The 58,244-nt window shown below is 43.9% G+C and overlaps 1 protein-coding gene across 3 annotated transcripts; it reads right to left on the bottom strand.

Annotated features, from left to right (window-relative positions):
• Positions 1 to 9,892: 9,892 nt before the first annotated feature.
• Positions 9,893 to 53,312, bottom strand: KIF3B (kinesin family member 3B). 3 transcript variants are annotated; one of them, XM_045084055.1, is made up of 10 exons: positions 53,190 to 53,312; positions 33,850 to 33,900; positions 28,320 to 29,787; positions 23,855 to 23,956; positions 23,520 to 23,642; positions 23,294 to 23,412; positions 17,007 to 17,120; positions 16,302 to 16,407; positions 14,184 to 14,362; positions 9,893 to 13,297 (listed from the first exon to the last, which is right to left on the bottom strand). In XM_045084055.1, the coding sequence occupies exons 3-10, from the start codon at positions 29,721 to 29,723 to the stop codon at positions 13,201 to 13,203; spliced, it is 2,244 nt and encodes a 747-aa protein (XP_044939990.1). In that variant the 5' UTR covers positions 29,724 to 29,787; positions 33,850 to 33,900; positions 53,190 to 53,312; the 3' UTR covers positions 9,893 to 13,200. The 3 variants fall into 3 exon arrangements, with proteins under 3 accessions (XP_044939990.1, XP_004746709.1, XP_004746710.1); XM_004746652.3 differs by lacking the exon at positions 33,850 to 33,900; XM_004746653.3 differs by lacking the exons at positions 33,850 to 33,900; positions 53,190 to 53,312 and adding an exon at positions 32,417 to 32,540.
• Positions 53,313 to 58,244: the final 4,932 nt, after the last annotated feature.

Raw genomic sequence — 58,244 nt, 5'->3', positions numbered from 1 at the left:
TGACTACATACAATTAAAAGTGCATCTGTAACAAGGATAAAGGCAAACACACAAGGTTAAAGGTTAAAGGGAAACAAAGAAGTAGGAGAAATATTTTTCACATATACAGCAAAGAGTTAAGATCCCTAATAAGCAGAGTTCTTAAAAGTCAATAGAAGCACCTCAATAGGAAAATAGTCAAATAACAATGGCCTAAGTAGGCAATTAACAAAAGAAGAAAGACGAATGAAGTAAATACTTGAAAAGATTGTCAATCTCATTTGTAATCTTGGAACTACAGGACTCTGAAACCATTTTTTTTTTTAAAAGATATATTTATTTACCTTAGAGAAAGAAGGAGAGTAGGGGGAGGGGCAGAGGGCAAGGGAGAGAGAGAATCTCAAGCAGACACCCCGCTGAGCATGGATCCTGCCTTGGGGCTCAATCCCATGACCCCAAGGTCATGACTGGAGTGGAAACCAAGAGTCAGACGCTCAATGGACTGAGCCACCCAGGGGCCCCTGGATACCATTTTTCAATAGACCAGAATGACAAAGTTAAAAAGCCTGGCAGAATCTAGTGTTAGCAAGGAAGGGTATGGGAAAACAAAGAATGATTTCTGCACTGTTGGTGGGAGTGCAAATTCACACATTTTACAAGGCAGTTTAGCAGTGTGTGAACAGATGATAATGGGAAAAGCCTTTGATCTAGTAATCTCACTTATGGAGCTTTATCTCAGAGAGGAAATTCAACAGGTGAATCTATCCATAAGCACAATGATCTACGTACAAGTTTGCTTAATACAATATTGTATAAAATAGGAAAAATCTGGAAGTGCCTTCAGTGACTATCAATGATGTTAAGTAAATTCTGGTATTCCGCAAAATAGATTACCAGGCAGCCATTAAAAATGGAATGTCTATATTTATGAACTGGACATATGTCCAGAACATGTTACAGAGTAAAAACCAGACAGGTGTGAACTATGAACCCATGTATATTATGAAAATCAAACTAGAAGTTTGTATAAGGTGTTATCTAAAAGATTGGCCATCAGTTAGCTACAGTTAATGGAATTTCCAGTGATTTGTCATTACTCCTTTAAATGTTTCTGCATTATTTAAATTTGTTGTCATCAAAATATATGATTCTTGCAGTGCCTGGGTGGCTCAGTGGGTTAAGCCTCTGTCTTTGGCTCAGATCATGATCTCAGGGTCCTGGGATCGAGCCCTGCATCAGACTCTCTGCTCGGTAGGGAGCCTGCTTCCCCACTAGCCTACACTCCCCGCTTTGACTCTCTGCCTACTTGTGATCTCTACCTGTCAAATAAATAAATAAAATCTTAAAAAAAAAAAAAAAGAATATGTGATTCTTATCATCAGACTAGACTATTCAATAAAACTCACTGCATTTTGACTTAAAAATAGCACTTAAGTGAACAATGAGCATAGAGCCTAGAAACGTTTCATTGTCGCGTTCATTCCTTACCTCAACCCCACAAGGAAGGTATTCTTCAATAATTTTACAGGAAAGAAGAAAACTCAGGGCTCAGAAAGGTTAAGCAAACTGTGCCGGACATTATCAGGTTGTGAATTCAGTTCTGGTTGACAGACAGAGCTCTCTCAGGAATGCCTGCCTGGTTACTGACAACTAATATTGTTATTGAATAGTATGGGCCTCTTATTATATGCCTAGAGAGTGCCAGGCATTCGATGGCAATAGGACTGGTAGTAACCCTCTCACCAAGGCACAGTAGCTTGCCACGGGTAGTAAGCGCTAACCCAGGGTTATCCAGCTCCCAAACCTCCCTGCTCCGTTTTGCCACATTTCTCGCTGATGAAGTAGCATGTGGTTTTCACCTTGAGACATTATTTGCGCTGAGGTCTCTGCTCTTCCATATGTCTTTCCCTCTCCTCTTGTAGACCTTCGATTTGATTGTCCTTAAATACAGATTATTACTCCTTTGGCCATAATGCAAATGTTTACTTTTGTCACGTAGTATTTAAGCAAGAATGCTGTGACTTTTCCACTGGCAGAGTAAAACCAAAGCTGCCTCGCTCCTCCCCAGTCTGGCTCTCTTCTGCTTGACCTCTGGGCTCCCTCTATCTGCCCTCCTGACCACTCCCCGACTACCTGACCGCCCAAAGTGGCAGTCTCTAAATGCTGGCTGAAAAGAAGAAAGGAGAAAGCTCCATACTGTAAGAGACAAGGATTTCAAGCAGGCAGTTGGAGGGGGGCCTTGGGGGCTGAATGAAATGTGACTGAGCAGAGAGGGGGTAAAGCTTCAATGAAGGTAACGTGTTCACAGTCTGCCACCTGTACCTGTATCTCTGTGCTGCGCTGCCTGGCTTTACAAAGTGCTGTCACATCGTGACTGTCATTGCCACCATTTACGGAGTACTTGCTAGGGGCCGGGCACCAGGCGGTTTACGGAGACTCTAACTTTTCTGTGTAGATTTCATTTATTTTGTTGATTATTATCCTTATGATTATTCTTTGCCTTCGGTCTCTCTCCAACTAGTTCCATAAAGCTCTAGGAGGGCAAGGTTTTCTCTCTGTTGTGTTCACAGCAGTGCCTGGCATACTGGTGGCTCAGGAGGTCACGGAGTCCTCCCCAGAGCCCTGTGAAGTAGGGAGCCCAGGCAGCTCGGTCGGCTGGGGGGCCCAACTCTTGGTTTCTTGGTGTTCAGCTCAGGTCACAATCTCAGGGTCCTGGGATTGAGCCCATGTGCAGCAGGAAGTCTGCTTCTCCTTCTCCCTCGGCCCCTCTCCCTGCTTGTGCACATGTGTGCTCTCTCTCTCTTTCAAATAAATCTTTTTTAAAAAATGCCTTTTACCTTCACTTTTCAGATGAGCAACATGAAGCTTAGATACAAGTGACTTTTGCAAAGGTACAGATCCAACTACAGGGCTACACTAAAAATAGATTCACGGCCTCTCTCTCCATTTGGAAACTAGTTGCTATGACCCCTTTCTGACAGTGGAGGAATCTGAGGCCCTTAGGGAGGTTAAAAAAAAAATCGCCATAATCACAAAGCTAGTAAATGGTGAGTTCTGGATTCACAATTCAGCAGTGTGGGTCCAGTGCCTATGCTGTTCTCCACTGCCTGTGCTGCCTCCGTAAGGTGATGGACCAAGAGCCAGCAGCGGAGAGGGTCGGAATCCCCAAAGCACTCACCAAGGTCAAGGCTGGGCTGCTTGGCCCATCAGGCATGCCCTCGTGTATCTCTCTTCATCTTCTCTTTTAAACCTCGCCGTCGCCCTGTGAAACTGTAGATGAGCAAACCGGGGTTCTGAGACCCAACAAAAGCCAGACCTGGACAGAGAATCGATCAGTGGCAGCCTGACCCTCTGCAGTTGGGAGCGAAGGTGCCATGGCTGCATTTGGTGCACCAGGGGGACAGAGATGTTTTCAAAATTGATGGTGGTGATGGTTGTACAGCTCCCTGTGAATACACTCCAGACCTGTGACTGATATACTTTCAGTGGGTGAACGGTGTGGGAAGTGAGTTATATCTTAATCAAGCCTTTTATTTTGAAAGTGGGGAGGACACAGAGGAGGAAGTAGCAGTTGTGGAATTTCCACTGGCTTCAGATCAAACACCCGGGAACCACCGCAGCCTTTTCTATGTCTCTCGCTTCGTGCATCCACTTACCAGAAATCAATACACACCCGGAGGCGCCTACTTCTCCTCTCCTCTCCCAGCGCCTGGGGCAGGTCATGGCCCCGCACCCCAACTACTGCACCCCTTCAAGCACCCCTCATCTTGTCCCCTTGCTCGCTACCTCTCTTCTCCACAAAGCTGCCAGAGAGATCGGCTTAAAGCATTCCTGTCAGATTTCCCTCTTTTGCTTAAAAGCCTCCAATGGTCTAAAGATAAAATTGACTTACAATTCAGAGCTGGCCCCTGGCCACCTTTCCAAACTCACTGCCCACCAGCCACTCTCGCCTCCTTGCTTTCCCCAAACACACGCCCACCTCTGGACCTCTGCACCGTGGTCTTTTCCCTGGAATACTCCTCCTCTGGGTACCAGATCCCACATGCTTGCTCCCCAATTTCACTCAGGGCTCTGCTCAAATGTCGCATATCACTGTTGCAGAGAAGCCTTCCCTAACTTCCTGATCTAACCCAGCTCCCACCTCCCCCAGCTTGGCAGTCTCGTTAGACCTGCCTTGTTTTCCTTCAGAGCATTTCTGACCACACAACATAACACATACTTCTTTTTTGTTTGTTTGAAGTAAACTCTACCCCCCAATATGGGGCTCAAACTCACCACCCCGAGACGAAGACATCCTCTACTGACTAAGCCAGCCAGGTGCCCCAACACACACTTCGTTAACCATCTGTCCCCACCCCTAGAATGTGACATTCCTGGGCACAGGAGTTCATCCTGGAACCCTAGGACTAGAACAATGGGTAGAACATAGTAGATAATAAAAAAATGAATACATTAATCAAATTCCAAAGCTCAGGCTTCTCTTGCTGCCCCTCAGATAATCTAGCAAAGAGACTGATCGCTGCGTTTAACACGCTCCTTACACAAATCTGTGACCCCTTCTGCATCCCATCAGATGTACCACTGACAACCTGGACTTGGACTTATTTGTGAATGGCCAAGTCATTCCCTACCAGACTGGGAGCTCTGGAAGGGCAAGTTCCCAAGCTGTAGCCCATGACACCTAGTGCGGACTTGAACAGCATACTTAAATCCTCTGTTGGCTGGATAAAGAAGGGTAATTTCAAAACCAGCAGCAATTTAATTTTTCTCTTCCCAATGGCAGCAAAGGGACACCTTCCAGACCACTGCACTGAAAAATGCCTCAGCCCCATTCTCAGGAAACTAAGACCTTGAAGTCAAGTTCAAGTGCTTCTTGGAATTCCTTGGGTAGCGAGCTGTGCCGGGGAAAGCTCCCTGCAGAATGGAATTTGCCAGCCGAGCCCAGAAAAACCTGCATGAAACAGCAGGCAAACTTAAAGCAGCACTTAGTGAAATTGCTTTCTGTTATCTCAGAGGAAATAATAGCATATGAGGCTGGCTTAAGGAGAAAATGCTCATGTTTCACACACACACACACACACACACACACACACACACACACACACGCCTTCAGGCTGTGCCACAAAGTCAAGACCCTTCCCAAGCCCAGCCTTTCTCACTCCCATCAGTCTCCAGGTCCCCAACCACCAGAACTCCCCAGGAGCTCCTTCATGTTGCCTTTTGTCCCGCATGCTCCTCCCTGCTTCCCAGATGGGTAAAACCCTACCCATTTTCACGGAGCACAGCTCAAATGCAGTCTCCTTGGCAAAACCTTGTTTCACCTCTCCTTCCTGGAGTGGCACATCTCTCCTTCCTCTGCTAGAAAACACTGTTCTCAGCTGTAGGTGACTGCACGCCTCCAACTCATGTAAGTGTCAAACTTGGAGAAAACTATAGGACATGCCCTCAGGGAATTTACTGTCTGGTAGGGGAGAGGAAAGCAAAAAACTAACAAAAAACAAACAAAACCAAAAAACATAACCCATCCTTGTAAGTTGGGAAAGGGGCTAAGAGGGAAACAAGATGAGAGATACCATACAGTCAGATGGAGATGGGGAGAAACCAGGATGGATGCTTGGGGAAGGTTTCTTTGAAGAGGTGACATTAAACTGGTACCTGATGGATGAGTAGGAGGTAGCCCACCAAAGAGTGCCGAGAAGTTTCCAGAAAGAGGACACAGGACATGTGAAGGTGCCAAGGCATGAAAGCAGTTGGCACAACCAAGGAACCAAAAGGAGAGCTGTGTGGCTCCAGCCTCAAACGTTTGGGAGAGCATATGAGGGGAGGAGGCAGGCATTCTCACAGGTCCTAAGCGCTCTGGACTGTGTCTTCGAAGTGCCTGAGAACATTCTACTCCTCCCCATTTCCACTGCAGAGCAAGAGACCTGGTGCAAAATAGGATTCAACAAGTTCCTGAGGGCTATACTGCCCTCAGAGATGCCTCTCTCTTTGCCCATTCCCCCACTCCAAAAAAGCAAGTCCCCAGTTGGCTCACCCAACTGAAACCCCCAGCGATGGTTAACCACAATTCTGGTGATGGAAATAGAGGTCAAAACAGGAGCAGCTGCAAGAGCTACAGTTACGTCCTTGACGAATGCTGATGATGACCCAGGTGACAGATGTAACTACCACATGATCCTTGGAGACTAGATTCTCAGGGTAAACTTCAATCAGATGGCAAGTCTAGTGCAATAGGGCTTGCCAAAATCACATGCCCCAAGACTTAAGCCATTAGCATGAAGTTCAAAATACGGTTTCCAAGGTCAACTGTTGTTATTCACAACACCCTGACAACCAAATATTTTTTTTTCCTTCCATGCAACAACCAAATCTTTGATTCTCCAGACACCAAGAATTCTGAACCTACCTGGAGTCAGCACAGATTCCACAAGTTAAGGGCTCCGCCCCACAAGATTTCCCCACTTCCAATGCCAGCTCAAAGTTCAAGGCTGACACTTGTTTTTCCAGCCAACTATAAACTAGCTGTACCTCAGGGGTTCTTATGACCCATGCCCCAAGTTTTGATCATTGCTAGAACAGCTCACAGAACTCAGGAGAGTGTTAGTTACTATTATGAATTTATTATACAGGATGCAACTCAGGAACAGTCAAATGGAAGAGATGCGCAGTGCAAGGATGGGGGGAGGGGTGTGGAGCTCCATGCTGCCTTCCGATGTGACACCCCCCCAGCATCTCGCTGTGTTCACCAACCTGGAAGCTCTTGGAACCCCGTCATTTAGGGGCTTTTATGGAGGCTTTGCTACCCAGGCACAATGGATTAAATTATTGCCTATTGGTGATTAGCCCAATCCAGCTTCTCCCCGCTCCTAGGGCGTCAGCAGGTGGGGATGAAAGTTCCAACCCTCTAGTCACAAGACTGGTTCCTCCCGCAACCAGCTCCTATTCGGAAGCTATCTAGGGACCCACCTCGAGTCACTTTATTATTAGATTCAGGCAAGGTTGAAAGGGGTTTGTTAGGAATACCAAAAAATCCTCCTATCTCCTCTGTCACTCAAGAAATTCCAAGGGATGTAGAAGCTCTTCAGGGACAAAGACCAAATATATATTTCTTACTGAATCACACAAGGCTTGTATCGTTTTTAAATTTTTATTTATTTATTTTTAGAAGAACAATCCAGCAGATGAGAAGACAACTTGGTGAGTCACAGGAATTTCCAAGTTGCCCAGCTGCTCTGTCCTATACCTCCCTTATGAATTAGCCCCTGTCCCATCCAGAATTCTGTCACTTTCAAGAACACACTCATAATTCTTCAAATCACATTTTGAACTCTTGCTTTCTGGCTAATAGATTTTGAATTATCCTAAATTAATAATTACTTGGGCTAAGCCAAGCTATGCTTCTTAACTCTATTTTTTTGGAAGGAAAGGGCATCCTACGAAGAAACACAATTAAAACTCCTTTGCCTGGGGCGCCTGGGTGGCTCAGTGGATTAAGCCGCTGCCTTCGGCTCAGGTCATGATCTCAGTGTCCTGGGATCGAGCCCCGCATCGGGCTCTTTGCTCAGCGGGAGCCTGCTTCTCTCTCTCTCTCTGCCTGACTCTCCGCCTACTTGTGATTTCTCTCTCTGTCAAATAAATAATAAATAAAATCTTTAAAAATAAATAAATAAATAAAACTCCTTTGCCTAAGTCACATAGGATGCTATCCTTTCTATGCTCTTTAAATTTGTTGTTCTGGTTTGGTTTAAGTCCTATGCTGTAATTTTTCCCCTAATATTTCACCATGCCTCCCTGTAGTGAGGGTAAAAAGGACTGGAGATGCCTTCCTATGAAATTCTGCTTCAAGACCTTCATAGATTCCCTCCCCTTCTCTACCCAGCTAACCTCTCATACTTGTTTATTTATTTATTTTTTAAAGATTTTACTTATTTATTTGAGAGAGGGCCCAAGCACAAGAGCAGGGGGAGGGGCAGGGGGAGATGCAGACTCCCCACTGAGCAGGGAGCCCAACAGGGGCTCAATGGGGGGACAGGATCTCCCTGTCTCTTTGTGTCAAACAAACAAACAAACAAATAAAATCTTTTTTTTTAAAGATTTTATTTATTTGACAGACAGAGATCACAAGTAGGCAGAGAGGCAGGCAGAGAAAGAGGGGAAAGGAGGCTCCCTGCTGAGCAGAGAGCCCAATGTGGGGCTCAATCCCAGGATCCTGAGATCGTGACTCGAGCCAAAGGCAGAGGCTCAAACCACTGAGCCACCCAGGCGCCCCAATAAATAAATAAAATCTTTAAAAAATGTATTTTATTTGCAAGAGAGAGAGAGAGTCTGAGCAAGGAGAGGGGCAGAGGGAGCAGCAGACCGCCACTGAGCAGGGAGCCATCTCAGGACTCCAGGATCACAATCTGAGCCAAAGGCAACCGCTTAATCAACCAAACCACCCAGATGCTTCCCCTTTTTCTTGCTTTTTGTCTTTTTATTTTTATTTATTTATTTATTTAAAGATTTTGTTTATTTATTTGACAGACAGAGATTACATGTAGGCAGAGAGGCAGGCAGAGAGAGAGGAGGAAGCAGGCTCCCTACTGAGCAGAGACCCCGATGTGGGGCTCAATCCCAGGACCCTGAGATCATGACCCGAGCCGAAGGCAGAGGCTTAACCCACTGAGCCACCCAGGCGCCCCTGCTTTTTGTCTTTTTTAAAGTGTGCTCTACATCCAGAATGCTGCTTGAACTCACAACCCTGAGATCAAGAGTCGCATGCTCTACCGACTGAGACAGCCAGTGCCCCCAAATCTCTCATTCTTTAGGTCTCACTGTAAATGCCATTTCTTCAGAAAGCCCTTCCTTTACTTACCCACCCAATCCCGATTAGGACCCCTTAGTCTCCTGTAATATGCTGTAATAACTTTCTATGGGATCTGTCGTAATTTGTAATGGTACACTGGTGTGCACTCTGTTAACATTTATCCTGCCTCCCTCCTCATTTAAGGACAAGCTGTGTGGGCAGAGACCAAGACAGAGTGGCTCACATCTGTATACCCTGTACCCGGAACAATGTGGCACATAATAGGTACTTCACATACACTTGTTAAGCAGTTAGCAGCTTTTCTGGAAAGGCCTAGAATTTTCTAAACATGGTGCGACCAGTCATAGCTTCTAGTTTCTTGGGATACAAACTATTCCTAGTGTCTTCTGAACACAGAGCCAGGTCATAGCAATAACCACATTTTTAAATGGCTGCTATGGTCCACACACTTGTGTGCTATTGTTTTAACTACATTATTAATCTTTACAATGGCCCTGTGAGGTGGGGATTACTGTCCCATTTTATAGACAAGGACACCAAGGTTCCGAGAGGTAAACTGAATTCCTCACAGTCACATAATAGAAAGCAAACAGAATCAGAACTCAAACCCAGCTCAGAGTCCAGGGTCTGTGCCCATTCTTCTCAAGCCCCCAGGGGGACAGACCAAAAGCCCTGGGCGTATGGGAAACCACGAGAGCAGCATGTTGCCTATTTCCGGTTATTTCCTTTTTTACCTGATGGTGAGTAACATCATATATTTTTGTGTTAAAAAAGGGCCACATTTTAAAGTATAATATGAAATGAACTTAAAAGAAATTTTGAACCCAAAACAACAGAAGTTCAAAGAAATGCCCCACCTGATACCCAGGTCTACCTGTGGAAAACCTCTGTGGAAAAACATGAGAAGCACTTATTTTTCGCTCTTTCTTCATTCCTTTACCTTGTTGCTATCTTTTTTCTTTTTTTTTAAATGCCAGCCTTCCAACTCAGTCTTCATTTTCTATTCCCACCCTCCTTTCCCTGGAAGTTTAAATGTTTAAAGAGAGTGGCAGTGTGTCGGCCATGAGCATGTCATTTTCAAAAGCATTAGTCATTTATGAGGACACCTTTTTGTAGGTACAATAAATCTGATTGATTTTTATTACACATCTTAGTTTAGAATCACTTTTACATTCCTAGACAAAGAGATGATACAAATAAATATCAACTGTAAAACTTAGAGCCGCAAGTATTGGCATCTTCTTTGTCTAAAGGTAGCCAAAGAGAAGGTCAAGATCAACAGTAACTCCAAAGAGCCATAAAGCCCACTGCCCCTTGCCTGCCCCAGGATCACTCCCTTCATAAACAACCTTAAAAGCATTTCATTCAAGAAAACAAGGGCGGGGTGAGAGGGGGCAGATTGCCAAACAGTACTGGACAAAACCATGTGCAGTAGCAACAGCCAGGCCCACTGTCCTTATCCAGTTCCCTCTGAGCATTTTGATTATGGCTTTTAGGGCTTATTAATAGCCCCATTTTCATCCACTGATGGTGCTGAGATGGCCCAAGGTGGTGTTTGCGATGAGCCTGGACCATACGGAAATGTGAGGCAGAACCGATATCCCATGTTAGCAGGGAGTCGACGCTTCTCAAGAACTTGGCAACAATTCTACATTCAGTGAGGGAGGACTTAACAAGAGTCAGACAGGAAAAGCGGAGAGTGGCCCGGGCCTGAACTGCAGAACTCTCTGGCGCCTTTGGTCATGGAGGTGCGAGTGGTACAATTCAAGCAGCATGCAGGCATTCGACGGGGAACAATCCAATGTTAGGTCAGAGTCTTCAGAAAGTGCTTCATGCCTGTGATTTGTGTCCTTGGGTTCTGAATCCAGGGATCTGGGAGACATGTGACTTTCAAACAGGAAGCCAGATACATTCTTACTGATCAGAGCAAAAAGGGGCGTGATAAGGGTCGCACACAGTCTCAAACTCCTTCTCCCAGATGATCTTCTTAGATCCTGTTCAGACTTGCTTCCAGACTTCACTAGCTGCTCTTGCGTGAAGACCCTCAGACAGCTTGGAACATTCTAGCATGACTATAGACATGAAAACTAGGTCGGTCCTCCATGTGTTTGGCTCAATTCAGAGCCCAAAGCAGCAGCTTTCTGGTAGCAGTGAGACATGCTCCTGTCTGCTCTACTCAAATATTTATCGGATCCATTTTGAGAGAAGAAAAGCACCAGAGACTGCTTGGGGAGGGACAGCTCCACCTCCTCACAGCTGTTCTACCTGGGCTCACAGACTGCCAGACGAACACAGCTGTGCATAAGGCAAGCCTGTTTTAATAATCCTGCCTGCCCACTTGGCTTTCTTCCTTCGCCCTCTTAGAAAAGTTCCACGGTCACTCAACCACCCTTGCTCAGAACAGCCACCTCGAGATATCAGTATTAAGGTACAGTGTTATCTGCAGTGTTCAGTTCTCAGATGTGCTAGGTGAATATTTTCAGCCTATGGGATTCGGACTAGCTTTGAGGGAATGTGGTGCAAGAGACAGGTGTAGCTGGCAGATAAGCATCTCAGACTACCCACCTCATCATTTGGTTCCCACTCAAACAGGTAAATTCTTAATAAATAAGAAGCAGGGTCTGATCCCAAGGAAGATGAGGAAAGGCTCCATTATGCTCTGGGAATTGCTGCAAAGGGCCCCAGCTTTCAGAAAGAACAGTAACTAAAAAGGAGATAAGGGGCCAGATGCCAGATCTCCATTTGTAGAATGCTAAGACATTGCACTTGGTACCTCCTCTTTCCCACGGGTTCTGATCCAGAAATGTGCCCTGGGAACTCAGCAGCTGAGTTAAAATATAACTCAAGGCCCACCTGAGTCGCCATCTTCCTGGGGCACCGTGCCAGCAAGGTGCACCAGGGTGGCAGACCTGGGGACTCCTATTGTGCCCTCAGGCTTGGCTCGTGGACTCAGACACTCACATGGGAGCACTTCCCGCCTGGATTCGTCATTCAGTGGGCCTTCAATACAGACAAAGGCAATAACCGCACATTAGTGTATTTCTAAAACTGGGCAAGTCCTTGGTCTCTCTCTTACAAACACACATGGACACACTCAAAGAACACAGGCACCACTGTGCTTGCACACGCACGCACACTTCTGAGCTTCTCTTGGGGGGGAAATGAGTAACATTCACCTAAGGACCAACATAAAATGAAGCTTTGAATTTCAATAATACGAAGAACTAAAACTTAAAAACCAAACTAGTCTATGTCAACGGGAATTTCTAATTCTCTCCTCTGAGCCTACTCAGTTGCATGGACACTCCGGGCCACCACCTTTGGCTCTGCCGGCAGTGAGCCGCTGTTCTGGCCTCAGGTGAGGGTCCTGGGGAAGGCAGGCAGGACGCCTTCGTTCCCATCCATTCTATCGTCCTCTCCCACTGCCCCGAGTCCCACATCTCTGGGTCTGCACTGCCTTATCACCCTTTTGCAGACAGGGCACAAAACGGGGAATTCAAAAGTGCCACTGTACGTCTCATTCTCCCAACTCTTGTCCGGTCAGGGAAAGCAGACCCAACCTTCCTCTTCCCATACAACAGGCCCATGGCTGAGCGGCTGTGTGGGCCGAGGCCGGGCTGAGGCAGGGATGCTCAGAGGATGCGCAACGGCAAAGGTGGTGACAAATGAAGAGTAAAGTGACACAGTGTATGGACATGGCATCAGCTTACAGAGTTACGTCTTAGACAAGGATGGTCATGGTTTTAAGGTTTTAAAGAAGCTGTTCCCCTAAAACTCTCCAAGGAGGCAAAGGGAATGTTGTTTCTATTGCTTCCAACATGCTTGGGAAACATTTCCTTATTCAGCAGATCCCAAAGGCCCATCAAGCCTATCGGGGGCTTGGATCCAAATGAGAATTCTCATTCTACCTACAGGAACAAGCACCTATTCAAGTTCTAGGGCTTTTACTTTTCAGTCTCACTGTCATTTTATCCTGAGGCTCCAAAGACTTGGTCCTGCTCAGGTGACTCCTGATTTTGCCCTGTTGTTCAACAAGAAAGGAGCCCAGCACAAAGAACAGGCTAGATAAGGAGAGGGGAATGGGAGGGCGGGCGGGGCCGGGGAGAGGAGAAGGCAAGGGAGAAGGGAAGCAAGGTCACTGGTCATTCCCTTGCTTTCCACTTCAACTATCACACTTTACCTTACCCATGCATTTCTGAGATGCTAATTAAAGGACATTTCCCAGAGTCGCTTCGTGCCAGGTGAGCGCTGGCACGTTTCAACCAGATTACGATGGTTAATCTGCAAAGAGGCCATCGCTACTCCCCAGGGGCACAGTTCTGAGTTAGGGCTTGAAGTCCTCTCTGCAGGTGTTTGCTCGTCTCTTCTCTCAGAAGGCAAATGCTATTTACACCCTGGGAGAGGAGGAACTGGCTTTACTTGGGAACCAGTCCTCGAGACTGTGGATAAAGCTGAGATGCAGGGGTTCCTGAGGAAGAGGAGGAGGATCCCGACTTCCTTCCGCTTTTCGGCCTGCAAAAGTCAAGCACATGTTTACATGTCATGTCCCGTCTCTGTCCCTGACACAGATCAGACTCCTTTCTCACCAAGTAGCCTTCGCCTTTCCTCAATGGCCTGAACGCCAGTACACTTTCCACCGTAAAACCACCAGACCGGCACAGCCTGACCCTCTGTTCATGGCCAACGTGACCAGCCAACCGAGGCGTGACACCTCAGGGAAGGGACCTGCTTCTTGGCAACTGTTCTTCCATTTACATCAGATCTTGATTGTCTTTTCTGGCAGAAAGTACTGTTTGCAGGTGGAATTTCTTCCATTTTTTGTTTTTTCCCATTGTTGTCCTTAAGCCTCTAGTCCAAAATTTAGTAAGACAGAACTTCTAATTTAGCACCAAATTAAGTACTTGGTTATTTCACAGGTCATTTAAATGAGGTAAATTCAGCAGTGAGGCTCAGAGTCTGGGCTGTGGATTCAGACACACCTAGGTTTGAACCCTGGCTCTGTACTTACTTCCTTGAACTTGGCTACTTTCTCAAATTCTCTAAGACTCAGTCTTCTTATTTTATAGATTTTATAAATGGGATTAATGATAACATTTATCTCGTAAGTTTTTGCAGAAAACAGTAAGATCATTCTGTCAAAGGACTGACAACTGCCTAGTACCTGGCAGGGACCAAAGAACTGTCCCCTAGTTCACGGGAATACACATTCCTTAGCCATTCTGGTGTTCACAACACTTGACTGGGCCATAAATATTTGTGGAGTAAATGAACAAACCTAGGAGTAATATGGCAGCATTTTCTGGTGTGTTCTGTAAAGCATTCCATGATAAGCCTCTACCTTTGTTTGTCCTTGTTTGAGCATGTTCTGTTTAATTGCAGGTCATCAAAAGCCACTCACCTGGCCTTGGACTTCTTATTTGTCGTGCTTTCAAAGGATGATGCATCCACCTGTATCTCATCTTCGTCCTGCAGGGCTGCATCCAGTGCAGCCTGGACTTTGGGAGCGATGGCGGGGCCCTCGTAGTCTCTGGTGGTCCGGCTGGGCATGTCCAGCTCTAACAGCACGATGTTCTCTGCCTGCAGAAGCACAGCCATGACCAGTGAGGCCGGCCTCTGATCAGACACAGAGCCTACAAGCAATCCTGCCACCCTCCGAAAGACAGAACTGCACATGTCTTGCTACTAGGAGCCTACCAAGAGCCTGTAATGACACAGATTTATAACTTTTTTCCTGGTGAGGACACAGATGTTTTTATCTTCTTCTCTGGGCTTTCCTCTATTTCCTTAAAAAAGTTTTTTTAAACAATGAACATATATTATACTCTAAGGGGAATAAGCAGGGAAAAATAATAAGCAGAATCCATTGACTGCAGACAATGTGAAAATAAAAAAAGGTATAAAGAAGAAGAGGGTAATTACTGATAACCTCACCACCCCCAGCAGCTCTGATGAACATTTTGGTTGCTGAGGGAAGGAAGCAGGCAGGTAGTATATATGTGGAAGGTGTGTGGCAGTGTGTGTCTTGTAACCACATTTTATCTTTTATCATACCCAGCCCTGCCTCATAACTGGCCTTGTGGCTGGATTCCTTTACCTGACAGCCTGTGGTGGGCCTTTCCCTGGGTCCTACATGCTGAAATGAGTGTGTAGAGGGAAGAACACCCACGGTACACATCTCGTCCTTCAGCTCCTCCTACCCAGTAGAGTTCAAGCCCCAGAACTCCAGAAGGGGCAGGAGGGCCACTGCGGGGAGAAGTTGGGGAGATGGAGTGGCTCCATCAATCAATTTTATATACCAAGACATTGCTAAAATTTTCTCTTAATGGAGTGTGTCCGGTGCTAAAAACATCTGAAAGCCGCTGCTTTAAATTCTACCTTTGTATCAGGTTAGCCCCTTGGAAATCCACATGTTCTGATTTGAAGGCTTTGAAATCATGTTCTAGTTTTGGGACCTGAAATAATGGGCAAGAGATGCACCCTCTGAAACTGCTAGGAAAATGCTTCTGAGGACACAGATACATTATTCACCTTCTACGACAGAAAACCCCACCTAATGTAGCTTTTTTGCGTTTGTTTCCTTTATTTTAAATAACTCAGCAACAGGAAGAACAGCACCTGAGCAACTAATTAATCCCAATCTGTTTTGCTCTGACGGCTAAGGGAGACTCAAAAACAATTTAAAATTTTCAAGATACAGGCTTGTATCTTGTATCTTGATATCAATGATACAGGCTCCCTGCTGATACAAAATACAGATAAGCAAAAAGAAGGCAACTTAAATTGAGTGCACTTCCATGAACCAGAGATAACCAGTCCACGTATTTAATTCATACGTAAACTTTCAGTACCAGTTGTTTTATAACTTAACAATAAGTTGTGTCTCCTGGTACATCCACTTACCAGCTACCTACTAAGCCATGGGACCTACGGCAGAGAGGAGGTGGGAGCGTTCAATCAGAGAAAGCCAAGAAGCGCTGAGTATATGTCCGGCATACAGCAAGTGCTTATGTGTAGCAGTTCGTACAGTGGGATTATTGCAAAATATGTTTGGGTCATTTAAAAAGTCCTCAATTATGTCACTTGAAATAACTACCTGACTGACCCACATCCTGTTAAACAGAAGTACCGAAGGTTCTATAACTCATCTCCACCTCCCGTCATTGCACATCTGCATTCCCTCCAGTCTTCGCACGGAGCCATTTTCAGGCTTTGTGGTGATGATGTTTCTTGGCCATTACTGACAGTATGTTTGTACTCTCCTCCTTCTGTAGGCTAATTTTCTAAATCTCATTCTACTTTGCCTTCTTATTCATAATTATTTGTTCTTTTTATTTGTTCTTTACTTAGTATGTTTATTATCAATTATAATTATTATGTTAATATAAATGTCCTCAGGAACCCCTGGAAAGAGTCAGGACACATACTCTGTGACTTTGCAGAACGGTGCCTGAGGCTTTACATATACCTAAACTCCCTGAAAAGAGATAGGAGAGAAACACAAGGACAATCTTCTCACCCGATATCGGGCCTCTGGACGAATCATCATGGACATTCTTGCGTGTTGGCTCAACGGTCTCTTATACCCCACAGCTGAGACTGGTCGCTTCATCATCTGCTGATTCCTGGAAATGGACTGCAGTGGTTAAAGCCCTGTTTGGAGTGTGTTCCACAGTCCCAGGACAGTCCTGTGGAACCAGCTCTCAGAAGACACTGAGCCTATCTAAATAGGCCTGAACCTAGTAACTCCCGGGACTAAGGGCTACCATGTGAATGGGACAGGAACTGCTTATATTTTCTGAGTCACATTCTGATTCAAATGTGGACATCATGCATCTCTTAAGCTGTAAGGGACTGGTGTAATCACCCAGTTCTCAGATGGCAGGTGCAAGACACAGCTGTCAGTGTTCCCCACCCCCACATCCTTAGCGGACCATTTTCCACTATTCTAGCAAGACCCAGAAGTAGACTGGAAATCAATGCTGCATCAAACGGCCGTACAATATGACGCCTACCCAGGTACTGCCCCCTTTGGCCTAGCATGCTTCCCATGACAGCTGAGGAAGCGCGAATGCAGGAACTTGGGAAAGGACATGAATTCACTGTGATAGTCCCCCAATTCCTAACAGCACCATCCTACTATACCCCTTGGGCCAAGTCCAGCTTATCCATTTTTTCTCCCTCTTCCCCACCTTCCCCATTCTTAAAATGAATAGTGACTTACTCCAGTCTGGTTATAGGATGTAATTTCCAATGATCTTCCTCTTCATCGAAGAAGGATCTATTCATGATTTTACTTTTTTCTTCTAGAGGGATGAAGTTTTCAATAATAAGATGCCTGTAAGAGCACACAATCATGAATGAACACAGGTGGAAAAGAAGACAGCTGGTACTGGCTATCCTACATGTGGGAGTCATTGGATAAGAGTCAAGCCACTCCACAAGTACCTCCTGGGCAGGCCCTGCAGGCCGGCCATTGGGCAGAGAGCTGGGGTATGGACAGGAATGACGCTTAGTCCCTGCCTGAGACAGAGAGGTAATGGTGTGGCCCTCTTAGATATGACAGGTGCTGACAGCGGGCTGTCCCAAGACTCTAGGGAGGTCACTTCTGGCCAAGGAGGAGCAGCTCGAGGAGAAGAATGGACTGAAAAAAAGTGGCCATGCCTGGCCTATACCAGAGTGCAAACGCACTAACTGAAGTGTCTCTTAGGGGGCCATTGGTACCCCCCCAACCTAGCACGTTAATTTCCAAAATGCTAAAAAGAGATTAGAAGTGAAACGGTCTTTTTCCAATCCCATGGATTGTTGGCCAAGCTAGAAAACTTCCCACGCTAGTCGCCAGGACAAAAGACAAGACTGAGTGGATTTCAGTCCCCTTAGACCACTGAGAATAAAGGACCATTCCCGAGAAGAGTCTCAGCTTGAGAAGTGCTGGGAAACACAGCAAACAATGAAACTGGAACCCACTGGGTTGTGTCTCTCCATGGTGACAGCTGTCCCACATCTCTGCATTCACGCTTTCAAAGCCTCAGGACAGAACAATGCCAAAGGGGTGTTAAAGTGGGAAAGACACACAACAAACACCAGTGACATGTAGGGTACCGACTATGAGAAAGAAGCTGACTCACTGTTTATTCAAAAAATATAAATAAGAGCTAAAGCCATGAAAATGGCTTCCCTAGGAGAAAAATATTTCAGAGAGATGAAATTTTCTACTTATTTTATTTGAAACATTTAAGAAATTATTTTTATGACATATATTTGCTTTTTTCTGATTTTAAAAGTCTTATTTATATAGCAGGAAATGTAAAAAATACAACTACATTCACTATCCAGAGATAGCTATTATTAATATTTTGGCATATTTTGTTCTTTTTTTTTCCTAGGTGTACATACCTAGAAAGAGGATACCTTTAATTATAAAAGCTCCTTCCAAATTTAAAACTTGGTCATTAAAATAATCCCTCTGAAGAGTTCTTTGAAGAAAAATTCTAGCTAGACGTATCTGGCTGGCTCAGTCTGCAGAGCATGTGACTCTTGATCTCAGGGTTGTGAGTTCAAGCCCCACATTGGGTGTAGAAATTACTTTAAAAAAAAGAAAAGAAAAGGGGATGCCTGGTGGCTCAGTGGGTTAAGCCTCTGTCTTCAGCTCAGGTCACAATCTCAGGGTCCTGGGATCAAGCCCCACATCGGGCTCTCTGCTCAGCGGGGGCCTGCTTCCCTCTCTCTCTCTCTGCCTGCCTCTCTGCCTACTTGTGATCTCTGTCAAATAAATAAATAAAATCTTTAAAAAAAAAAAAAAGAAAAGAAAAGAAGGGGCGCATGGGTGGCTCAGTTGTTAAATCCTCAGGTCATGATCCCAGGGTCCTGGGATCGAGCCAGCATCGGGCTCCCTACTCAGCAGGAAGCCTGCTTCTCCCTCTCCCACTTCCCCTGCTTGTGTTCCTTCTCTCACTGTGTCTGTCTCTGTCAAATAAATAAAATCTTAAAAAAAAAAAAAAAGCAAAATTTCAGCAAATATTGTGGAAGGACTGATAGAGAAAAACAGTATTATGTAACCCCTAATGAAATAATAATTTCAGACAAATTATTGTTGGTTGAAACTGTTAACTCAGTGGTTCTTAAGCCAGGCTGCATGTTAATACCACTTACAGAGTTCTGAAAAATATCTTCCCCAAACCTCATGAGAGACCAGTGGTTCTCAAAGTGTGTTCACAGAACCAATAGGAGCAACAACTGGAATCTTCTAGAAATGCAAATTCTCAGGCTCCATGCCTGATGAACTGAATCAGACTCTCTGGGTTTGGGACCCAGTAATCTGCACTTAACAAACCCTTCAGATGATCTGGTGCCTGCTAAAGTTGAAGGACCAATTAAGTCAAAATCTCTGGGGTGGGACCTTTTTAAAACTCCTATGATTTCAGTGAGCAGCCAAGGTTGAGAACCAGTGCTTTGAACTAGCTTTCAATTAAACCTTTCAGTTAAATCCAGACTGTGAGACGCTTCAAGAGGCTGACCTCACTTTTCAAAAAGTCAACTGCAAAAAAAGTTTTTAAAAGGAAAAGGGACTGCTCCAGATTAAAATAAGCTGAAGAGAAATAATAACTAAATGCAATATGTGGTCTTCATATAGATATTAATATGAACAAACCCATAAAATCCAAATATGGGCAAGGTATGAGATAATAGTAAGAAACAATACTAATTTTGTTAGGTGGAAAGATATAATTGTGTATACAAAAATCAATTGTGATTCTATACACTAGCAATAAATATTCTAAAAATAAAACTAAGAAAAACAATTCCATATATAATTGCAAAAAACCACTTAGGTATATATTTAATAAAAGAAGTGCAAAGACTTGGCTATTGAAAACTACAAAACATTCTTGACAAAAATTAGAGAAGATCTAAAAAAATAAAGAGACATCCCATCCCAAGTTCATGGACCAAAACACGTAACTGTTAAGATGACAGTACTCTCCAATTGGATCTATAGATTGAACACAGTCCCTAACAAAATCCCAGCTGGCTTTTTCACAGAAATTGACAAGCTGACCTTAAAATGTATATGGAAATGCAAGAAACTCCGGATAGCCAAAACTATCTTGAAAAAGATCAACAAAATTGGAGGACTCATACTTCCTCATTTCAAAACTTATTACACAGCTGTAGTAGTCAAGACAGTGTGGTATTGGCATAAAGACAAACAGATCAATGGAACAATATTGAGAGTTCAGAAATAAACCCTTCCATTTATAATTGATAAGATGCAAAGACAATGAGAGAAGACCCTTTCAACAAATGGTGCTGGGAAAACTGGATATCCACATGCAACAGAAGGCACTTGGAACTGCACTTCAGACCATATACAAAAGTTAACTCAAAATGGATCACAGACCTAAATGTAAGACCTCAAACTTTAAGACTCTAAGAGGCTTAAGAAAACTGAAAACAGAAGTCCAGAATAAAACTTGTACACAGGGACACCTGAGTGGCTCAGTTGTAAAGTGTCTGCCTTTGGCTCAGGTCATGATCGCAGGGTCCTGGGATCGAGCCCCACATCAGGCTCCCTGCTCAGTACAAAGCCTACTTCTCCCTTTCCCACTCTCCTTGCTTTTGTTTCCTCTTTCACTGTATCTCTCTCAAACAAACAAATAAAATTTTAAAAAATAAAATAAAACTTGTACACGAATCTTCATAGCAGTATTATTCATAATAGCTAATAGAAATAACCCAAAGGTCCATTAACTGATGAATGGATACATAAAATGTGGCATAGTCATACAATACAATATTATTCAACCACAAAAAAAGAATGAAATATTGGGGCACTTGGGTGGCTCAGTGGGTTAAGCCTCTGCTTTCAGCTCAGGTCATGATCCCAGGGTCCTGGGATCCAGCCTTGGGTCTGGCTCTCTCCTCAGCAGGGAGCCTGCTTCTCCCTCTCTCTCTGACAGCCTATTTATAATCTCTCTCTGTCAAATAAAAAAAAAATTAAAAAAAAAAGGAATGAAATATTGATATGTGCTACAACATGTATGACCCTTGAAAACACTATATTATACTAAGTGAAAAAAGTCAGCCACCAGTGGCCACATTATTCCATTATAAATTAATATGCAATATCCAGAACAGGAAAATTTAGATACAATACCAAAAATTTAAGCAACAAAAGAAACTATATATAAATTGGACTACTTCAGAATTAAAATCTTTTGTGCTGCAAACAAAATACCATAAAGAAAGTGAAAAGACAACCCACAGAATTTGAGAAAATATCTACAAATCATGTGTCTGATAAGAGACTTGTCTCCAGAATATACAAAGAACTCTTACAACTCAATAATAAAAAGACCCAATAAATTACCCAATTTTTAAATGGGCAGAGGATTTGAACAGACATTTCTCCAAAGGAGATATGCAAATGGTCCAAGAGCACATGAAAAGACATTCCATCATGAGTCATTAGAGAAATGCAAAGCAAAACCACAATGAGAGCCTTCACACCCATGAGGAAGGCTATAATAAAAGGACAGACAGTTGCAAGTGTCAACAGGACATGGAAAAATTGGTGGTGGAAATATAAAATGATCCAGCCATTTTGGAAAACAGTTTGGCAATTCCTCCAAAACTTAAATACCGAGTTACCATATGACCTAAGCAATTCCACTCCTAGGTATATATATCCCAGAGAAATGAAAACACATCCATTTAAAAACTTGTACATGAAGGTTCACAGCAACATTATTGATAATAGCCAAAGACAGGAAACAACCTAAATGTCCATCAAATGATAAATGAATTAATTATATGGTATATCCATAAAACCCAGTATCATTCAGCCATAAAAAAGAATGAAGTCCTTACATGTTACAACATGGAGGATCCTTGGAAGCATCATGTTAATCAAAAGAAACCAGTCACAGAAGGCCATGTTATACGATTCCATTTATATGAAATGTCCAGAATAGACAAATTTATAGAGACAGAAAGTAGATTAGTAGATACTTAGTGCTGGAAGGGGGGGGTGGGTAATACGGAATGACTGCTAACTGGTACAGGGTTTCATTGAGGGGGGCGGGGAGACACAAAAAAATGTTCTAAAATCAGATTGTGGTAGAGGTGCCTGGGTGGCTCGTTGGTTAAGTGTCCACCTTCAGCTCAGGTCATGATGCCAGGGTCCTGAAATCAAGTCTTGCACTGAGCTCCTTGTTAAGAAGGGAGCCTGCTTCTCCCTCCCTCTGCCTGCCACTCCCCCCTGCTTGTGCCCTTGTGTTCTCTCTTTGTCAAATAAATAAATAAAATCTTTAAAAAATAAAAAAATTAAAATTAAAATAAAAAAATCAGATTGTAGTGATGGCTTTACAACTTTATAAATATGTTTTGTTTGTTTTTTAAAGATTTTCATTTATTTATTTGACAGAAAGTGAGAGATCACAAGTAGGCAGAGAGGGAGGCAGAGAGAGAAGGGAAGCAGGCTCTCCGCTGAGCAGAGAGCCTAATGCAGGGCTCGATCCCAGGACCCTGAGATCATGACCTGAGCTGAAGGCAGAGGCTTAAACCACTGAGCCACCCAGATGCCCCCAAATACATGTTTTTAAAACTGACTCGTATATTTATTTGTTTACCTATTTATTTAATTTATGGGGCAGGGAGGGGCAAAGGAAGAAAGAATCTTAAGCAGGCTCTGTGCCCAGTGGGAAGCCTGACATGGGACACAAGTTCACAACCCAAAGATCATGACCGGAGCTGAAAGCAAGAGCTGGATGCTTAACCAACTGAGCCACCCAGGTGCCCACTGACTTGTATACTAATTTAAATAGGTGAATTGTATGGTCTGTAAATTATATCTCAGTAAAACATTTTTTATTTACTTTTTCTTAAAGATTTTTTGTTTATTTATTTGACAGAGAAAGTAAGCACGCAAGAGAGGGAACACAAGCAGGAGGAGTGGGAGAGGGAGAAGCAGGCTTCCCACAGAGCAGGGAGCCTGATGCAGGGCTTGAACCCGGGTCCTTGGGATCATGACCTGAGCCGAAAGCAGACACTTAATGACTGAGCCACCCAGGTGCCCCAGTAAAGCATTTTTTGAAACAGCATTATAATCATGGAATAAGATAACACGAGGTTAATATTACATGAGATTTTAGAATATTTCTATGAAAGAACAATGACAAAAGGTAGTTTATCAATGAATCTGGGCTGGGGGGCATTTGGATGTTCATTAAACCACTCAGAAAATTGTAGTTAAGAAAGATTCCCTCTTATCAATAGAGGCTGGAGCCTTTAAAAACTTCCAGCAGGTAGGATGGAAGGAAATTCAGAGATCTGGTGAGGTCGTTTGCTTAACAGATGGGACCCAGAGACAAAAAGTGATTTTCTCAGAATAAACAAAAAACAGACAAGGTGGGGAGAAGTAGGCAGGGGCCCTGCCTTTAGATTCACGTTTCTTACTCAACAAACTACCTGGCAAGTGGCTGAGGGTGCCATAAAAGGTCCAGAACTTACTTGAGTTTCAGCTCCCTTGTGAGCTCATTTTGAGTCTGTTCCAGCTCCTGACGCTCCTTGATGTGCTCTTCTTGGAGGTCATGGATCTCCGCCTTCACTGCCTGAAGCTTGGAGAAGAGCTGGAACCGAGGGGAAAGGCAGGTGAGGAGGAGAGCCCTCCAGACAACAGAGCTCTTCCCTTCCTCCAAATCTCAAGACACCTCTGCCTGGCCTCATTCCTTTATACCTTCTTGAGTTTTTTGGTCTTGATGTCCACCTCTTGCTGCAATGAGCTGTACGTCTCTTTCAGTTCCAAGGTCTCCTCATCTCTGCTTTCCATCTGTTGCTGGATTTCTCTTTCTCGACGTTTCTGGGCAACATCACAAAATTCATCAGCTTGCCTACAGACTATGTCTAAACAAGAGTACAGGGCTGGGGCTCCAGATCGGAGTCTCCCACTGGGAAGGGGCTGAACACCCCATTTTCATTCCCTCTGAAGAATCTAATAAAAGAGATATTTACTCTGTAGCATTGGTGTGCCTTGTCCCACGCCCTTCTCCTCAAAAGGGAATGAAAAGTTACCTGCTCTGCAATTTCCTGCCGTTTCTGCTCCAGGATTTTCTGTTGTTCATTTGTATGATCTACTATATTTTTTCCTCCAACAAGCAGCTTACTCTCCATGGCCTGAGTGAGAAAAGAGTAGAATCCATCTCGTGAATGATCTCCCTCAGGACATAGCTCCTCAGAGGGAAGCCTGTAAAACATCCTGAGCTCAGGACTGAGCCAAAGGGGTGAACTCTCGGGGAAGACAGATTGGGCACAGCAGTGTCCTTACCATCACCGAGGTGGGGCTGAGGTGGCTCCGCTGGGGCTTTACCTCAGAAACACTAAAGATACAGCTCCCCCAGGACTACAGGAATTCCAGCTTTCTTAAAAAAAATTTGGGGAGGTTTGTATGGACAAAGTGTTGACCCTACTTAAAACATATTGAGTTCCTCCTATGTGCTGGGTGCTAGAGAGGCAACAGAATATGAATCACAAGGCTGAAGACTCCACTGAGGGCCACGGATAAGCAAGCAGGCTCTGGTGCTATGCAGGCAGACACAAGCATGAGGAGAAGACAGAGAAGGGCCCCTGGGTGGCTCAGTTGTTAAGCGTCTGCCTTCGGCTCAGGTCATGGCCCCAGGGTCCTGGGATTGAGCCTCACGTTGGGCTCCCTGCTCAGTGGGGAGCCCGCTTCTCCCTCTCCCTGTTCCCTCTCGCTGCGTCTCTCTCTGTCAAATAAATAAGTAAAATCTTCAAAAAAGCAAAGAAAAGACAGAGTGATAATAGGAGAGGCATATAGGAGGGAGAGAACTCAGGCTTTTGGAGGGAATCAAGGAAAGCTTCCTGTCTTGAGAGTGCTGAAGTAAAAATAGGAATTAGCTAAGGAAGAAAAAAAATCGATGTAGCGGTGCTTGGCTGGCTCAATCGGTTAAGCATTCAACTCATGATGTCGGCTCAGGTCATGATCTCAGGGTCGTGAGACTGAGCCCTGCATCGGGCTCAGTGCTGAGTGTGGAATCTACTTGAGATTTTCTCTCTCCTTCCTCTCTGCTCCTCCCCCTGCTTGCATAAGCAATCCCCAATAAATAAATAAATAAATAAATAAATAAAATCTTCAGGAAAGAAAAACAAAACATGGTGTGTGAGAGGGTAGGGTAGGAAGTGATGATACACAAAGTTGGTAAAGCAATCAGGGCTCAGTTCAAAAACATCAAAGCCCTGTTAAGGGAAACTAAAGTTGATTTGAGACACTCAGGAAACACATTGACCGTTCTTTGAGTATAAGGGTACACAGATTTGTGTTTTACACAGTCAGTTTTGGTTTTTAGAAACATTTTCCCCCCACCACAGGAAGGATGACTGGAAAAGGACAGGCCGGGTGGAGGGGGACCGGTCAGGAGGTTATTTTGAGGACCCAGGCCTGGGCTAGGGCAGTAATGGCGGGAGAGAGCAAAGTGGATGGGTCCAAGAGAGCCAATCCGATGACGCAGGATTCAGAGGCCTGGGGACTGACTGGGCCATAAGAAAGAGGGAAGGACAGCTCGCAGGTATAACTCCTAGGGGTCTGGCTTGACTGAGGAAAGGCAGGCAGAAACAGGTTCTGGGTGGCCATGGCCATCTCTGGAAATGTCCAGTGGGCAGAGACTACCAGGATCGAAAGTTAGAAGACAGCTCTGGGCTTGCTATGTAGACGGGCCACCTTGAGCAAATATTTAGATGGTGGGTAAAGCCATGGGAACAGTTTGTACCCAAAAAGCAGAGAAACCAAAACCTCCATGACCTTGTCTTTTTTTTTTTTTTTAAATTATTTATTTGACAGATGGAGATCACAAGTAGGCAGACAGGAAGGCAGAGAGAGAGAGAGGAGGAAGCAGGCTCCCTGCTGAGCAGAGAGCCTGATGCGGGACTCAATCCCAGGACACTGGGATCATGACCTGAGCCGAAGGCAGAGGTTTTAACCCACTGAGCCACCCAGGCGCCCCAATGACCTTGCTTTTAAGAAACTTACAAACATCTTTCAGGGAACCCCTAGGCCCATTTCCTCTTCTCTCAAAATGAAGTGGTTGCACTGGATTACTAGCCCCCACACGCACACATTCCTTCTAGCTTTATAATACTTTTTTTTTTTTTAAGATTTTATTTATTTATTTGACAGAGATCACAAGAGGCAGAGAGGCAGGCAAAGAGAGAGAGGCAGAAGCAGGCTCCCTGCTGAGCAGAGAGCCCGATGTGGGGCTGGATCCCAGGACCCTGGGATCATGACCTGAGCCGAAGGCAGAGGCTTTAACCCACTGAGCCACCCAGGCGCCCCTAGCTCTACAATACTTTTGTCCTATGACATCCAGAGATTCTGAGACAGAAGTAATATCATTCTCCAATAAAATCAAGTCTAAGAGATTCAGTGACCTTGAGGTAATATTGAGTCTTGCCACACCTGGCTTCTGAGAGTTGCCCAAATAACCCAGGTTGTTTAGAGAGTCTAGGTGTTCTTAGGCTTGAATAACAGATGTGATCCTAGAAACCAGCATGCACAATCAAACACGGGCACGCCCCGTTATATGTCAAGTGCAGGAATGAGGAGGGATGAAGTGGCGTCTGACGTTGAATCCCAGACTAAGCCCCTCCCTGGAACAAAGTGACGCCCTAACTGTGTTGTATTGGACTCCATTTTCACATCAGGTCTTGAAAGCTCTGGAAAGGACCCCTGCCTCTGAAGTAAAAGAGAACGCAGCTCTGTGAAAGGGCCACAGATGAAGCCACAGATAAAGCCACAGCTTTATACAGTGGGGGCAGGGGAGGTGAGAAAAAAGAGATCACTGGTCATTTTAAAATTAATAAACAAGGATACATCTGTGAGGCGAAGTCAGAGTTTTCATAAATTCATTAAGAAAGAACCCAACACCTCAGAGCTGTTCTAGCTTATAGGCAGGCAGCGGTCATCCTCAGATTTCCAGTGCTGGCTCTGTCCTCTCCTCTGCCAGTAAAGGCCAGTGGGAGCCCAGAGTCTGGGCGCCTGATGGAATGGTACACTGGCACCAGAAAGAAAAGACACAGGAGTCTCCACGCTCTAGAATGCTAGTCAGCCACTGACTCACAGAGCTTGGAGTCAGTTGAGGGAGGGGGCTGACTACAAGGGAGCATTTGTGGGGCGAGGGAACTGTTCTGTATCTTCTATGGTTGGGGGCGCTGCATATTAAAACCACAAAGAGGGGCACCCATGTGGCGCAGTCAGGTAAGCTCAGGTCTTGATCTCAGCTCAGGTCTTGATCTCAGGGCTATGAGTTCAAGCCCCAAGTTGGGCTAAAACAAAAAACAAAAAACCCCACAACGAGATACCATTTTATAGAGAATTAAAGCAGATAGTCATACAAGGATGGAACTAGAGGGTATTATGCTAAGCAAAATAAATCAGTCAGAGAAAGGCAATTATCATACAATCTGATATGAGGAATTTGAGAGGCAGGGCAGAGGAGGTAGGGAGGGAAAAAATGAAACAAGATGGGATCAGGAGGAAGACACACCATAAAAGACTCTTACTCTGACGAAACAAACTGAGGGTTGTTGAGGGGGGAGAGAGGAAGCATAGGGTGTCTGGGTGATGGACACTAGGGAGGGTTTGTGTTATGGTGAGTGCTGTGAAGTATGTAAGCCTGATGATTCACAGACCTGTATCCCTGGGGCAAATAATACATTATATGTCAATAAGAAAAAAAAAGCAGATAGTCATAAACACTGGTAAGGATGAGGAGCAACCAGAGTTCATACTGTGTTGGTAGAAGCTTCGCTTCACGTGGCCACCACTGAGATAATTTGTGATTATCTAGCAAAATTACAGCTGTACAAACCCGAGGACCTAATGGTGCCAGGTAAGAAATTCTTGCTCATATGTGTTCTCCTGGAACCAAGTACAAAAACATTCATAGCAAAAAATGGAAACAACCCACTATCAGGAGAATGGAATACACACGCTTCTCAGAGCAGTAATAATGAATGAATCACAGCTACAAGTGTCAATCTGGACAAATCTTATTACGTAAGGTTGGGCAAGTAAAAGCAAACTGCAGGAGTGGGATTTCATTTATATAAAGGTACAAAATTGTGTGGAACTCTCCTTTTTTTTAGAGACATATACCTATATGAGAAAACCATAAAGAAAAGTCAGGAAACACCAAATTCAAAACAAGGGCTAGCTCTGGGGGAGAGGGACACAAAGCTTGTGAAGATAGGGATTCAGTTCTGTCACACGGGCTGCGGGGCCCCTGGGTGTCAGTTTTATTGCTGCTTTTTATACCTTGCACATAGGTAATAATTATTCTTCTGATGAGTTCGACATAAACTTGAAGAAATGGTTTTTACTTCTCTTCAACAAATGTTTACTAGACACTGGATCCCACCGAGCTGTTGGGAATGTAAAACTGAAAGGGACGTCACCTGTCATACCATTTTTTGGATAAAACGGGAAGCCCTGAGAGAACAGAGGGGCCGAGGAAGGCTGTAGTACCTTGATTTTGGCGCCCAGCATCTCAGCTGCATCCTTCTCCCGCCGCAGGTCCTCCATCTTCTTCTCCTTCTCCTTCAGCAACCTCATCTTCTCCTCTGCAACCAAGCTGTGGTCCTCTACAATGGCCCGCTTCTCAATCTCCAGTTTTTCTTGCTGTTCCCGCCAGTAATCATCCTTATCATCCCCTTCCTCCTCACCCTCTTCTCCCTCCTCCTCCTCCTCCTCCCCGCCCCCACCACTGCCACCACCTTCCCTCCGCTTCTCCCGCCTCTTCCTCCTGCCAATGGACCGTTTTTCCAGCTGGGCCTTGAGCCGAGCAATTTCTTCCTGGAATTCGCGAAGGAGGGCATCTTTAGGGTCCTCGTTGACCCTTGGCTTGTTCTTAATGTTTTTGGCACGGTTGGCATATCTGAGAGTGGTCAGAGTCTCTTCTACATTGTACGAGGCAGGTCCCACGTTGGCTACCATCACAGTTTTAGCATTGCCACCGAGAGAATCTTGGAGGAGCCTGGTCAGCTTTGAGTCCCGATATGGAATGTGAGTGCTTTTGCCGTCCACTAGGGCAGAGATGACGTTACCTAAGGCTGAAAGGGACAGGTTGATCTTGGTGGCCTCCTTCAGTCTTTCTCCTTGTGCGCCGGTCTTGGCTTGCCGTTCGCTGCCAGCGAGATCCACAAGGTTCAGTTTTCCTACGCGGATATGGTTTTCTCCATCAAGGCCCACCTCACTGCATTCAATGGTAATTACAAAAATCGCATGAGAGCGTGAGCTGTGCTCGTTCATGTTGGTAGCACCAACAGAGCGGTTCTGGTTCCCCACATTCATCACATGCTCGATTTCCTTCACGCTCTTGGTGACAAAGGAAGACAGGTCTTTCACATACACGCCAGTGTCAGGCCTCTCTTTGAGCTCGAGCCTTTTGGTCTGATCCTTTGAGAGCAGATCTCGGATCTCCTCCTGGTAGATCTCCAAGTAAGAAGCCCTGACCAGGTACTGTTGATTCTGGGATCGAGAGATATGGGTGAAGATGTGGTCAAATGAGTTAGGGATGACCCCTCTTTTCTCAGGGTCACCACGAACTCCTTCCATCGTGTAGGTTTTCCCAGTCCCAGTTTGTCCATAGGCAAAAATCGTCCCATTGAAACCCTGCAAGACAGAGTCCACGAGCGGTCGGAATGTCTCATCGTAGAGTTCAAACTGCTTGGCATTCCAGTCATAGACTGCATCAAAGGTGAAGGTCTTGGGCATTTCATGGGCCACGCCTTTGGGGTTCTTCACTGACACCTGCCCTAGCTTCACGTCCACATCCACCACCTTATCATATGAAGCGGCCTTTTCCTTGCCGTTCATGGGCCGACAGCGAACCACCACCCTGACGGACTCCGAGCTTTTTAACTTGGACATGATGGACTCTGACAGGGTCAACCTTGAGGGCTATGAATCCAAAACGTCTCAGGATGCTAAGGTCCTAGAAAAAAAGCAAAAGTAAGTGAGGACAGTATAGTTGTCACTGAGGGCTGGTCAACAGCACCCAGCCCACCCACGTCACCTTCCTCTAACTACCCTTCTGATAGCTACGGAAAGGACTACAATGCACGCTGCATTTCTTCACGGGATTTTAACAAGCTTCAGTAGGAAAAGTACACACTTTAGTCCACCAGCTGTGTGAATGGGCCTGTCTTCCCCTTGACTGATACTTTATCTTATACTTCAGGTTGTAGCAGCTAGAAACCTTTTATAAGCCTGGATAATCTTCTGTCCTGTTGAACTACTAAAACCTCTGTGGAGAGCAATTTGGAACTATCTATCGATACCTTTTGACGTAGCAGTTGTATTTCTAAGAATTTATCCCACAGATACAAGGATATTCGTTGTGGTAGCAACAGACTGTGGGCCACGCCAGCTCCCATCAAGAGAGGGCTGGGCTGCCTGAATATATACGTACGTAATAACATATATACAGTGGAATCCTGTGCAGTAACTGAAAAGAATGTGCTAATCTAAATGTAACCCTATCCCGAGACGCACTGCTAAGTGGAAAAAGTAGATGAGGAGCCGTGTGCACAGTACAGTTAACACGGGGTATAAGCAGGCGGATACATGCATGCACGTTTATGTGTGATATGCAAAACAATATTCTTAGAAGCATGCATATCAAAGTGGGAACAGCAGCAGCCTCAGCAGGGGAATTGTGGGCCTAGAGGACTCTCAGGTCAAGAGAGAGAGAGAAAAAACTTCACTTTATGCTCTGTACTGTTTGAATTTCCTACCTTGTGCCAATAATACTCTTCCATTCTAAAATCATAAACTATGGCTTATGCAAAATGTATGCAAATAAATGAGGATGTGGTGTAATACGTTATATAGAAAGCACTTATTCAACCAAAAAATTGAAGACAATTTGAATGCAAATTAAAAAATAGGTGTTAAAAAAATTTTTTTTTTTAAGTAGGGGCGCCTGAGTGGCGGGTAAGTTAAGCGCCTGACTCTTGGTTTCTGCTCAGGTCGTGATCTCAGGGTTATGAGATCGAGCCTTGAGTGGGACTCTGTGCTCAGCAAGGAGTCTGCTTGAGACTCTCCTCTCCCTCTGCCCCTCCCTGCCTCTAAAATAAACAAATAATTCTTTTTTTTTTTTTAGTTTATTTATTTATTTATTTGACAGATAGAGATCACAAGCAGGCAAAGAGGCAAGCAGAGAGAGAGAGAGGAGGAAGCAGGCTCCCTGCTTGATCCTAGGACCCTGGGATCATGACCAGAGCCAAAGGCAAAGGCTTTAACCCACTGAGCCACACAGGCGCCCCAGCAAATAAATCTTTAAATAAAAATTTAAGTAGGTGCATCTGGGTGGCTCAGATGGTTAAGCCTCTGCTTTTGGCTCACGTCATGATCTCAGGGTCCTGGGATCGAGTCCCACATCAGACTCCTTGCTCAGTGGGGAACTGGCTTCTCCTTCTCACTCTGCTGCTCCCTCTGCTTGTGCGCGCTCTCTCTCTCTCTGTGTCACATAAATAAATAAAATCTTTAAACCAAAGTAAAAAAAAAAGAGTAAAACCAAAAACGAGAACTTCATTTAGTGCCAGAAAACTCAGGGAACGGAAGAAAGGATGACTAAATGGGTCCTTTGGGAACGGGTAGCAAGCAAGCAGGTCAGAGTGAAGAGATACATACGAGGATCCCAAATTCCTAAAAACCTCAGTGTGGGGTGTCTTTTGGTTTTTGTTTTAAGTAGGTGATTCTCCTGCTTCTTGATTCAGTGACCTCTTTAACGACAGGTCCTTTTCCCTTACATGTTCTCTAGCCGCCCAGGTCCCTGTCCACAAGGCAAGTATTATTAGATTTTTAATCTTCCTGAGCTAGTCTATGCATAGCAAGCAAATACGTATTAGTACATACTTACCCCCTCCTTCTTAACACAAGTGTAGAATGTTATACACAGTAATAACAGTGTCCTGCACCTTGCCTTTCCTCACTAAACCATGTTCCATCAATAAATATACAGCTAACTTATTCTTTGTAACAGCAGAAAAATTTCCCATTGCCTGGAAGCATCAATTTACTTAACCGCAATCCTAGCACTTAAGCTGTTTCTGATATTTTACTGTGAAAAAAACTAGGCCCACATCCTTTCACATGTGGGAAAGTGTATCTGTAAGATAAATTTCTAACAGCGTAACTGCTGGCTCACAGGATCTATGTATGCATTTGTGATTTCAACAGACACTTAGGACAGCGCGAACAATTTCTTTTTAGTTGTGAGGGTGACCTATTCCCTGCCAACAAAGAAGTGTGAGAATGTGAGGCCGTGATGGGCCAGTCTGTGGCTTATGTGCTGTACATTAATAAATATAGAGTCAATATGTTCTCCCATTAAGCTTTTATCAAAAATTCAGCTGCTGCTAAGCACATGGAAACATGAAAAGTTATTTTTTGCACTTTCTAGTCATTACATGTAATCAAGTAATGTCTAGAATGTCTAGATGTCTAGACTGAAGAGCTAGAAGACCTCTAATCCTCTTGGAATCCATTTTCTATAAAATTGGTAAGACAGGGATAATTCTCCTTCTTTATGGATGATTTTAAGGCTAAGGGGTACTTACAAAGGTGGAAGTACATTATGAACTAACATAAAGCTGGATTAAAATAAACCGATACAGATTCATCCAAAACCCTCATCAAAGGGTCATTCCAGAGATTACTGGTGAGTCCTAACTTTTATTCTCTTGTTCAGTTTGTAGTTGTCACCCTAAAAAAAAAAATCAGATTAAACTGAGATCCAAATACCTAATCAATGTTCCATTAGTAGTGACGCTCACGGGGTAACTGGGTGGCTTAGTCGGTGAGGCATCCACCTTCAGCTCAGGTCATGATCCCAGTGTCCTGGGATCGAGCCTCGCATCAGGCTCCCTGCTCAGCCTGCTTCTGCCTCTACTGCTCCCCCTACTTGTGCTTGCTCATTCTTGCTCTCTCTCAAATACATAAATAAAATCTTAAAAAAAAAAAAAATGAAGCTCAAGCTATTTAAGGAAAACCGTGTAAAAGTCCCTCATTCCTCACCTGTTATGTGCTATTACCATTTTGAGAACAAAGAACTGGATGTTAGAATGGCCAGTCTGCTCACTACATCTCCTTTTCTCTTCCAGGGCAATGGCCCCCAAACTACCACTGCAGCTCTGACCCGAGCCTGTCTCTACTTCCATGTCAGCAGAGACTTGCAAAAGCTGTCCATGTGCCAAGTTCAAACCCCAGCCCCCTGAGCCTTCTCTGGGGAGCCCTCTGCTGCAGCGCATGGGATGGTTCACACAAGGTCCTAGACTCAGCGTAAGAAATGGTAGGGGTGGGTAAGGAGGTGACGGGTTGGCTCAGCCGGTGGAGCCTGCAACTCTCTCGATCTCAGGATTGTGAGTTCGAGCCCCACATTGGGTGATTACTTAAATAAATAAAACTTAAGAAAAAAAAAAAGGTTGTGGGGGTTGGTAAGTGGCAAATGCATCAGTGGAGAGATCAATTTTTCTGCATTGCATACTCTAAAGAGGCAGAGCTGCCCAGTTCTTACCTACCAGAACAATGTGGCCCGAAGTCTGTTTAAAAAAAAAAAAAAAAAAAAAGCCTGCAGCAGGGTGACCTTCATGTTCAGCTGCTTGTGTTAGAGCACGGTCTATTTTTTGAGCTCTCCAAAATGATAAAAACAAAGGTATGATAATGACCTACAATCATGTTTAAAATGTTTTAAAAAGAAGAATTCCCAAAGCCTGCATCCCCTTAATTAAATCTCAACTCAGAACACAGAACACCATTTCTTTTCAGAACCCACTGAGCTCGACTGAACTAGTCATGTATTATTGACGTAGAACTTTGGGAAGATGGGCTAATTTAATTTCCTGCCACCAGGGCTTAAAAACTTGCTTGGGTCCTCCTCAAAGGAGAGGGTTTTCTTGGAAGGATGCCCTGACACTCTTTCTTTACTTTATTACCTTCCTTATTCTCCTTCTAGCCGGTCTAATTACAGTGATAAATCTTTAAAGGAACTCACGGCATTGCCAGGAAAGAAGCAACCACAGGTCAGCAGCTCGTCACCTTCATCCTGAAGACATTTTCTGTTAGAACTTGTTATTCCAACATGAACAACCACAGTCTGAATGAAACCCCATGAAAAACCGCGTCTCTCCCCAACTTCACCTCTTTTGTCCACTGAGGAAGTCAGTTTCACAGTGCTCATGGCAATGACCTCTTCCAGATGGCTCTCCAGCCCTTACAGTTAGATTAACCACCCCCACCTTTGCTAGTTGTCACAGAGTCTTACCTCAAATTCTAGAACTAGGTGTGGGTTAGAATCTCACTACTGGCTTCCTACAGAGATTCTAGGACAGAGGTCACAAACCAGTCACATTCTACCTGAAGCATTTTACTTGGACCATTTTATTTGTTAAAAAAGAAAAAAAAAAGCCTCAGCAATTCCACTACTATGTATGTGTATGTCCTAGTGAAAAACCTTTTGCACATGTACACAAGGAAACATGGACAAGGATGCTTCCTGCAGCATGTTAAAATAGAAAAATGGGAAACAACCTGGATATCTATTTTCAGGGGAACTGAAAAATAACATGTGGTGTAATCATATCATAGACACTATACTATTCAGTAGGTAAAAGGAATGCATTAGAGTAGGGGTCAGCGAACTATAGCCCATGGGCCAAACCGAGCCGACAACCTGTTTTTTGTAAATAAAATCTTATTGGAACACAGCCATAACCCTTTGTTTACCTATTATCTATGGCTGCATTAGCTATAAAATGGCAGGGCTATGTAGCTGTAACAGAGACAGGCTGGCTCACAAAACCTAAAATATTTACTGCCTGATCTTTTCCAGAAAGAGTCTGCCAACCCCAAATTAGACTTATATAAATTTACATGGAAAAATAAACAGGCTGAGTGAAAAAACAAGTGCAGAGTGATAATTATGATTAAAAACTTACAGAACAATATGGTGTTAATGGAATTGCATTTATGTATATGTAAGTAGTAAAAAAATGCTGTACCCCTGAAGCAAATAATACATTATATGTTAATTAAATATATATATATATATATACAATAATTTATGATAGCAGCTGCCCAAATTGGGCAGGGTGAGAAGTGGAGAATGGGATTAAAAATGGGAAGGATAAAAAATAAAATAAAATAAAATAAGAAAATGGGAAGGATATTTCAATCTATAATAGTTTATCATGTCTCTTAAAAAAAAATACAGGGAGGTGCCCTGGACTGGCTCAGTTGGTGGAGTGAGTGACTCTTGAATTAAAGCCCTGCGTTGGAAGTTAAGTATACTTAAACAGAACAAAACAAACGGGAAACGAGGCTTGAAGAAAATAAGAGAAAATGTTAACAGCTGTAAATCCTGATTGTTTCTCATATTATTCTCTGAATGTTTAAAATTTTCTCAAAAATGTTTTCTCAAAAAACAAAAACAACAACAAAAAACCCAAACCCTACTAATTTCACATTTTAAAAAAACCAGGTCTTCCGCTTCTCTTGAAGAATGGGAATATCTGATAGCCCCTGGCCCATGCGCTAATTGCAGCAATGGGAGCTGAGAAACAGCTGCCTCTTTGGAGGACCTGAGCTCTCCAATCCTCCCCAATCCTGTTCCCTATGTCTCACTCCCAGCATGCTTTGCTCATTTGTACTTCCTGCCTGGCTCCTATAGGCATCTCTGTCTATAACCAAATTCATGTTCACATGATCTGACTAGAAAGGCCTACCATGCTTGCCCATATTTTTATTTTTTATTTTTTAATTTATTTTTAAAGATTTTATTTATTTATTTGACAGAGAGAGATCACAAGCAGGCAGAGAAGCAGGCAGAGATAAAGGGGAAAGCAGGCTTCCCGCTGAGCAGAGAGCCCCATGTGGGGCTTGACCCCGGGACCCCAAGACCACGACTTGAGCCGAAGGCAGAGGCCCAACCCTCTGAACCACCCAGGCGCCCCAGCCTATCTTTTTTTTTTTTTTTAAGATTTTATTTATCTATTTGACAGACAGAGACTACAAGTAGGCAGAGAGGCAGGCAGAGAGAGAGGAGGAAGCAGGCTCTCCAAGGAGCAGAGAGCCCCATGCGGGGCTCGATCCCAGGACCCTGAGATCATGACCTGAGCCGAAGGCATAGGCTTTAACCCACTGAGCCACCCAGGCGCCCCCCTATCTTTTTAAATGACACTTACCAAGGTCCTGTAATGACATGGAAAATGTTTATCATAAATGAAAAAGCAGTTTACAAAACTGAATGCATGCAATCACAATTCTATAAAAATAAGACACATCACAATATCAACAGTGGTCCACTTTAGGTGATGGGACTAGAGGTGATTTCCCCTGCTTCTTCAACATTCCTGTGTTTTCCAAATGTTCTTTAATGAGTATGCGGTATCTTCAAATGGGAAAAAAATAAAGGCCCAGCAATTTACCGGAAAGAGGCCTGCAAGTGCACACTAATGCATCTTTAATCAATGCATTCCAATGCAGTGTCCTTTAAGAACAGACCAGGCAACCACCTGCCAACTGCCTTGCCAGAAGTTCAAGGACTCAGAGTACCTGGAAGGCAGCTGAAGTCATGTGGGCCATCCAAAAAACCACTGCAACTCTCAGGCAAGAAGATAAAGCAACTCCCTATTAAGCAGCCCAAAACAACTCCCTGTGCAAGTTTCTCCCAGGGGAAGTGGCTGCTTCTATTCTATCCACCTCATCACCATCAACACCACTCTCTCACAGCTGCTGCTAAGTGTATTTGAAGTACCAGGGCTCCTTGTTTGCAATCCCTGAACCACCCCAAGAGAGCAAGACCAATTCTGGGCTCCTGGCTCCCGTAATGGCCAGTGATCACTACAGGAGTTACACAATTTTCAAAGCAGGATTATTCAGCACCTGTTGAAAAAGAACTTCACTGCCCTGCAGAACTTTTACAAGCACACTGGATTTGTGTTGAGGGAACACTTCTTTATCTGCTTATATATGCATAAAATATATTTGAAGGGATATTCATGAGCCAGAAAACAACACTGGTTGCCTGTAGGGAAAAAGCTGTATGGTGAGGGCCAAGAGTAGGAGAGAGACTTTGTATGTCTACCCTTTCCATCTCTTGAGTTTGGTTTCTTTTTTTAAGATTTTATTTATTTATTTAACAGAGAGAGGTCACAAGTAGGCAGAGAGGCAGGCAGAGAGAGAGAGGGAAACAGGCTCCCCGCCGAGCAGAGAGCCCGATGTAGGGCTCGATTCCAGGACCCTGAGATCATGACCTGAGCCAAAAGCAGAGGCTTAAGCCACTGAGCCACCCAGGTGCCCCAGATCTCTTGAGTTTTAAATTGTAGGAGTATACTGTGTGGTCAGAAAAAATAAAATTATGGGAAAAAGAAGATGGATAAAGTTGGGGAAGTTAATTAGTAAACTAATATCCAGGTCCTAAAACTCATTCTTTTCTTCTTTTCACTGGCCACCATGGACATAAGGTAATAAAATGTTTTGAGACACCTGGCTGGCTCAGTTGGTGGAGTGTGTGACTCTTGATCTGTGTCGTGAGTCTGAGTTCCACTCTGGGTGTAGCGATTATGTATAAAAATAAATAAATAACTTTTTTTTTTAAAGGAAAAAAAATGTTTCAATTGATGAACAAAGCCCTAGGAGTAAAAGTACTTATCTCAACTTTCTGGAGAAGGGTCATAAAGCCCTTCCATGGGGTCTATGGCAATGACAACTTTGATATTCTAATGTCATTACAGTCTGTCACGTAGCCTCAGTCCTAAAGGCATTTAGAGCAAAGATGGCAAAATACCAGACTAATAAAATATAGTCTGTTGTTATTACAGGCAATGTTTATAGCTAGATAGTTGTGCAAACTGTCTAAAAACTTTTTAAACTGTTCCTTACAGTACATATGAGAGCCACATCTTCTCAAACTGGCAAAGACTATTTGAGAAGAGTTGGAGTAATCAAAACCTTCAGTCAATCAATCAATCGATTGAAATGTAATACTCAGAATGTTATAATCTCTTGAAATAGCAACTCCATTTCTTGGAAGTATTTTAAGGACATTAGTAGTGGAATATATGTGCAAGATGTACATACATGTTTATAATTATTACAGTACCTTCTCTGACCACCTAGAAATTCATTAGTAAAGGACTGGTTATGACACACCTCTACAATGGGAAGTTATGCAGTCATCAAATAGGCAATACACCTCTAGGTATTTAGTTATAGGAAGATGTTCATGACATTTTGCTGATGCAGGCTACCAAACAGAAGAGGTATTATGATGTGATTTATGTTTACATGTGTACATGCACATGTTCAGAGAAAGATCTCAGGGAAATGGTATAAAGTCATGGTTAAAAGCATGAGCTTTTGTGTTCAACAAGACAGAGTTTGAATTTCTGCACTGCCACATAGCTACAGAATCTTGAGAGTTACAGAAGTTATAGTTTCTTACACAAAATGCAGTTAATAACACCTATCTTAAAGAAATGTTCTATGGATTACATAAACTAATAAATGCTCAATGCTTAGCCTAGTGCAAGATGTGTAATGAATGCTCAGGGAATGCAAGCAACACTGATCTCAGGGGTGAGCTTGCAAGCGATTTTTTTTTTTTTTTTTTTGCTTTCTTTGGCCTTTTTGATAGGTACATATATTTTGTTTCTTATAATCAAGTGGGAAGACTGCAATAAAGCTATTTTTTCTTTGGGGGAAAAAAGTTTAGCACCTTGATTTCTGGTTAAGTGTCTTAGAAAGACAGGCTACTTATCTGGAAAAAAAACCTACAAAGGTCACATAAAAGAAGCATGAACAATAAATTCTTGTCCTAAATTCAAATTGGCGTCAGGCATGCCCTATCATTTGATAACCCAAACAGGCAAACAAAGAAAGCATTTATCTAGGGGGAAAAAGAGGGAAAGAAATCCCCCCCCCTTTTTTAAATCCAGTTGTGAAACATTCTCAAAATACATTAAAAATATATTCAAATCTAGAGGATACTCCTCATTAGAATCTGGGGTTTTGTTATATTCAATAGTCACAACTCATAGTTTGTCAAGAGTTTAATGTAGGGACACTTGGGTGGTTCAGTTGGTTAAGAATTTACCTTCGGCTCAGGTCATGATCCTAGGGTCCTGGGATCAAGTCCTGCATCTGGCTCCTTGCTCAGAAGGGAGTGCTTCTCCCTCTATCTGCTGCTCCCCCTTCTTGAGCGCTCTCTCTCTTTGACAAATAAATAAATAAAATCTTAAAAAAAAAAAGATTAAAAAAAGAGTTTAATGTATATTCCTCTTCTAATCCTCAAAATCACCTTAGGAGGGATAGAGGTATTAGCCTTATTTTAAAAAAAAGGATGGGGGGCGCCTGGATGGCTCAGTGGGTTAAAGCCTCTGCCTTCAGCTCAGGTCATGGTCCCAGGGTTCTGGGATCAAGCCCCACATCGGGCTCTCTGCTTGACGGGGAGCCTGCTTCCTCCTCTCTCTCTCTGCCTATCTCCTCTGCCTACTTGTAATCTGTCTGTCAAATAAATAAATAAAAATCTTAAAAAAAAAAAAAGGATGGGAGATTCAGAGAAATTAATCTGTTCAAGGCAATTAAGTGGAACGGTCAAAATTCAAAACTAGGCTTATCTTATTAAAGACCTACATATGAACTTACTCTGAACACATACACATATGTATATGTACATTTGTGTATCAATATATGCATAGATTACAACAATTCAAGTCATATAGGTAAGTATACAGTAAACAAGTAATCTACCCCCTACCCCTTGGAGAGATACTCAATGCATGTGCAAAGCATTAATATATCTATATTGCTCTCCCACCTTTCGTTTGTTCTTTCTTTCTTTCTCTTAACTCAATCATATGTATACTATTTATATTCTCCATTTTACTTTATAGATCAGTGAGGTAATTTCTGCACCACCTCCCCTTTTAAACAGCTGCCCAGATGTCATGGTTTGGTTGCTTTATAACGTTTTTGATGGGGCACCTGACTGGCTGAGCCAATAGAGCAACTCCTGATCTCAGGGTCATAAGTTCCAGCCCCACAGTGGGTGTAGAGTTTACTCCAAAAAATAAAATAAAATAAATTTATAATATATTTGATTATTCAACTCCTGAGGGATCTTCTCATGGTTTCTGGTCTTTTGCTACTGCACACAATGCTGCAGGAATATCCTGAGCATACACCTTTAACTACAGGTAGGAGTAAGGAGCAGGATCCTTTCCCAGAGGTGGAAAAGCTACACACGTTCCTCTCTTGACAGAAGGTGCCATCTTACCCCAGTAACAATCCCCCTGCTGTCTCACTAATTCCCCCACTACCAGTGCACCCTGTTGCCCACACCACCCCAACATACAGAACTTACACTCTCAACCACCACAAAACTATAAAGCCAGATAAGCCTTCCTGCCAGGAACTTCTTATTGGATGTACTAATCCAGGAAAGAAATAAAGTTGTTTCCCTGCTAAAAATGTACACTTTGTTGATGTAAGACACTTAAATCAACCAAATACAACATCTAGCTCTTGACTGGGGCCCTTTTTGGATCTTGATTCATAAAAGTCAACTGTTACAAAATGTATGAGATAATCAGGGACATCTGAACTGGATATTAGATGATGTTAAAGAATTATTATGGGGCACCTGGGTGGCTCAGTGGGTTAAAGCCTCTGTCTTCAGCTCAGGTCATGAGCTCAGGGTCCTGGGATGGAGCCCCACATCAGGCTCTCTGCTCAGCAGGGAGCTTGCTTCCTCCTCTCTCTCTGCCTGCTTCTCTGCCTACTTATGATCTTCATCTCTCAAATAAATAAAATCTTTAAAAAAAAGATTATTACCTTTTTTTAGGTGTGTTCTTTAAAGAAAGTTCTTCCTTTTAGTCATACACACAAAAGTGTTTTCAGATAAAGTTATGTGTTGTCTGGGATCATAATAAACTAGGGTAGGGCGGGGTGGATGGGAGGTTATCGGTAGAACAGAAGTGCTATGTGCTGATAACTGTTAGAGGTGGGTAATTGGTTCACGCCTCATTATACTATTTTATTTTTATGTATGCTTGGAATTTTCCAAAATGAAAAAAAAAATGCCTTCTGACCAATGCTTTGCTTTTCTTTTTTTTCCTCTTTTTTCTACTTTTAAGAAATTTATAATTGTGGGGGTACCTGCCTGGCTCAGTCAGTTAAGCAGCTAACTTCGGCTCAGGTCATGATCCCAGTGTCCTGGGATGGACCCTGGATCAGAGTCCCCACTCAGTGGGAGGCCTGCTTCTTCCTCTCCTTCTGCCTGCTGCTTCTCCTACTTGTGTGCTCTCTGTCAAATAAACAAATAAAATCTTTAGGGGAGCCTGTGTGGCTCAGTGAGTTAAGCCTCTGCCTTTGGCTCAGGTCATAGTCTCGGGGTCCTGGGATTGAGCCCTGCATAGGGCTCTCTGCTCAGCAGAGAGCCTGCTTCCCTCTCTCCCTTACCTGCCTCTCTGCCTACTTGTGATCTCTCTCTCTGTGTCAAATAAATAAAATCTTATAAATAAATAAGATCTTTAAAAAAAAGAAATTTTTAATTGTAGTAAAAAAACCCCACACTTACATAAAATATACCCTTTTAACCATTTTTAAGTGTACAGTTCAGTAGGTGTCAATTACATCCACATTGTTTTGTAACAGATCTCTAGAACTTTTTCATCTTGCCAAACTGAAACTCTATACCTATTAAACAAAAACTCCCTGTTTCCCCCTCTCCCCAGCCCCTGTAAACCACCACTGCACCTTCATGTTGTATCATGTGACAAGATCACCTTGTTTTTGGAAGGCTAAATGATATCCTATTGTACATATATGCCACATTTTTTTAATCCACTAATCTGTCCATGGACATCTGGACTACTTCCACCTCCTGGGTATTCTGAGTAATGCTGTAGTGAACATGGGTGTGCTCAATGACTTTTCATTTTTTTAAAAATGTTTTTATTTGAGAGAGAGAGAGAGAGTGCAGTGCACAAGCAGGGGGAGGGGCAGAAGGAGAGGGAGAGAGCAAATCTCAAGCAGACCAGGACCCGGAGATCATGACCTGAGCTGAAATCAAGAGTCCGATGCTTAACTGATGGAACCACCCAGAAGCCCCTCAATGACGTCTCATTTTAATCAGACTGCCTTCCAGCTGGGCAGAGAGCCACAGCAAAATCTACATTTAGAAGAGGGAAGTGGGGGCGCCTGGGTGGTTCAGTGGTTTGGGCTGCTGCCTTCGGCTCGGGTCATGATCTCAGGGTCCTGGGATCGAGCCCCGCATCGGGCTCTCTGCTCCGCAGGAAGCCTGCTTCCCTCTCTCTCTCTCTCTCTCTCTCTCTCACTCTCTGCCTGCCTCTCTGCCTACTTGTGATCTCCTTCTGTCAAATAAATAAATAAAATCTTAAAAAAAAAAAAAAGAAGAAGAGGGAAGTGACCTGGAATACAGAGGGAGAGATCCTGGCACATCAGAGATTGAAACCCATGCCCATTGTCCCAGCTCTGGGGCTCCTCATGAGTTCCCTCAGCCCTCCCAGCCTATCTGCTGTCTGTAAAGTGGGAAGACCACCAACACCAGGCCTGCTGCCAGGGGAGCTGTGTGGGGATCTGAGGAGACAAGCATTATAGGGCCTAACCTGCAGGAGGGGCTTCCGCCCCGACGCAATTTAGAACAGAAAAGTCCTGAGATGGGGAGTGGGAAGTAACCTGGCACACCAAGTTAATAAGTGGCAAAATACCTAGAAACCAGGTCTACCTGGCTCCAAAGTTCATGGCCTTTTTTCCACACCAGCCTGAGATATCAGTCATCAGGTTGTCTCTTCACATTTTTTTTTTTTTTTTACCATTTCCAGGCACCACCTGTATTATTATTTACTCAAGGTTTTTCTTTAAATCTACTTTCTTTTTTTTTAATCTACTTTCTTTTAACCCAAATTTATTCTTAAAAGAAACTTTGTATCACTAACATGCTAGAAAATCAGTATCACATGCTGTAAGTAGAAGGTAACTATGAAAATAAATACAAGGACACATAACAATGTTAATCAGTTCTAGCCAGCACTTTAGCTTCCCTAAGGACTGAGGTCTGATCTCTCTGGGTTGGAAAGCCAGCTTAGCAAGTGTTAAGAAACAGACAGGAACCAAACAAATACTCTTCTAGACACAGAAGAATAACCAAATGAGCTTAAAATGGAATAATGCTCGGAACACCTGGGTGGGTGCCATTGGTTAGGCTCTGACTCTTGGTTCAGCCTCAGGTCATGATCTTGGGGTCCTGACATTGCGCCCTGCTTCGGCTCCACACTTTATGCTGAGCGTGGAGTCTGCCTAGAGTCTCTCTCTCTCTCCCTTTCCCTCGGGCCCTCCCTCTTCCCAAATAAATAAACTTCTCTCTTTTTAAATTTTTTTTTTTAAAGATTTTTATTTATTTATTTGACAGACAGAGATCACAAGTAGGCAAAGAGGCAGGCAGAGAGACAGGTAGAAGTAGGCTCCCTGCTGAGCAGAAAGCCCAATATGGGCTCGATCCCAGGACCCTGGGATCATGACCTGAACTGATGGCAGAGGCTTTAACCCACTGAGCCATCCAGCTGCCCCAAATCTCTCTTAAAAAAAAAAAAAAAAAAAAGATTTTATTTATTTATTTGAGAGACAGAACGTGAGTGACAGAGTACAAGCTGGCAGAGGTACATAGGGGGAGGGAGAAGCAGGCTCCTTCCTGAGCAGAGAGCCCAATGTGGGACTCAATCCCAGGACCCCGGGACCATGACCCAACTGAAGGCAGACACTTAACCAACCGAGCCACCCAGGCATCCCTCAAATAAATAAATCTTAAAAAAAAAAAAAAAAGGAATCATGCTCATCATGCCAGTCAATGTAATTTAGGATGTTGTATTTGAGTGCCACCAAAAATCTTCTCTTGTCCCACTCTGGTTTAACTCTACAGAATCTAACCCCCTCTAGATTGCCAAAATCAGAATCCCATTTTATCAAAATTTCTGGTGATCTGTATGTACATTAATGTTGGAGAAGCTCTGCCTACATGTGCCACCTCTAGAGTAAACAGTTCCCAAAGTCGATGAAGCAGAATATCCTATAAGTTACAGGATTTATTTCAGTAATGTGACAATGGAAATACTTTTTTTTAAAACCCTTTCCAAAAGTCCACCAGTACTGTCATGGCTCACTGCCCAGGACCGCAACAATATGCGCACTCTCCCAGCTCACACAGTGCCCACACCTGACAATGTATGTACAGCATTTCTGGTTAGTCACCAACCAACCAACAGCCTGTTCAAGGAATGGAGGGTTGAAATAGGACCACCTTCTGGGTCTTACACACTGGAAATTCTGTATCAAAAAGAAAAGTAATTAAGGACAAACAGCAAGGAAGGCTAAGAAAAATTATTAAAAGAGCCTTATGGCATGTGAATTATATTTCAATAAAGCTGAGGTTTTAAAAAAATTATTTTAGAAGCGCCTAATAAAATTTTAAGAAGGAAAATGAACACTTCTCCTTTAGAACTTTTTCAAGTTCTAACTTTCTTCAAAGTATTTATTTAGAATTGTTCTCTTATGCGGCTAAGAGAGAAGCAGAGATGTCCATTAAAGCACTATACGTGGGGTGCCTGGGTGGCTCAGTGGGTTAAGCCGCTGCATTCGGCTCAGGTCATGATCTCAGGGTCCTGGGATCGAGTCCCGCATCGGGCTCTCTGCTCAGCAGGGAGCCTGCTTCCTCCTCTCTCTCTGCCTGCCTCTCTGCCTACTTGTGATCTCTCTGTGTCAAATAAATAAATAAAATCTTTAAAAAAAAAAAAAGCACTATACGTGATTATAAAAAGTTGGAAAAAAACGCCCAGTGCTAGGGAGAGTTTACTATAAACATGGTAACATGGTTACGAAATGTTAAATGAACATTTCCAAGTGGAAAAATGAAAGGCCCGCTTTGAGTACATTTATCCGAAAGTGTCTTTGTAAGTAGACAAGTGTGCTGAAATGGACATAGGATACCATTTTCACTGGTAATCCCTCCCCACCAAATTGTAATAATGTCTGCTTTTGCAACTTTATTTAGACACTGCCTTATTCAAAACATTATTGAAGGAGGCTACCTTTATAATTAAAAATTTTTAACAATTAAATCATCTAGTTTAAGGAAATTGTCAGAAATGCAGACAAAGGTGTATGCAAAGATAATCATCAAGATATTCTCTGTAGCATTATTTATAATATTCAATATTGAAACTAGCCTAAAAGACAATAATAGGGGAAACAAGTAACAACGGTACATCTCAGAGAAAAAAATATATTTAGGATATATTTGCCTTTGGATAGTAAAATGTTACAGTGATTAGTTCTGGGTGGTAGGATTTAAAGTGAATCTTTGAAAGTCTTTTTTTTTTTTTAAGATTTTATTTTTACATGATCTCCATACGCAACATGGGGCTCAAACTCACAGCCCTGAGATTAAGAGTCGCATGCTCCACCGCCTGAGCCAGTCAGGGGCCCCCAAAGTGAATCTTATTTAATCTTTTCAGGACTTTCCTCGTTTTTCCTCAGCACAAATTCTTTATTTTTATAATGAGGAAGAAAAATTATATTTTAAAAATGCTGGAAATTAATTAATTAATTAACTAGAAATGCTAGCAAGGGCGCCTAGGTGGCTCATTTGGTTGAGCGACTGCCTTTGGCTTGGGTTATGATCCTGGAGTCCAGGGATAGAGTCCTGAGTTGGACTCCCTGCTCAGCAGGGAATCTGCTTTTCCCGCTGACCTCTCTCCTCTCATGCTTTCTCTCTAATAAATAAATAATAAAAATAAATAAATAAATAAATAAATAAATAAAATGCTGGCAACTGAAGAAATAAGGAAGGAAAAACATGATGTATTTCTTAGGCTACAATCTGATTCGTTACTGCAGATCTTGCAAAACCAGTAACTAAGCGCTATCTTCTTGCAGTTATTGTAAGTAACCCGAACTGATACTTCATCTCACCTGAATGGAATCTTTTGTGATTTACTAGCTAGGTTTTTTTGCTTAGGTTATTGAAATGTGTTAAGTAATGACTATTGCAATCCACTCTACTGCTGGAGACTGTGCTAGAAGCTTTTAGTTTCTATTTACTTTATTCCCACACAGAAGCCCCAAAGAAAGCAGTTCCTGGAACCACTGCTGAAGGTGATCTGAAGGACCCCAGAGTAGGTAAGAGTAGGTCATGTCTCTACTCCCAATAATCACTACAGTTTCTAGTTCCCTTGGACCGGCTTCCATTTATACACTGTGTTCAGAGATGACAAAATGCAAATGCTACAAATACCCTGCCAAAAACTTTAAAAATAAAACCACACCCACCACAATTATCACTGGGTGCTCTCTAATGCAAACTCTGATTTAAATAAATCAGCATACTAAAGATAGATCTGCCTGTGTGTGAAGAGCTCAGTGCCTGCAGTGTGACAAAGTGTGGAGACACAATGTGTCACCATGACTAACTGAGCCTTAAACATGAGCATCCCGAGCGGCAGTGCAGATGTGTGACGCTAATAAGATGAGCTGATTGCAATCACTGATCTCTGGCTGCCAAGAAATCTGGTCTAAAAGCCCCACCCTGGAAGGTCTGGGTGAAAGCCCAGCATGAAGTCACCAAGGAAGAAGAAAATACCACTCAGCTCCTCGCTCAGTCTTCCAGGCAGGGCTGGAAGAGCCTTAGAAGGCTGTCCCAGGTCCTTGTTTTGTGTATATAGAATCTGAAGGCCAGAGAGGTTGAGTTACTTGCCCCAGGTCACACAGCAAGTGGCAGAATCGCTACTAAAAGTCTTGCCCCAACTCCTCAGATCCTAGCTCCTTTTCACACCAGAATTTCTCATGATTGCATACCTTGACCAAGAAATCTTTCTAAGACTCTGGGGAGATCAGGAGATATGGAAAGGAAAATAATGAGCCCATGGCAGAGAGGGAAAACTGAGGCGCCACAAAACTGAAGCCTTCACGGTCAGTCAGCAGGTGGTACAGGACTTGGGCTGCCCTCTTCTCACCCATACAGATGTTATCACCACCATCAAGAAACAGTGTAGGGCCAAATGACTCAGTACAAGCAATACAAGCTCACAGTTCCCACCTGCGTCAGCTGTTTTGGCCTTGAGTGTTGGACTGCTAAGAAGTGTCAGAGGTGGCTTATCTTATAAATTGGAAATCTGTTTACTGACTATCGGTCAAGTGATTGATATCCAGGTTCAGTTAACATAGCTCAAGGGTTTTTCCCCTGATTTCCTCGAACACTCTTTGAAGTCACACTTTTTTTTCTTCAAATGAATAGGGTACTTTTTTTTTTTTTTTAAGATTTTATTTATTTGTTTGACAGAGGCACAGTGAGAGAGGGAACAGAAGCAGGGGCAGAGGGAGAGGGAGAAGCAGGCTTCCCACTGAGCAGGGAGCCCCACGTGGGGCTCAATCCCAGGGCCCTGGGATCATGATTCGAGCCAAAGGCAGACGCCTAACAACTGAGCCACCCAGGTGCCCCTGAAGTCACTTTTTCATCAGCATTTGACATTGGTTACCCACGAAGAGAAGAGAAGGGCTCCAGACAAGACAACAAGGATATACTGTTCCCCTGAAAGATGAATAAACTCAGTGGTAGAAGGAGCAACGGACTTGGACTCAGAAGATCTGGGGAAGTTATTTTACTTTTGTATGCCTCTACTTTCTTCTTCTGGAAAGTGAGATTCATATCAGTACCCATGTTCAGGGCTGCCTTGAGGACCAAAAGAGACAATCTGTGTCAAGCACTTATGACAGTGCTTGGCTGGATAAGTGTAGCCTAGTCCTATTACTTTTATTATAATTATCATGGGGAAGACCTAGTTTTGCCACTTATTACCAAAAGAGTGCACCTGAAACTCTTAACTCATGCAGGACACACTGGGGGTTTTGGTAAAATATAGCCTGGTGAATTAGCTAGGTCCAGAAATCTGAAAAGCTTTCAGGGGCCATGGGTACTTCCATCATGTAAAACACACTCTCAGAAGCAAGGATCTACCTAACCCAGCACCTAACAGGTGCCTAACACTGACAAAAACAAATGACCTCTTAGCATCTCAGTGCCTCGTCTGTAAACTGAGGGTAGATCATATTCCATGTGGTCTCCACTGGCGGGCATTAGTAAATAAGAATGCACAGGAAAGAGCATTCTGAACTGCTCTACAAGTGGAGGTGATGGGATTATCAGTCTTAATATTCCCAGGGTGGAACTTACAACATTGCAAAGCCTAAATTTACAAGAGCAATTATTAATATGTATGAAAAAAAGGCTTAAATTCTCTTGCTCAGAAGAGATCCTCCATTCAAGGGTCCTCTAGGAATTCTGGCAGGACACAACAGCTTTTCAAGGGATCCCCAAATCAAAAGCTCTGAAACTTTAGAAATGTCATTTGATGGCCAAGGAAAGAACCACTTTGGCAGGGAAACTGTGGCCATGTGAGGCACTGATGGTGAGCTTCTCCAGCCATTCCATTCTCTCTCCCCAAGCTGGCCGGCCTCCTTCCAGGCTTCATCAGCCAAGATCTCGAGTCAGGACAGCAATGGCAACAGCATGAGACAGATGGGCACTGCCCTGGCAAAGCCCACGCCTGCCACTCCACAAACTGGCCAAGAGCCAGCATGCAAGAAGAGCAGGGCTTGCGGATGTCCATGGTGGGGGCTTCTGTGAGACGCATCCGGCTGTCCTGCAGTATGAGCTGGGCTCTCCTCCCCCAGGACTATAAGGTATGACTATAAGCAGGTTCAGCGCAAGCCAGCGATCATTCTTCCTCACAGGGCACCTTACCAAAAGTTCTTTGATCATTTTAGAGGCAGATGGCACCACCATCATCTACCTAACTGCTCAGGCCAAAAACCCAGCGGTCATCCTGGATTCTTACGGCTCTTCTCCCAACCACCATCCTGCTGCTCCTGCCCCCAAAACACCTCCCCGATTCATGCTCCTGTACCCATCTCCAGTGATACCCCTCTAGCAGGCCACCATCACCTCTCTACTGGCCTCCTAACGACCCTTCTGGCTGCCATGCTTACCCCCTTAAAATTCATTGGCCACAAAGAGGTCAAAATGATTTAAAAAAAAAAAAAAAAAAAAAAAAAAACAGGGGCGACTGGGTGGCTTAGTCAATTAAGTGTCTACCATAGGCTAAGGTCATGATCCCAGGGTCCTTAAGATAGAGTCACATAGGGCTCCCTGCTTAACAGGGAGTCTGTTTCTCCCTTTGCCCCTCCCTCCTGCTCACGTTCTCTTTGAAATAAATAAAAACCTTAAAAAAAAAATAGACTATTGTCACTCCCCTTCTTAAAGCCTTCAATGGCTTCCCATGCTTTTAAAATCAAATCACAATCACTTACTCTAGCCTATAAGCCCTATAAGACCTGAGGCCTCTCCTCGGCTCACCTTTCCCCTCTCCTCCTCTACCTCCAGCTCACCTGCTGCAGCCGCTTGGAGCCTTTTTTCAGTTCCCAGAACTTACCAAACTTGTTCCCTCAGAGCCTTTACCCTAGCTGTTCCTTCTACATTTCCAAATTGGCTGGCCCCTTCTGGCTGCAAATCTCAGCAAAAGTGTTACCACCTTAGGGGCACCCGGGTGGCTCAGTCACTTAAGCATCCGACTCTTGATTTGGGCTCAGGTCATGATCTCAGGTTCTGGGATCAAGCCTCACATCAGGCTCCCTGCTCAGAGGGGAGGCGGCTTGGGAATTCTCTCTCCCTCTGCCACTCCCCACTACACCTGGGCGTGCAGGTGCGCTCTCTCTCACTAAATTAAATAAATGGACTAAAAAAATTGATTAAGAAAAAAAGTCAACACCTTACAGAGAGGCCTTCTCTGACCATCTAATTAAAGTAGCAGTGTCAAGGGGCTCCTGCGTGGCTCAGTTGTTCAGCATCTGCCTTCAGCTCTGGTCATGATCCCAGGGTCCTCAGATCGAGCCCCACACTGGGTTCCCTGCTCAGCCGAAAGCCTGCTTCTCCCTCTCCCACTCGCCCTGCTTGTGTTCCCTTTCTTGCTATTTCTCTCTGTCAAGTAAATAAATAAAATCTTTTTAAAAATAAATAAAGTAGGGACGCCTGGGTGGCTCAGTTGGTTAAGCAGCTGCCTTCGGCTCAGGTCATAATCCCAGTGTCCTGGGATCGAGTCCCACATCGGGCTCCTTGCTCAGCAGGGAGCCTGCTTCTCCCTCTGCCTCTGCCTGCCATTCTGTCTGCCTGTGCTTGCTCTCTCTCCCTCTCTCTGACAAATAAATAAAATCTTTTAAAAAAAAAAAAAATAAATAAATAAAGTAGCAGCGTCCCAATCCCCATAAGAAGCTACTGTTCCTGACATCACTGTTTTAGTGTTTTCACAGTCCTTATTTCTATCCAAATTACCTTGTTCCTTTATTGGTTTATTTCTCCATTGCTGCCACTGGAATGGAAACTGCATGGAAGCAAAGACCTCATCTACCTCTGAACCATCATATCGCCAGGCTGCAACAGGGGCCGGACACATATGAGGTGCTCTGCAAATGCGGTGTGAGTAAAACTGAGGCAGCATAGGGCAAGAGCACTGAACTTGGAGCTGGAAGACCCAATTCCCAGGTGAAACGGGCCACTTACTAGCAGCATGGTTTCTCTCATCTTACGTTCCTTGACTGCAAGATGGGGATCTTACATCTTCACCTTACCTTCCTTGTAGGGCTACTAATAATACCAAATGAGTGAAGGCACACTTAAACACTTTTGTAAACCAGTAGGCATCATACAGAGAGCATTGTATTATCAACCAGCGCAAGAGAAGGTTCTTTCTCAGGGACCGAGGCACCCAACAGAAGCCTAGGGACACAAAAGAAGACTTGTGGACCAGAAGCTTTACTCTGCAGTAGCAGTAAACACAAGATAGGAATTCATTTAAAGAAGCCAGATCATAGGGCGCCCGGGTGACTCAGTCATTAAGCGTCTGCCTTTGGCTCAGATCATGATCCCAGGGTCCTGGGATCGCCCTGCATCTGGCTCCCTGCTCAGCAGGAAGCCTGCTTCTCCCTTTCCCTCTCCTGCTCCCTCTGCTGTGTTCCCTCATTTGCTCTCTTTGTCAAATAAATACATAAATTCTTAAAAAAAAAAAAAAAGTCAGATCATTTCCAAAGCCAGTGATATGCAAACTAAGTTCTGGGGCCCTTGAAGTATAGGGCATCAGGACCGATTTCCACATCCTCTGTTGTGCTCAGCACAGAGGGGTTTAGTACACATTTACTGAACTGGGAGCTGGGCTACCACCTGACATCCTACCATCAGCTTTCATCTTTCTTCTCAACCCATTCTGGCATGGGGTTACAGGTTCCTAGAGCCACCCTGTACTAACACTAACATTTACGTTATACTGTGACAGCCACTTTTTCAAGCTTACAGCGATCTCCTGAGGTGGACAACCCTCGTGCTGTGAGCACATACTTTATTCACTCACCAACCGTAAATAGAATAAAGAGTATAGGTGCTATGTTAAGCCCAAATAATAATGGCTAACATATATCAAACATGCCGCTGAGCAGGGAGCCAGATGCAGGGCGATCCCAGGACCCTGGGATCACTTTACCTGTATTACATGTATTAAGCTTAAATGAATCCTCACAACAGCCATACATGGTGGATGCTATTATTAACCCCATTTTACAGATGAGGAAGGCGCAGCACAGAGATGAAGTCTGTTGATCAGTGACACGCAGCCTGGAGGCGGCAGAGCCAAGCTTTGAACCCAGACACCAGATTCCATGTTGTTAAACCACTAGCTTGCCATTAGAATTGCACAACATCACTGAAGGGCCCTTCTGATGTCATCTAGCCCTCTTCTTTCATTTTAAAGAGGAGGGGACTGAGGGACAGAGAAGTCCCCTTTTAAACATGCCAGCTCTTTTTTGAGGTCCACACTTTGGATGATATCTATTTGAATGAAGCTTTATATAAGACCTTATTTCCTTGCCACTGCGGGGGGGGGGGGCTCTAGCCATAGCAGTTAGAAGAAACAGAGAATACCTGCTGGCTTTGTAACAGCTGTTGTTGAGAAAGCAGAGACATCAGGATACAGGGGAGAAAATATGGGACTTACATGGATTTACCACCACTTTATAAGGATAAGATTCTTAGGCAAGTCATTCACTTTTCTGAGCCTCAGTCTCCTCGTCTGTGAAATGGGGATAACATCACATATACCTGTCCAAGTCTATGTGAAGATTAAATGAGATAATGTACCTGAGAAGTGCTTCTTAATTATACATTTACAAATAGCGATTAAGCTTTAAGCACCTTCCAAGAGACATTAAAAAAAAAAAAAAAAGAAAGAAAGAAAGGACACACCCTTTTGCTCCGGAAGGATTAACAAAGCCCAAGTATTTTGAAAATGAGACCATAAGCTCAGTCATCTACAAGAACTTGAACTCACGGTCTCCACGACCAGGGCTACTTGCGCAGGGCCGCCTCGCCTTCCCTGCTCGGACCAGCATGGAGAAGAAAAACTGGGGGCAGTGGGATGTCAAAAGCGGAGGAATACACATAAGAGCCCGTGCTCTGCACACTTCAATCCCACCCACCTCAAAGTCATCTCCAGGAAGCCTCGCCCAAACCTCCCCACATGCCTCCTAATAAGCTTGCAGGACACTTACGATGCGCCAAACTACCTAACATACCCTGTTTCACGGGCTTCCCTCCGTGGTTCATTAACTCATTTTACAGATACAGAAAAGGCGGCTCAGAGATTAACTTGCCCAAGACAAGGCCACACAATTACTAAATGGAGGTGCAGTCTCCTACTCAGACACTCTCGACTTGAAACCGGACTCTTGGTCCTCATGTCAGGGTGCCCTAAGAATTCTCCCTCTCCCCATTCAGGACATTTTCAACGTACACACTTCATCATCTTAACCACTCTGAGCAGCAAGTGTTCGGAGATCCCTGAACGGTCGACCGAAGCCTGACAGGGGAAGGGACTTGCCCAAGGTCACACAGTGAGCCGGGGCAGCGGCGAGGTTCAGACCCCAAGCTCTCGCTTCCCCGCCTCTCTCCAGAGCTGGGTCCCTGACCACGGCCGCAGACCCCGCCGGGTGGACCCCAACCCCTCGCGGCCGAGCCTGAGGGTCGGGCCGCACCTCCGCCCGAAGGAGGAGGGGCGAGGCCGCCCAGACAGCCGGAGGATGCCCGGGAGGCAGGGCAGAGGATGCTCCCGCTCGTGAAGCAGCAGAGCCAGGCGGCGGCTGCGGCGCGGGCCCCCGGGCAGACGGCGGGCGGCCGGCAGGATGGGCCTGCCCCGCGGCAGCCCGGGCCCCTCCCGGACTCACCTGCGGCGCGAGCCGACAGCTGGCGGCGGCGGCGGCGGCGGGGGCGGCGGCAAACCCCGGGCTCAGCCATTCCCCGCTGCCCCGGATGGGGAGAGAAGGCAGCCGCTCACTTCCTTAGCAACCCGGCTCAGCGACCCACTTCCTTAGCAACCGGTGTCAATTTCAATAACTTTATTGGAACACGAGCGGCGAACAGGGAAACCGGCGGAGCGGAGCCAGGCCGGGCACAGTACTGGCGCTTAGTAGGTTCCCAACGCGCCTGGGTCCTTTCACTCAACCAAGAGGTGTGAGGCGAGCGCGTCGTGGAATGCCTCCATCTGCCAGACTATCGTGCCTCAGTTTCCCCATCTGTAAAATGGAACTCACTGCCTTGGTCGCGCCACAGGATTTCAGCCGCCGCCCTTTGACCTTTCCGAAAGCGCTTTCACGTTCATTATCTGACTTAAGCCCTGAACTGCTACTGAGATTGCTCTCATTTAGGGTCAGTCACTCAAGCCGAAAACATTTAGGGATTATTCCTGCCTCTTCTCTCTCCTTCACCCCCTCATCCACTCAGTCACCATCTCTCTCTCTCTCTCTCTCTTTTTTTTTAAGATTTTATTTATTTAACAGACAGAGAACAGAGATCACAAGTAGGCAGAGAGGCAGGCAGAGAGAGAGAGAGGAGGAAGCAGGCTCCCTGCAGAGCAGAGAGCGCGATGTGGGGCTGGATCCCAGGGCCCCGGGATCATGACCTGAGCCAAAGGCAGAGGCTTTAACCCACTGAGCCACCCAAGCGCCCCAGTCACCATATCTCTTAATCTATCTCTCAGATATCTCTCCCGTCGGTCCACCTTTCTCCATCTTCAGTGCCACCGTACCAGGCCAGGCCACTCTCCCCTCACCTCTAGATTGGCTGAAATATCTGCTTCTGTTCATGTCCAGCCCTGCCCTGCCAAGCCATTTTTCCCTAAGGCTGCCAGAGGGATCCTTTCAAAAGGTAAAAGAAAGCATGTCATGGTCATGGCTTAACATCCTTTGACAGAACCTCGTTGCTCCTAGAATCAAATCCCAAACCCCTATTGCTTCCTACAAAATTGCTATAAATCTGTTACAGCCACGTTGGTCTGAAAGGCCAGTCTAACCACCATCCCCTCAAGAAGAATCCATATGCTGAGGCCCCGGGGGGTGGCTTCCAGGGTTACGCCTCACTCTTGATCTCAGCTCGAGTCTTGATCTCAGGCTCATGAGTTCAAGCCCGGTGTTCAGCTCCATGCTGGGTTTGAAGCCTACTTATAAATTATAAAATAAAATCCATATGCCATTCCCCACCAAACAGAAAGCTCCATAGGAGCAGAGTCTGTTTACTACTATAGCTGCCATGCCTAAAACTTTGCCTAGTCGATAGTAGGTGCTCAATAAATACGTGTTAAGTATTACATAAATGAATACCTGAGATGCTCTTCCTTACCCCACACCCTACTTTTGCTTACTCTAGAAGATATTGCTACCTGCTCCCCAGAGCTTTTTTCCTTGCTCCTGAACACACAAGTAGACGACATTTCTCAACCTTCCTTGCAGTTAAGACCAATTTCTGGCCAATTGAGTATGATATGCACATTCTCAGACCTGGTGTATAAAAAATTCCTGTATACTTGTTCTCACTTTCTCTTCTTTAAAGTGAAGAACTCAGGGTGCCTGGGTGGCTCAGTGGGTTAAAGCCTCTGTCTTTGGCTCAGGTCATGATCCCAGCATCCTGGGATCAAGCCCCGCATCGGGCTCTCTGCTCAGCAGGGAGCCTGCTTGCCTCTCTTTCTTTGCCTGCCTCTCTACCTACTTGTGATCTCTGTCAAATAAATAAATAAAATCTTTAAAAAATAAATAAATAAAGTGAAGAACTCCATTGAACACCTGAAACTAACATAACATTGCACGTTGACTAACTAGAATTAAAATAAAAACTTAAAAAAAAAGTGGGGCGCCTTGGTGGCTCAGTGGGTTAAGCCGCTGCCTTTGGCTCAGGTCATGATCTCGGGGTCCTGGGATCGAGTCCCGCATCGGGCTCTCTGCTCGGCAGGGAGCCTGCTTCCTTCTCTCTCTCTCTGCCTGCCTCTCTGCCTGCTTGTGGTCTCTCTCTGTCAAATAAATAAATAAAATCTTAAAAAAAAAAAAACCAAACCTTAAAAAAAAAAGAAAAGGGAAGGACTCCAAGGCCTTAGGAGATCAATGAGACATCCCTTAAAGGACAGCTTGCCAGAAGCTAGCCAACCCCTACCATTTAAGATGGACAAGAAAATAAATTTTTGTTGGATTCAGTGATTGAGATGTTGATGCTTTTTGTCACAGCAGTTAGCTGATCCCAAGTAAGATAGTTAGCTAATCCCAAGTAACTCTGAATCATCTTCTGGGTTCCAGCTTATTTCCCTTATCCTGTTAACCTACTGTACTATCCTATCCACTGTTATTCGATATTAATCAAGTCAGTAAATCATGTTTACCGTATACTGACTACAAATACTATTTTCTAGGGTGCCTGGATGGCTCAGATGGTTAAGCTTCTGCATTCCGCTCAGGTAATGATCTCCGGGTCCTGCTCAGCGGGGAGTCTGCTTCTCCCTTTCCTTCTGCCTCTCTCCTAACTCATGCTTTCTCTCTCTAAGAAATAAATAAAATCTTTTTTTTTTCAAAGATTTTATTTATTTATTTGACAGACAGAGATCAGAAGTAGGCAGAGAGGCAGGCAGAGAGAGAGGAAGGGAAGCAGGCTCCCTGCCAAGCAGAAAGCTCAATGCAGGGCTCGATTCCAGGACCCTGGGATCATGACCTGAGCTGAAGGCCGAGGTTTTAACCCACTGAGCCACCCAGGCACCCGAAATAAATAAAATCTTAAACAACAAAAAGAAAAATACTGTTTTCTACTGAATCAAATAATATGTTTATGTTTATGTTTCCTTTCTTCCACATCTTTTGGTATTTTCTGAGGTTAGTAATTGCCTTTTTTTTTCTTTTTCATTACTTTTCTTTGTAGCTACTGTTAGTTTAGTTGTTTGTTTGTTGTTGTTGTTGTTGTTGTTTTGTATAGTGTCAATAAATCAGGCAAATACTTAGCAGTGGATTTTCCAGATGCTTAGACACAACAAAGAGTCCATGAGTTTTGTTTTTTCTCTTGAAGACCTTGGCTCCAATCTGTACTGGTGCTCACCAAACCTAATGCACAACTGTCATACTTGCTCTTTCCTGTGTCTGTCTCCTGGATGGATTTCCCGTTCCTTGGATCCAGCGTCTTCCAGTTTTTAGATTTACTCTTCATTTCTGTGTAGCACATTTTTTAGCAGATTCCTGAGAAAAGGCGCATGGAAGCAAATATGTTTAGTCTCACACATGATTAACAGTTTAGCAGGGTATAGAAATCTAGGTTGAAAATTATTTACTCTTGGAATTTTCAAGGTATTGCCCTATTTTCTTTTTGGTATTTATATTTAAGAGCTCTAACCCTGTTCTGAATCCTGTTCCTTTGTATAAGACTAATTATTTTTTGGGTGGGAGGTCGGGGTACCAGGTGGTGGGTATTATAGAGGGCAAGGATTGCATGGAGCACTGGGTGTGGTGAAAAAATAATGATACCATTATGCTGAAAATAAATATATGAAAAAAAAAAGAAAAATTGAAAAAAAAGACTAATTATTTTTTTAATCTTTGGAAGCTTTTAGGCCATTCTCTTTATCTATAATGTTATGATATTTGATGATGATTCTCCTCAGTGAGTTTTTTCCTTCGTTGTGTCAGCTGAGTCCTTTCAATCTGGAGACTTCTATCTCTTTGTTCTAGGAAATTTTCTTATTTCTTTGATGATTTTCTCCTCTCTATTTTTTTCCCCCTCTATTCTCTCTTTCTGGAACTTCTCTTAGTCAGAAGTTGTATCTCATGGAATGAGCTCTTAATTTTCTCATTGTTTTACTCTTATCTTCCCTCTTTTTGGCTTTTTTTCCCACCTACTATCTGGGAGATTTCCTCCACTTTAGCATTCAACCTCTCAGTGGAAAGATTCTGGACTCACCTTTCAGTCATCAATATTCCCTTCTGCAGACTCTAGGTCCTAACTTCCTCTCTCTGTAAAGTCAGTTACTTCTTGCCCTCTGTCTCTGTCTGCTAAAAGCTTTCTGAAATTTCTGGACTACTAATGTCTCCCTCCTGTACCATTAGCATCGTGGGGTGATACATTATTTTTTAATTCCTTATTGTCATATAAGTGGAGTTCATATAAATGTCATCAATCCACTGTATTTAACAGGATGTCTGTTTTGCTTCATAATTTTAAAAAAAAAGGTGGATGAAAGGGGATGAATAGGTATCTCCTAGAAAAAGAACAGAAAACATGGCTTTTAAACATATGAAAACATGCTTCTGCTCACTCATATTAAAGCAAATGAAAATTTAAACAACCATATGATTTTCCCCCCACGTAATCAGAAAGAAAAAGAACCTTTGATAATGCACTCTTGATGTGTTGATGAGAGTCTGGTATTGGTTGTGTCCTCAGCAAGTTGTATGACTCTGTTTGAAGGAACAGGATTAGTAGTAGTAATAGTAGTACTAAAATGTAGAGTGACTAAGTCATCCTGGTTTGCATAGGACTTCCCTTGTTTAGCACCAAAAGTCTCATGTCCCAAGAAATCCCTCAGTCTGGGCAAACTGGGGTGGTTAGTTATCCACTGCAGTGATATATATATATATATATATATATATATATATATATATATATTTATTTTATTATTATTTTTTTTTTAGATATTACTATTATGTTCCTTTTCCTTTTCAGATTGTGACCCCCTTTCCATCCAACCTGGACTGGGAGGCATTTATTGCTCAGGGAAGAGTTGTTTCAGAAGAAAAATAGGGAAAGAAATTTCTGAGTCCCCAGATTCCTGGAGAGAGACTCAGAATGAAAGAAATCTTGACAAGTCAGAGCAGAGATTTGCTAAGTTTGAGGGAAGCAGGGGGACCTGGGTGGCTCAGTTGGTTAAGCATCTGCCTTTGGCTCAGGAAATAATCTTATGGTCCTGGGATGGAGCCCCA

The sequence above is a fragment of the Mustela putorius genome, unplaced genomic scaffold (assembly GCF_011764305.1).
Source record: "Mustela putorius furo isolate JIRA1106 unplaced genomic scaffold, ASM1176430v1.1 tig00000743_pilon_pilon_pilon, whole genome shotgun sequence".
Classification (NCBI taxonomy): domain Eukaryota; kingdom Metazoa; phylum Chordata; class Mammalia; order Carnivora; family Mustelidae; genus Mustela; species Mustela putorius.
This window is presented reverse-complemented; position numbering and strand designations above follow the sequence as displayed.

Coding starts and splice junctions, on each gene's coding strand:
- KIF3B (XM_045084055.1), bottom strand. CDS start 29,723: ATGTCCAAGTTAAAAAGCTCGGAGTCCGTCAGGGTGGTGGTTCGCTGT. Junction 23,413..23,519: donor AGACCAAAAAACTCAAGAAG/GTATAAAGGAAT, acceptor CCTCGGTTCCAG/CTCTTCTCCAAGCTTCAGGC. Junction 16,408..17,006: donor CATCCTATAACCAGACTGGA/GTAAGTCACTAT, acceptor GTCCATTTCCAG/GAATCAGCAGATGATGAAGC.